This window comes from Alnus glutinosa, chromosome 4, assembly GCF_958979055.1.
Source record: "Alnus glutinosa chromosome 4, dhAlnGlut1.1, whole genome shotgun sequence".
Lineage (NCBI taxonomy): Eukaryota > Viridiplantae > Streptophyta > Magnoliopsida > Fagales > Betulaceae > Alnus > Alnus glutinosa.
Window position 1 is genome coordinate 11,394,729 of NC_084889.1, and position 71,588 is coordinate 11,466,316.

The window sequence follows — 71,588 nt, forward strand, 5'->3', positions numbered from 1 at the left end:
ATCAGGTAGCCACGTATCCTTATGGGTCAAACAGGAAAATGCAAGGTGTGAACTGTGAAGTGAATTTGAATTTGCATTTCATCATATTATTTAGCTTTAACTAACCGAAACTATTCTTATGCAGTTATGCTCATGATTTTTTTAACAATTAAATATTTATTAAATTGATAATAACTTACTTTGTGATTTTGGTATGGTGTATATGTTGAAAATTATTTATTTAATGAAAATTTAAGTTTTCCTCTAATTTCAATATTTCAACTTTTTCTCTATTTTTTCAATTACTCTTTGTTTCACATTGAAAAGTTATACTATGAGTTTTTATGTGCCTTATAAGTATTTATATTGCTCCTATACTAGATTGGATTTTGAATACACACATGTTAATTGTGTCACACAATGCGAAGCACTGGCCGTTGCATGCGTGTCCCTTTGACGTACTTAGCACTTGCTCATCGTCGCACACGAGTTTATTATTTACGTGTGTATTTTTCTTAGTAATCTTTTTTCATTCTCTTCTTTTCTGCTGTTACATAATTTCTTAGTCAGAATAGTGTTCAAAATTTACAATCCGCACATTACATTTGGACATTATTGTATCATGAGGATAGAATTGTTGTATTCCCTTTTCTCCCATTTGTTCCCAAGTTCGAATCCCCCTGAGTGCTACCTCCCTCTTGGGACCAGCCACCTGGGTTGTGTGTGTGGGGGGGGGAGGGGAGAGGAGGGTCCTTGCAGGCCTCTGACCATCTGCTCATAATTTAAGGCCCAATACCTGGAGTGGCGTTGGACATTGGGCTAGGGATTAGTTATTAGTTTCTTGGCAAGGCAGTTACTACGCTAGGAAGGTTCAACTACCACCTTGGTGGAATAGTCGTTCAGCGAACGAAATACATTGCAGCCTATAGGGGGTCGGGGTCAGGGAATACTCTAATAATAAAATAAAAAAAAAAAAAACTTATTGTATAAGTGGAAGTCAATATTTGTCTAAGAGACATTAATATCCATCTTACTATACAAAAGTTTAGTGACTTTTCATACAATTTTTTTATTTTGCTGTCATTAATTTATGTAGTTCTACATCTTTCTTTCCAACCGTATAGAAATGCATAAACATTAAATATTATATTGCTAATACATAAGATTCATTTCATTTTAATAACTATATGTGGTGGTCAGTGGCGGACCCAGCCTTACAAATATGGGAGGGCCAAATCGAAAGAAAAAAAATTTGGAGGGGCAAACCTAAAAAAGTAAAAAAAATTAAGGACAAAATTTTATTTTATTTTATTTATTTTAGAATTTTTTTTTTTTTTTGAAAAAAATTCTGGGGGTTGGGGGGGCCAGGGCCCCCCCTAGCCCCCATGTAGGTCCGCCATTGGTGGTGGTGGTTGAATGGCTTCAAGAAATCCCTAAGTGATTGGGCATGTATTAAGGTTAGAGTTTGACTCAAAATAAAAATTCTCAATTCTATTAGTATTAGTCGTTTCGAGTCTCATTAATGCTCTAATAAGATTAGGTAAAGTTATAGTTCAATCGAACTTGAAGAAATGGATGCGATTTTTACCATATATCTAGGTTCATCATGTGCGGTATTATGGTCACACCAAGGTAGAGTCAGTTGACCCAGCTAAAATAACTACATTTAAAACATAATAAAATTATAAATTATAAATTATTAAAAAAAAAAAGAAAAAGAAAAAGAAAAGGACTATCAAAATTTTCTACGTTCTTCAATTGCTATATTCAAAGTGCACCAAAAGTCCATGGTTGACAACACGAGCAACACGAGTGATGGTCCACCGAAGCCGACGCACACGCACCAGAGTTGCACCGTATCACGGTTCCACAGAAATAGGAAAGGCAAAAGGAACGAACCCCTTTAAATTCATATATTCATAAAGCGCGTTCAAAGAAACAAAAGGAGAAGCAACAGGGGACAGATATACAAGACCGTTCGCCGGGAAAGTTGAAGGAAACCTCCTCCTTCTCGCGGCGAAGGAGAACAGGTATTTCTCTTTCCATATTGCTAAAGGTTCACATGCCTGTTCTCCTGCAACCCAAACATTAATTCCTGGGTGGCTGGGTATGTTTTCTTGAACATTATCGATCCTATTAGCCACTGATTTTGATTAGTTATGAGTGGGGATTGATCATTTGGTCTTTGATTCAAGTGGGTATTCTTTAGATTGAAGGGCTATGAGCATTTGATCAGACTCGTGGCTTTCTAGATCGAAATCTGCAATGGATTATTATAATTGAACCGGGGGGTTTTGGATATTTGATCTGCCTAAGCTGTGCATTGTTGATGAATCTTCTTGTCATTGAAGAGGAGGATCGGCTTGCGAACGTGCCCACTTGGTTTCTGGGTGTTCTCTGGCCATTTTACCTGCCCTTTGAACGAAAGACCTCTTCGTTTTGTATTCCGAGAGATAGATGGGATAGGGAGTTCTTTAAGCTGCAGGGTGGCTAATCAGAATTTCTCAAATTTACGAAGGTTGTGGTAGTGAAATTGGCTTTTGAGTTTTGAGTGCTTTTTGAGATGGATTCTTCGCAAGGGTCGGTGTTGTCGTCAAATATGGCAGGGCTCGTAGATGGTTCATCGGCTCGCAGAGAGGTGTCATGCCTTGATAGTATGCCTGTCTATGTTAAGGAGCTGATTGCTGGAGGTGCTGCGGGAGCGTTTGCTAAGACTGCTGTTGCACCCCTGGAACGGATCAAAATACTTTTGCAGGTGAAGCATCCCAAAAAAGTTTCCCCTTCTCGTAATCTTGTTTTCTTTTTAATTTTGTTTAATATGATTAAATATAATGAGTTCTAGATGACTTGCTGTATCTTATAGTTAGGCTCACTTTTGTAACAACAATCTGATGGAATTTGGATTCTATAGAACCTTTTTGAAGACATGGTAAAGAATTGAATTTTGGATAGAAAGGAAATTGAAAAGTTTTAGAGAATGCAGCTTAAGCTACTCAACAGTTCTGAAAGATGGAATCTAAAATGTGGACAGTGAAGGGGAATGTGCAAAAGTAACCATATGAATTATTTTGGATAGAATTCTTATTAAGTGGTTGGGGTGGGGTTAAGTTATAGTGATTAATATAGGGTTCTGCAGTTATTTAGAATGAGAATAGTATGCAAAGAGTGAATCAGCCAAAGAATATATTTGGAGTGTGGGAGAAGCGGTGTGTGCAAATAATAAAAGATACAAATTATATGAAAATTTCGCTTGTAGTTCGGAAAATTGATGTAATGGCAATGATTTTTGTAAGTAATTTAAAAGCTACAAATTCTATGGGTTTCATTTGGATTTGGTTTATCTGAAAAGATAATAATGATACAACAATTTTTTGAATCAATTGAGAAACTCTTCTTTTTCTAAGCATTCTATTCTCATAGATCTAGAGCTTGTTGGATGAAGTGGGGAGCAGGGGAGGTGCTTAGCAAGTTTGTTTTGATAAAAGGTCATACTTGGAAAATGATATGAGACAACGAGGACCATGGATATTTACCATTAAGAAAAGCCAGAAAGTTAACAAACTAATGCTCTAAAAAGTTAGATTAAAGTAAGTTACTGAGTTGAATGAGATTCTTTGGTCTCATGTAATGACAACCAATGACAAAATCAGGTAAGAAGGGCTATGGTAATTTTATTTACTTTGAAGATGTGAGATGAAAGATGGAAGGAAAAATAGAAAAGCTGATTGTTTTTGGGATATGATGAGCTGTTGTAGTTGGAGTTAACAGTAGGTGGCTAACTCCTGATGAAGTAGGATGGCAAACATGACTTGTACAGTTGCCCCCTTGTATTTGGGAAGCTTTGTTTGGCTCAATGGGCAAGAAACTAATAGGTAGATAATTTTATCATATTCTGAGTTTAATTTGATTGAGGACTATATGGAGTCAGAGATGTTCTCGTGCTATTAATGGGACTGTGGATCTCCTGATGTGATTAAGTTTTCCTTCTAAAGAATATTTTCTTTTCTTGATGGCTCTTTTTGTTCTTTTTCTACTCATCTTAGATCCCTCATATAGTAAACAAATAAACATACTTAAGCAGTATTGCCTTTTCTTACACTTCCATGAGCTCTTTTCAATACTATTTAATAAGGGGGCATTTATTAGGATTTGTTGTTTGGTTTCCAAAACTGATCAGTTATTCAAACTTTTTATCTGTTAAAGTGATTGATTTCTTAATATAAGTGATTGATTTTAGTAAGTTCTTTTTAGTACTAGAGCTTTTTTTCTTCGAGGATTTTGAATCATGGTTTTATCATTACTAAAAACTAGTGCTTCACGACTGTTGCATACTTCTTTTTCCTTTTCTTTATTTTTTTTTTAGATTTCTGTTTATATATATGTATATATATTTTCCATAGATTTTTCTAACTCTCTTTTTCTGTCGTTTGTGTCTTGTGTGGATTCTTACAGACAAGAACAGAAGGGTTCCATTCTCTTGGGGTGCTTCAATCTTTGAAGAAGTTAATGAAACATGAAGGTGTTAAAGGATTCTACAAGTAAGTATAAGTAAACTCACTTTTATAAAATTCAATAATTTATGCCAGTGGTTTATTTTAACTTATGCATGTTTGTATTTTAGAGGAAATGGAGCTAGCGTTATTCGGATTATTCCTTATGCAGCCCTACATTTCATGACATATGAGCAGTATCGGTGTTGGATTTTGAACAACTATTCTGCCTTGGGAACAGGGCCTCATATTGATCTTTTAGCTGGTGCAGCAGCTGGAGGAACAGCAGTTTTATGCACATATCCTTTAGATCTGGCTCGTACTAAACTTGCTTATCAGGTATTGGTCTTGCAAAAATAGTGATTAAACATTTGGTCTTCTCTGAGTGAGGAGAAGTATTTATGGTGTTGGGTGAATTTGTTGTCATTGAATATTGATACTTATACTGATATGTTTCACGTTCTAGGATTGTTAGTAATCAGGGGGGAGCTACATATATTGGTTTTTTTATTTTGGCCTGCAGGGGGGGAGGGGGCATGGGTTCCCCCAACTTATTCAAACATGTTCTGTAGAGTATCTCATTCATAGATTTGTTTGGTTTTAGGAAAGTGACTAACTGTGTGAGCATAGGTTCTACATTAAGACATTGTTTCTCTCAGTCGACTTTGCTTACCTTTGAATGGTATACTCACTGACAAATTGGGTTAGCTTAAATGCCATGTAGAATCCTGGATTAGATGCCTTAGATGCTAATTACTTAATTCTGATGCCCCCCCCGGGAAAAAAAAGAGCATCTTCAGTCTTTGAAGTTTCTGTATTTTATCGTTTGTTCCTTCGTAGTTCAGTATTTAGAGATGATTATTTTACTATGTTAAGCTATTAGAACTTCATGTGGAGTTTACTGGTTCTTTTTCCTCTTCTGATTGATTATTCCATAGTTCAATATTTCATCATTAGATGCCTTTTAACTTCTTTGTTTAATTCTTCATGGTTTTGTAGGTCGTTGACACAAGAGTTAGCCTCAATCATGGAATGAAAAGTAATCATACTCAGCCTGCATATAATGGCATAAGAGATGTACTTAGAACTGTCTTCAAGGAAGGAGGAATGCGTTCTCTTTATCGAGGTGTAGGTATGTGCTTGCATGGTTATGTTCTTTACTTCATAGTGTGTCATCAGCAATATACATGACATTAATGAGTTTCAAAAGGATGTTTTAACAACGGCTCAGTTTGTTTCCGCGGGGGGAATGGCCCATCCATTTTTTCCCTGTGACCTGAGCTCTGCAGTTGTCCTTGTCAAACTTGTTTCTCCTTTTAACTTTCTCTCTTTCCCTGTGTGATACCATATATTGAGCATGCTAATATTCATTTGAAGCTTCCTTTGTTTGAGCAGGCCCAACACTCACTGGAATCCTTCCTTATGCTGGTTTGAAGTTCTACATATATGAGGAACTCAAGAGGCATGTTCCTGAAGAGCATCAAAAGTCCATTATGATGCGTCTTTCTTGTGGAGCTCTAGCTGGGTTGTTTGGGCAGACTTTCACATACCCATTAGATGTTGTTAGGAGACAGATGCAGGTATTGCTCCATTATCATTATACTGTTACTAGAAAGGAGCTGTTGCTTCTTTTACAGGCTATAAACATGAAAAACATTTTCTGGGACAAGCAAATTATAACGTAAGAGGAAGCCGTGAGGCAATATAGCTACTAGTGTCCCTATGAGTCCATGTGCTTAGGCCATGGTAGCCTAAGGCTAGTGAGAAAATTTATTGTATCTGTCAGAAGGCTCAAGTGTTTTTACAGCAAGCCACACACTGAACTGGCCTAGAATGCCGGTTGGTTTGATATTAATAGTTCCCTCAGTCTGGTTTTACGTGATGTCATTAGCTACATCTTAATTAGATCTGAGCAACATATCAAAGCTGGGATAGGCACCTAGAACTGACATTTAATTGAATGCTTTGACTTCTATTACTCACCATCCAGACTATCTTTCTCGTGAATGACCAGCGAGGGTGGTGTCCCGATCTTTGGAGGTCACTTATGGAAAGTGGTAAACCAAATATTTTAGTACAGGTTTTCCAAATCATTTTTACTGGCAATGTTATGTACTAATGATATAGACTGAGATTTGCAGAGGGCAATTCCATGCAATAGGTTTCAAATGAAATTATTCTCGGTATATGAAGGAATTGGACCACCAGACTAGGACGTCATCATTTATGTTAACGTACAGCTGAGTAATGATGGGATGGCCCAAGCCTCTTTGAGCTTAAGAGAATGCCAAAGTAGCAAGAGCCTATATTAATCACTCGAAAGATACCATTTAGTTAGTAATTTGACCTGCCGGGCTGTAGAGGAGTATGTTTGAAATTAATAGTCATGCAGCTTAAGTTTACTTACTGTGTAATGGCTGGCTTAGGTCATTTCAGGACAAGCAGATCATTGAGGTGTCAATATCGACCCAGGCCTTAATAGTGATCCTCTTTCTAAGACAAAAATCGATAGGGTTAAAGCCAACAAGCAAAGAATTAACTTGCATTAAAGCTGTCGTTGCCCATATGCTTGACATTCTGGCAAACGTTGATGTAATTGTAATTGCTAAATCAATTTGATACTTTGACAGGAATTACATGGGTCCAAAATTTGGTGTTTTACATTACTTGTGGGATGCTGTTTCAGGTTGAAAATTTGCAACAAGGAAATGCCAGATACAGAAACACATGGGAAGGTCTTACTACTATTGTTTGTAATCAAGGATGGAGACAGTTGTTTGCAGGTCTAAGCATTAACTATATTAAGGTAATTATTCATAATTATTGAGTCAACATAGTCTGTTGGGATAGTCGCACTTAAAAGCTGAGTACCCTACCGTTGAGTTAGCGACCTCAATCATTAGTCTCCTCAAAGCACGATTTCCCTTTTACTCTTTAGAAAATTTGTTGCTTACCAGAAACACGCTCCCACACATTAACAGAGTAATTGTTTTCTTAAAGTTCAATTTAAGTAGGTTTCTCCTTCCTATCAATGATGATCTATCTAACATGTTTGATGCACTTATCAAAAAACATGTTTGATGCTTCAAAGAAGCATTCTAGATTTTGCTTTCTCATTCCAATACTTTTCAGGTGTAGGTTACAAGCACTGCGACCACTTAGGGTTGTTATTTAAGGTTTAGGCTCACCTTGGTCGTGCAACTGGTCTCTTGAATCATAAGTGTCCTGCTAACAAGGATTATATTATATTCCTAGATTGTTCCTTCTGTGGCCCTTGGTTTCACCGCATACGACACGATGAAGTTTTGGCTCCAAATTCCACCTCGACAGAACACTCGGTCAATATCTGCTGCCTAATTTCTTCAGAATAAGACTAAGATGCAAGTTGGTTACACTTCAATTCAGACAAATATAATACACTTTGAAGTGTGGCGGTTACACTTCGTATGATGATCCATGAAGGGTTTAAACTTCTTATCTGAAAATTAGTATGGTGTATCTTCCCTATTAGAGCTAAATTTTCCACTTAAAGTTTTGTTTAATCTTCTTGTTGTCGTTGATTTTACATTCTTGTACCCATGCTTTCAATTGCTTTTGATTCACTTTTTCATAGCTTCATTTGATTTTCCTTTTGAGACCAAGTAACATTGTTCTCTGCATGAGCCCATATAAAACAAGCTAAGGTTACTTGGTTGGGTAAGGTTTTGTATTGTATCATCAATTAGGGGTGAAATAACCGTCTGTTAACTCTAACCGCTAATTGCTAACTGCTCATAACCGTTAACCATATAACTGCAAAACTGTTAAAACCACTTTAAAAACCGCTAACCGTCTTACAGTAGGGCAGTTAGCGGTTTTTACAAAGGCGATTATAACTGCTAAGCGCCTTTATTATTATTAGTATATATATATATATATCTTTTTATATCTTTTTTTAATATTTTTTTATGGTTTTTATATATGAAACGACTCTGTTTTGGTTTTTAATCCAAACGGCGTCGTTTCATACGTTTTAACCTAACCCTAGAGAACAAAAACAAACCCTGGCCGCTACTCATATCAGATTTTCATCTCCCATTCTCTCACGTCTCCACGCCGCCACTCATCTCACCAGCCTCAAGCCCTTCAACCTCTCGATTTTGTGTCCTAGCCAATTGAAGATTTTGTGATCTATACCGTCTGCTGTTTGGAATGAAGGTTGCTTTAAGCTTTGCTTCTGAAGGATCTATAATGGGTGAGTGGAACCAGTGGAACGATTTGTATGGGGAAGGGGGTTCGAGGAAGAAGCAGATATCTTGTATTTTTCTTATGATCGGAAGAGTGCCGGAAGGAAGATTTGTAATTTTTTGTGGTTTTTTGGTCAACAGTGTTCGCTTTTTTGCCCAACCCTTTTTCCTTGGATTAGAAGTTCCTCTCAAAAAACAAACAGAAGCTTGTCTAGTCGACCAAGCCCTAATTACTGTAGGTAATTGCAAATATGGACGGTTACTTACTATAGTTATTCTGCTAGGGTTATGCTTGTTTAATGCTTTAGATGGATCTTGTTTTGTGTTTTGTTGTTTGATTCTAAGAATAAGAACATAAAAAGATTCATTAAAAAAAAATCAGTTTCTGGTTGGCAGTTATAAACCGCCTTGGCAGTTATTTGGGAGGCAGTTGGCATTTTTCACTAACCGCCTAGGCGGTTGCAGTTAGCGGTTTTGGCCGCCTTTTCACCCCTATCATCAATATGTTTGCTTCCTTACTATTGAAGTTGCTCTTTTCCCTCCTTATGTGACTCAACGATCAAAACTTTTTATTGAGTTTGTCACGTCACTCAAGTTGTGTGGAGTCTCTTTGTGGCTTCTTAAGCTTTCTAGTTTTTCCACTTGCTACACGGATCGGATCAAATCAATTATCAATATCGGCACCATGCAACGTAGTAAATTAGTAATGCTAACGAGACTTAGGCTCCGTTTGTTAAACTCTTTGTTTTGTGTAAAAGTATTAAGGGAAAACTTCACTTATTACACTTGAAAAGTGTCATGAATTATCAAAACTTGCAATGTGGGTATCTCATTTTTCAACCACTATTAAGCATCGGAGCATGTCAAAATGTCCCAATTATCCATATTTTTTTTTTCTTAAAAAAAAAATGATTACTTCACAAAAAGGTACTGAACTATCACGCGTTTTGACAGAAGGATATCAAACTATCATTTGTCTCGAATCAGGGTATTAAACTATCAAAAACCCTAAATAAGGGTATTCCGTCAGTTTTGGGCATTAAATCTTGACAGAATACCCAAAATACCCCTCTTCTTTTTTCTTTTAAAAAAAAAATGGTTAGGATTTAGGTGTTTGTCAGAATTTAACGAAATTTGCAAAAATACTTATGCTTGAATCTTTGAAAGTTTTTAAACACTAAAATATTTTAAAAATTTTGGCATGATTTAACACCAAAAGCTGACGGAATACCCTTATTTGAGGGTTTTTAATAGTTTAATACACCAGTTCGAGAGAAATGATAGTTTGGTATCCTTCTGTCAAAACGAGTGATAGTTTAGTACCTTTTTGTAAAGTTATCCTCAAAAAAAAAAAAAAAAAGTAAAAGTCCCTAGGTGACCGTGGTTTAGGTTTTCTATTCTTTTTTTAATTATTTTATTTTCTGTTTTACTTTTATTTTTTTTCTTTTTTATTTTAAAAAAATAATAATATATTTTTAATTAAGGGTTAAATTGTATTTTTATAAATTTTATAGTGGTATACGAGACATTTCACTTGTTTGTCATTTTGTTTAACAGAGCTTAAACCCTAATGGTAAGAGTGAAACTAAAAGGAGTTGAAAAATGAGATATTGACATTGTTACTTTAAATAATTCGAGATTAACATTGTAACAACTATGACACTTCGAGGGACGTAAGTGAATTTTTTTCAAATATTAACAAATAACCCAAAACACTCCTCAAAACAGAAGAACGGTTTTCACTTTTATATTAAATCAAACACCTTATTTTAACAAAAAAACACTAATCAAAACACATTAACAAACAAAGCCCATATAACTTCATTTCATAAACCCTTTTCTTTCACCTTTTTGTTTTCAAAACTAAAACATTGACATACACTCCAAATTACTTTCACTTTTAAATCACATCAAAACACATTGTTTTTTCAAAAACAAAAAAAAAATATCTATTAAAAAGCATTAACAAACAAAGTCTATTTTTTTCATTTTAAAGTTGGAGTATGTTTTAACTTGGGAGATTGATTCCTGCACAACAGGTTGTGTATAATTTGTGGACAAGCACTCACATTGGTGGGACTCATTCACTCACAGAGGGTCTCACCAATGTGAGTGATTATGCACAACCTATTGTGCAGAGCTTTTCCCTTTAACTTGTAATAGAAGGTCTATGCCTCTAGCTAAGAGCCTTCCAAGAAACTGCCAAGGGCCTACTTCTATGGCTCTTGATTATGCTTTTCCGATCGACGACCAGCCGACCAATGTTTGGTATGTCTTTTGTAGACCTTGAGGGCCTTGTCTGCCTAGTTTCTCTCGAGAGAATGTCTTGAATCTTCCAACAGGTAGGTGGAATACGTGGAATTTGACCCTGTATTGCAAAAAGGTGTCCCATAACACAAATGTAGTCAACCCCACGACCCGGTCCACGGTATATGCGAGTGAATATTAATTGTTATTTGTATATTTGTTATATGTAATATATTTTTTTTATATATTATTTTTAATAAATTTATCAAAATGATGTTGTTTTAGTAGTTAATACCAAAATAATGTTGTTTTCAATATATTGGTTTGATTGGCTGTGTTGCTTTTTTGTAAAACACTTGGATAAAAAAATAAAAATAATGTAAAGTTAATATAATTTCAATAGATTATAACTTTAAAAAAAAATTAATTAAAACAAGCCTAAAATACTAAAAATCGTTCTAAATTATTTTTAAAATCGTTAAAAATAGGTCCAAAAGACTAAAATAGGCCCAAAAAGCCTTTTACTTAATATGCGGATATCGAATAATAACTGCAATAATCACGTGAATGCAGATATCTAAAAATAATATTCACATTTTGCAAATGTGGCTGCGAATATTGTAAATAACCGCATCTGCATGTACAACTACTGGTCAAAATGTTTTTAAGACGAGTAATAGTATATATCGCATTTTTATCTCACTATTATTTTATAATGTTAATATGGTAGTTTCAACTACCATTTAATTTTTATTTTTAACGAGAATTTATCTAAAAATTGATTAAGAGACTAGGTACCGCATCAACATGATGACATAATTGTGAGATGGAAATATGATTTCTAAAATTCCTTGCAAAAGTTAAACATCTAAAAAATAATAATTCTTCTATGATTTATTCTTCTTCAACGTCTTAACAAAATTTACATCCATGAAAGACATACTAGTTCTACTTAACTACTACTCCTACCAATTAACTTGTAGGTTTCACATTAATTTGAAAGACTAAAGGGATATAATCTTTGTTAGTTTGAAATGTGGCGGTTACACTTCTTATGATGATCCACGAAGGGTTTAAACTTCTTTTCTGAAAATTAGTATGGTGTATCTTCCCTATTATATACAGCTGAATTTTCCACTTCTGTTGATGATTTAGACCATTATGACTTCTTTGTTTTTTTAGATGAATCAAAAAAGCTTTATAAAGCTCATCAACAATCTACACACGCAAGTGAAAACTGACCCAAGTTCACCTCATAGAAACAACTCAAAACTAAAACAAAATAGGCAAAACAACGACTAGCCTAACACCATTGCAACAAGAGGAATGCTAGACTCACACCCATCTTACACTCTCAGGTTTATACACCCTGATGTGGTATGAGCCGCGTCAGATTTTCACTACGATTTTTGTTTCCAACGTCTGATACTAAATTGACGGAGAGAGAGAGAGAGAGAGAGAGAGAGCAGATTTTGTTTAACTTCGATTCACTTTTTTTTTCTTTTTTTTTTTGTGTGTCAGGTAACGTCAATTCAGCATCAGACATTGGAAACAAAAATCGTAGTAAAAATCTGACGTGGCTCGTGCCACATCAGGGTGTATAAACTTGTTAGTGTAAGATGGGTGTAGGTCTAGCATTCCTCTTGTAACAAAGCAGCAACTAAGAGGTATGAAATGAAGACAGGTGGGGAGATCTGGACCGTTTAATGGAGCTTTTCGACAAGTGATTGATGGCGATCGTTGGTTTTTTTTTTTTGGTCAGGACTCAGGAACAGTGGCTGGGTTTTGGAGTTTATGTGGGGTTCTATCTCGTGGATCAATTTCAACCATTCCTTTCAAAGTTAAATCGTTTAGATCTTTTTAATTTTTATATTAATATTCATCACTTAAAATGTGATAAGGCAATAATATTGATGTCAATGATGTGGTATATGTTGGGTTTGTGAAAGCGATAAATATTTATATAATACAATTTTAATCATATAATTTAAAAATAATAGTTAGAATTTCAAATAATTATAAATTATATAATACCTTCAAATTTGTATAAAGTCTTGATACACCCCGTGACATAGAAGATCCAAATATTTAAAGTTATCGATATTTAGTAATTTAATTTATTATATTCTTCTGAAATTTGACATTTTGCAAAATTTGCTTTCCTTAATTGCACAATGTGGATAAAACTATGCTTTGACTTTCTCCTAATTACACTATTAATCAAAAATATTTTTTTGTTGCTAATTTGCCGGAAAAAAAAAAAAAAAAAATGTATGCATATACAATATCAATGGCAAAACCATGAACTCTAGCCCACCAAAACATGCATCCATGGCAAAGATAGATGTGTATGCACATATGCAATATCAAATAGGCATACCAATGCAAATCACACACCCCAACCCCATTTGGACGAAGAAAACATCCAAATATAAATAAAGGAAAATAGAAAATGAAAAGCAGGAGGTCAGCTATCGAAATCCGTTGGGATGGCAACTTTAATAAGGTTCCGGGCAGGATGGGGCAGGTTGCTGCATGCGATGTTGATGCTGACAATGCATTAATAGCGATGATGATGACGACCATGATGATGCTGAGAATGGAACTAGCCGTGGGGAAGAGGGTGAAAGGAATTGTTAATTAGTTTAATGTCTGTATTAAATTTTTATCCTTCCTAATTTTAACGCTATAGTTAGAGTTTAGGGTTAAATTAAACGGTAAATAGATTACCAGGTAAAATTTATAAAAACACAGATTTATACTTAATTAAAAAAATAAAAGAGTTAAATCACATGAGGCTAAAAGGTGTTTAACCCATTAAAAAAAAAACTTGATTATAAAATAATTTTACAATCAGAAATTTGTGAAACTAAAAATAAAAAATAAAAAAAATAACATTTTTTCTTTTTTTTGAGCAACAAAACAAAAATGACTTACGCCTCTGTTTTGGAATTTCCAGTAACAAAGTTGTCGTTCCTCTCAAGCTTCTTTTTCCAATACTAGCATAGTGGCATCGACTCTTCTTCGTCCCTTCTCTTTTCAAATCATCCCTCTTCACTCTTTTTTTCCAAAATTTTATTTTTTATTTTTTAATTTCTAAATAATATTAATAAGGCATATAAAATATGTGTCGATTTCGGCAAATTACCAACAAAACATTTTCTTGAGTTTGTCACTACACTATAGTTGTGTGGAGTCTCTTTGTGGCTTCTTAAGCTTTCTAGTTTTTTTCACTTGCTACACGGATTGGATCGAATTAATTATCAATATCAGCACTATGCAACGTAGTAAATTAGTAATCCTAAGGAGCCTTCTCCGTTTGTTAAACTCTTTGTTTTGTCTTTTGTTTTCAAAATAAAAATATTAAAGGAAACTTCACCTGAAAAGTGTCATGAATTATCAAAACTTGCAACGTGGGTATCTCATTTTTCAACCACTATTAAGATTTTTTATTAATGCTCCGTTTGTTTCGATGTAAAATGGTTTCCGTCGTAAAATGGTTTCAGGGAAGTCATTTTTCAGGAAACCATTTTCCATCGAAAGCATTTTTCGGTGTTTGGCGCGTACGGAAAATCGCAAATATTTTTTTATATTTTTATTCAATCATATTAAGTTATAAAAATCAATTTTTATTTACAATATAAAATTATTAATGTAAAATAATATAAAAATCATCGATGACGAGATTTCGTCACTGACCGACTAGATTCTGACTATTTTCACCTAATTCCGGCTAATATAACTAGAATTCGAGATAAAGGCTGGAATCCGGACAGTTTCGTCAAAATCTGGGATAGTCGAATTCCGGCCATCTGGCCGGATCTGGCCAGAGAGGCCGGATCCGTCCGGCCAGCTGGCCGTTCTGGCCAGAGCCGGTCGGGAACCGGCCTCCCTGGCCAGATCCGGTCAGATTGGTCGCCGGAATCTGGCTGACCGGATTCCGGCAAAGGTGGCCGGATTACGTCGCCAGATTCCGGCGACATTAACGGATGTTGGATTCCGATACCGGCAATATTTCGATGGTGGTCGGCTGCTTGAACGTGAAGGTCGATTGTGCCGTTTAAAATAGATCGACTGCGTCTGGCGTCTTCGGAAAATGATTTACGATTTACCCTTTTAAAAAGCGTAAATCATTTTCCGAAATTTACTAAGCATTTTTTGTCAAAAACAGAAATCATTTTTCGGTTGACTATTATTTTCGCCCCTACCAAACACCGGAAAATGCCGAAATCATTTTACACCAAAACAAACGGAGCATAAGTAACGGAGGATGCCAAAATGTCCAAAGTATCCATTTAAAAAAAAAAAAAAAAAAAAACTGAAGTAAAAGTTCCTGGGCGACCGTGGTTTAGGTTTTTTATTCTTTTTTATTTTCTTTTTTTAAAAAAAAAAAAACAATAATTTTTTAATTAAGGGTTAAATTGTATTTTTATAAATTTTATAGAAGTATACGAGACATTTCACTTGTTTGTCGTTTTGTTTAACCGAGCTTAAACCCTAATGGTACGAGTGAAACTAAAGGAGCTGAAAAATGGGATACTGATATTATAACTTTGGATAATTCGAGGTTAACATTACAACACCGATAAGTGAAATTTTCTCAAATATTAACAAACAACTCAAAACACTTTTCAAGACAAAAGAAAATTTTTCACTTTATGTTATATCATAATACTTTTTCTAACCAAAAGCAAAAAATACTCATCGAAACACATTAACAAACAAAGCCCTTATAAGTTATAATTTCATTTGATAACCCATTTTCTTTTTCTTTTTCTCTTTTTTTTTTTTCAAAACTAAAATATTAACAAACACTCCAAAACACAAATCACTTCAAATTGCTTTCATCTTTAAATCACATCAAAGCACATTTAAAAAATAAAAAATAAAAAATAAAAAAAACTCATTAAAAAGCATTAACAAACTGAGTATATTTTTTTCATTTTAAAATAGAGGATGTGTTTGGTAAAGATGTTAAGTTCAATTTTTTTTTATAATAATTGTAAGAAGTGATTGATGTGATATAAAGTAGAAAGAACTTTTATGAAAAAGTGAAAAAAAAAAAAAAAAAAAAAAATTATATTGTAGTGAAATTTTTTATTTGAATAGTAATAAAAAATTATCGATGTGATATAAAAATGAAAGAAAAAAAAAAAAAAAAAAAAAAAAAAAAAAAAGAAGAAGAAGAAGAAGAAGAAATTAGAATATTTTGAAGTTGATTATTTTTGAAAAGTGAAAATAAAAAAATAAAAAATAAAAAATAAAAAAAAATAAAAAAAAATAAAAAAAAACTCATTAAAAAGCATTAACAAACTGAGTATATTTTTTTCATTTTAAAATAGAGGATGTGTTTGGTAAAGATGTTAAGTTCAATTTTTTTTTATAATAATTGTAAGAAGTGATTGATGTGATATAAAGTAGAAAGAAATTTTATGAAAAAGTGAAAAAAAAAAAAAAAAAAAAAAAAAAAGAAAAAAAAAAAAAGAAAAAAGAAAAAAGAAAAGAAAAGAAGAAGAAGAAGAAGAAGAAATTAGAATATTTTGAAGTTGATTATTTTTGGAAAGTGAAAATAAAGGAAAGGAAAAGGGTGTTTGGTTAGAGCATACCTAGTGAGAGCTCTCCAAATTTTAGCTAAACAATCTAATTTTGTTATTTAATCTATCACTTTTAAAAAGTTTCATACATCAAACTCTCTAAATATTTCTCTATTTTAAACATATATTATTTTTTATTTACTTTGAAAGCAAGCACTTTAACAACTTTAACTGGAAGAAGAAGAAGAAGAAGAAGAAGAAGAAGAAGAAGAAGAAGAAGAAGAAGAAGAAGAAGAAGAAGAAGAAGAAGAAGAAGAAGAAGAAGAAGAAGAAGAAGAAGAAGAAGAGTGGAAAAATTGCACAAAGTGTTAAAACGCATAACCCATCACACACACTAGATCAGGCACTAATTTAGGGTGTAAACGAACTGATCTACTCGTGAGCTTACACGAGATCGGCTCGAATAAACTCGACTCGTGCTTGAATCAATTGCACAAAGTGTTAAAACGCATAACCCATCACACACACTAGATCAGGCACTAATTTAGGGTGTAAACGAACTGATCTACTCGTGAGCTTACACGAGATCGGCTCGAATAAACTCGACTCGTGCTTGAATCGATTATTAAATGAACTACTCGTAAACACAGAATTATGTTTGATTATTAAACGATGCAAACTCGTATAAACTCGACTCGACTCGATTAAAGCTCGTGAACCCGCTCGTATAATGATCAACTTATATATATAGTATATTAACAAACAATATACTATATGTAAGTATAAATTAAGTAACAAATAACAATGGTCATTGGTTAGTATATATTAATTAGTTATAATTTAGGGTTAAATACATATTTGCCCCCTGTGCTTTACGACCTTTATTTTTTGCCCCCCCAGTTTCACTTTTTATTAAATTTGGTACCTGTGGTATATGAAAAGACGGAAATGGTACTTCTGTCTGATTTCCCGTCCAAAACTAACGTCCATCCACGTCATTGGATACCTAAAAATTTGAAGCCCAGAACCCAATTCTTTACACATTGTTTCCAACAACATGACAGAAAAATGCCGTGGGTGGACGTTAATTTTGGACAGGAAATCAAACGGAGGTACCATTTCCGTCTTTTCATATACCATAGGTACCAAAATTGATAAAAAGTGAAACTGAGGGGGCAAAAAATAAAGGTCGTAAAGCACATGGGGCAAATATGTATTTAACCCTATAATTTATTGGTTATATGTATATAAAATAGTATTAGAGAATAATATCAGTACTTAATTGTTTGTCATATGATCTAATGACAATTCAGATACTTAATCATATTATTTATGTAATATAATAGGATTATAGGATTATATGATCATATAATAATATAACATTGTGGCATATGATATGTAATCACTTTATTATATGTTACAAATATTATCATTAGATATTTAATAATCATTACATCATTTATTTTATTTTTTTGTAAGTTATATAGTTTATTTAACATACAACATAAATACCTCATCTTTTTTGTATGTTAAATAAACTATATAACTTACAACAAAATCAGCCGAGCCGAACTTAATTTTTAAAACTCATTATGAGCTCGAGCTCATTTAGCTAACTTGAACTTAATTTTTAAAACTCGACATGAGTTCGAACTCAACTTGGGCCCGTGATAGATGAGCTCAAGCTCAGCTCAGACTCGTGATAAATTTAAATGAGCCGAACTTACACTTTCATTACTCATTCAAGTTCAGTAGTTTACTGCCTACACAATCATTAGTTTAAATTTTTTTTAAAAAAAACTATATCATCTTCTCCAACAAACCCATTCAACACCGAAAAAAAAAAACCTCATTGAAAACAAACAACTCAAATTAATCAACTATTGCAAAAATCGAGTTTAATCAAATGGGTCTCTCAAGAACTTAGAAGAAAAGCAAATTAAACCCAAAATACATATCTCCGAAACCAACCCATACAGAATCTTCATGAATCGGTCGTCCAAAATTCATCGAAGAACACCTCAAAATCAATCTCCCAGATTACCGAAAATTCAAACCCATAATATTTTAATCAAAAGAACAACCATAAATCAACCCATGAAAAATTCACGAAAGAAATTAATCTCATGTAATATTTTGAGATGGAAGAAATTAATCTCAAAGAAATTATAATCCTTTGAGATATTAACTAAATTTTGGTGAAAATTTTAAAATAATGAGCTCATTGGAAATGCTTTTATGTTTTAACTTGTAATATGGCGAATTGGCGATGAAAGTTATTGGTTGCTTCGCGCTTGACTAGGATCCTTTTCAGTTGCTTTCAATTAGAGAGGAGCAGATCATTTATACACAAAGGCGGAATTGTAATTTTACGTTCTATAAAATTATAATTCTTTGAGATATTAACTAAATTTTGGTGAAAATTTTAAAATAATGAGCTCATTGGAAATGCTTTTATGTTTTAACTTGTAATATGATGAATTGGCGATGAAAGTTATTGGTTGCTTCGCGCTTGATTAGGATCCTTTTCAGTTGCTTTCAATTGGAGAGGAGCAGATCATTTATACACAAAGGCGGAATTGTAATTTTACATTCTATAAAATTATAATTCTTTGAGATATTAACTAAATTTTGGTGAAAATTTTAAAATAATGAGCTCATTGGGAATGCTTTTATGTTTAAACTTGTTATATGGCGAATTGGCGATGAAAGTTATTGGTTGCTTCGCGCTTGACTAGGATCCTTTTCAATTGCTTTCAATTGGAGAGGAGCAGGTTCTTTATACACAAAGACAGAATTGTAATTTTACATTCTATAAAATTATAATCCTTTGAGATATTAACTAAATTTTGGTGAAAATTTTAAAATTATAAGCTCATTGGAAATGCTTTTATGTTTTAACTTGTAATATGGCGAATTGGCGATGAAAGTTATTGGTTGCTTCGCGCTTGATTAGGATCCTTTTCAATTGCTTTCAATTGGAGAAGAGCAAATCCTTTATACACAAAGGCAGATTTGTAATTTTACATTCTATAAAATTATAATTCTTTGAGATATTAACTAAATTTTGGTGAAAATTTTAAAATAATGAGCTCATTGGGAATGCTTTTATGTTTTAACATTTTATATGGCGAATTGGCGATGGAAGTTATTGGTTGCTTCGCGCTTGACTAGGATCCTTTTCAATTGCTTTCAATTGGAGAGGAGCAGATTCTTTATACACAAAGGCAGAATTGTAATTTTACATTCTATAAAATTATAATTCTTTGAGATATTAACTAGATTTTGGTGAAAATTTTAAAATAGTGAGCTCATTGGAAATGCTTTTATGTTTTAACTTGTTATATGGGGAATTGGCGATGAAAGTTATTGGTTGCTTCGCGCTTGACTAGGATCCTTTTCAATTGCTTTCAATTGAAGAGGAGCAGGTCCTTTATACACAAAGGCAGATTTGTAATTTTTACATTCTATAAAATTATAATTCTTTGAGATATTAACTAAATTTTGGTGAAAATTTTAAAATAATGAGTTCATTGGGAATGCTTTTATGTTTTAACTTGTTATATGGCGAATTGGCGATGAAAGTTATTGGTTGCTTCGCGTTTGACTAGGATCCTTTTCAATTGCTTTCAATTGGAGAGGAGCAGGTTCTTTATACACAAAGACAGAATTGTAATTTTACATTCTATAAAATTATAATCCTTTGAGATATTAACTAAATTTTGGTGAAAATTTTAAAATTATAAGCTCATTGGAAATGCTTTTATGTTTTAACTTGTAATATGGCGAATTGGCGATGAAAGTTATTGGTTGCTTCGCGCTTGATTAGGATCCTTTTCAATTGCTTTCAATTGGAGAAGAGCAAATCCTTTATACACAAAGGCAGATTTGTAATTTTACATTCTATAAAATTATAATTCTTTGAGATATAAACTAAATTTTGGTTAAAATTTTAAAATAGTGAGCTCATTGGAAATACTTTTATGTTTTAACTTGTTATATGGCGAATTGGTGATGAAAGTTATTGGTTGCTTCGTGCTTGACTAGGATCCTTTTCAATTGCTTTCAATTTGAGAGGAGCAGATCCTTTATACACAAATGCGGAATTGTAATTTTACATTCTATAAAATTATAATTCCGTCGTTTATATACAACAACCGATACATTTCTAGTTGAAAGCAACTAGAAAGAATTCTGATGTGCCAAGCGCCCGGTCTAGTGGGGAGATGATTTAGGAGGTCTAAGCTTTTAGCTAAGAGCCTTCCAAGAAACTGTCAAGGGCCTACTTCTATCATTCTATGGCTCTTGATAATGGCTTTGTTTGGCAATGAATTTGCCATGCCATGATAATGGGCTGCAATTGTTTTCTTCTCTTTTTTTTTTTTTTTTTTTTTTTTTTTTTTTTTTATCATATTTTTCAATAACAATTAACATCAAAATATATATATATATATATATTTTTTATTTTTTATATCACATTAATAATTTTTTTTATTTCTATTCAAATAAAAAAAATTCACTGCAATACGAAATTTTTTTATTTTTTTATACAAATTCTTTTTACTTTTTATTAATTTCAAAATTAATAACCTATCATTCTGTGCTGAATAAACATTTGTCACACATATCCGATATGGTTTTTCAAATGGAGGACCAAACGACCAAACATTGGTAAATGGTATTGTAGACCTTATCGGCTTGTCTGCCTAGTCTCTCTCGAGAGAATGTCGAGTGCCATGCCTGCAAAAACAACAAAACACTTGAATCTTCCAACACGTGGGAATACATGGAATTTGACCCGGTATTGCAAAAAGAACTTCCACTATCTTCCACGAAAAATGTGTCCCATAACACAGATGTGGTCACCCCAACAACCTGGTCTACCGGGAACATGTAAGCGAATATTAATCGTTTATATTATTTAATATTAAAAAATTAAAAATCATTTTAAAGTATTTTTAAAATAAGTTTAAAAATTAAAAATAAGTTTAAAAAGCCAATTACTTAATATGCGGATATCGATTAATAACCATGTAGATATACATATTCAAAAATAATATTCACATTTTACAGATGCGATTGCGGGTATTGTAAATAACTATATCCGTATGTACACACCTACTAGTCAAAATGTTTTTAAGACGAGTAATAGTATATATTGCATTTTTATCTCACTATTATTTTATAATGTTGACTTGGTTGTTCCAACTACCCTTTAATTTTTATTTTTTTAATAAGAATTGATTTAAAAATTAATTAAGAGACTATAACATCAACATTATGACATAATTGTGGGATAAAGATATGGTTTTATGGATATTGTTTAAGATTGAAACCGAATTAATTTCTCTCGTGTTCATGTATTTGTCTTTCCTTTGAGAATAACTTATGTTCGGTCGTGACAGAAAGGAAGGGTATTTTGCCAACCAATAAGAAATCGACAAGTCAGCTAAAACTCAAAAAATGAAATGCTGCTGCCCAAGAAAATCACGATCCAGCCTGAAGAAATACTCCCCCAAGGCCCCAACCGGAAGAGCACCATCACCGCCCCAAATCCGAAGACCTAGGCCGGAAAGCCGCCACCACCGGGCCGCGCCACTACTCCACAGAGGACGGGAGTGGCCCCGCGGCTACCCCTAGTCCATGGGGCGGTCGCGCGGCCATCCCCGGGGTCTGGGGGTGGCCTTCGGACCAGCTCTAGATCCATCTAGGGTTGGCTCGATGGCCACCCCAGGCTCTGCGCAATCACCCCCGGCCATTGGGGGGTGGCCGCGCGGCTACCCTTGGTCCATGGGGCGGCCGCGTGGCCACCCTCGGGGTCTGGGGGTGGCCTTCGGGCCAACCCTTTTGTCCGAGCGTCACTCACCGTCGGGTTTGGCCTGGCTGTGACGGCGACTTCCGACTCGGATAGTGGCGGTTTCCGACCTGGACGGTGTGGTCCGGCACGGGCATTGATGGCGTTTTCGGACCTGGACGTTGCCGAAAGCGTCCAGACCCACGTCGGAGGAGTTGGGGTTGGCCTGGCTGTGGCAGCGTGTTCCGTCCCGGTCGGTGGCAGCGTGTTCCAGTACGGGTGTTGGCGGCGTGGTCTGGCCTGGGCGGTGCCGGCTGCATCCAGCCTGGCTGTGGTGGTGCGGATTTGGGCAGGGGCGTTCTCAGCGTGGTCCAGATCCGGTGTTTCAACAACATTTTAGTTTTCTGAGTTTTTTTGTTTTGAGAAGATGTGTGAATATGTTATTAGTGGGCAGAAAACCATTGGTTTTTGTCATAACCCAACAGAAGGAGCTCTCAATTCCTTTATATACTTCATCTGTACAAATAAAAAATAATTTAAAAAATGGCTTTAACACTTTTCACATGGTAGGGAAAAAGCTGTGTGCTTTTCTGTTGCTGACTTGATTTAATTTTGTTTTGTCTAATTAATCATTTTTTTCTTCTTTTTTACAACAACTTGCTACATGATTTGTTACGTGCTCGCTTGAAATATGAATATTTTTAAGAAATAAGAAAGTAAAGGTGGGACATGGACAACTTCACTTCTAATTTTTAAATTTTCACTCATTTTAAAAGAATGTACTTAAACTTTTTAACGTCTCAATTTAAGGTATTCATTTTTTAAAAAGTTTCAATCTCAATCATCTGTTAAATTCTGTCAAAATTTTAAAAACACCCTCATTTTTTTATGAAAAAAAAAAAAAAAAAATTGTTAGGATTTAGGTGTTGGTTAAAATTTAACAGAATTTGCAAAAATATCCATGCCTGAATTTTTGAAATTTTTTATATATTTTTTTTAAATAAACACATAAGTATTTTGAGAATTTAGACAGGATTTAACAAAAAATTCTAACTGAGGATTGAGATTGAAACTTTCTGAAAAATAAAAAACTTAAATTGAGACGTTTTAAAGTTTATGTACTTTCTTTCAAAATATGTGAATGTTCAAAGGTCATAAATGAAGTTCTCCCAATATAATATTTTGAAGAATCCTATCATCCTTACTTTAGGATATTTCAATCAACCCTAAAATTCCTTTCAAATGTTAAACATCTACAAAAATTAATAATTCCTTGGAGTCTAATTGGTCAAATACATGCATCATCATAAAATCTAGTCAAAATATAGCTTCTTCGAATCCACTGCAATTTGTTACGTGCTAACATAACATATCTAGATATTTCGAGAAAATAATAAAAGGATATTTCAAGAATCTTAATTTTTTTTTGACACTTTTATTACTCGATCAGTAAAATAGAGCTGATTACTCAAATAAAATAATATCACAAATATAATCTAAAATTTATTCCATCCATACCTAATATATTATATGTTTGAGGGACCCTAAGCTTCCTTGCAAATGTTAAATATCTAATAACAAAATAATTCTTCATGAACTCGTCATCTTAAAAAAATCTCGCAGCCATAAAAGGGACCCTAAACCTACTTAATTATTAATTACTCCCTTACTGATCAAATATATCGTGGTAAGAAATAAGAATAATTAAATATTAAATTAGGAGAAATTTTATTTGGTATTTTTTAATCATATTCAGCTAAGATAACATACTTAATTTGCTATTAATTTTTTTTTTTTAAAAAAAAAAATTAAGATTAATCTAAGAATAAATTGAGCATGCATGCCTGCACGTGCACGTGAGTCGAGTACGATGAAAAAATTGCAAAATAGCATTTCAATTAAATAATTAATTATGACTCTATCCAAAACTTGTACGTTAATAATATCTTAGAGATAATTTATTGATAAAATAGATGATGCAGGTAAGAAATAAGAATAACAAATAAATATAAAATAAATAAAGAAGCTTATCTAAAACTCTATCCATGAACGGACGTCCGTGATGTCACGAGGTTGTTGCTGATCCGAAATCGTACCGTGGTCAAAAGACTTTCCTTTATGCCAAGTTGCCAACTGGTAGGCTGATGGACCACGCAGCTGACGTCATTGTCAAGGAATGACGTGTCTCTATAGACTCTATAGAAGGTACGTAATATATCGTATATATGTTTTGTATTTGTATATATATGTGGGTTTAAAGGGTTAAAGCAGAAGTTATTAGGGTGGGTGAACTACCATCTTCAGACTCCTGCTACCACTGGCACTGCATTTACTACCTTCAGCTACTATCGTTGCTTGCAATCAAGAGGTCCACTACCCAATTAATGAGAGGTTTTTTTTTTTTTATACCACGTCTTCTTACCTCTGAAACCGTGATGTAGGAGAAAATCAAGGTATAAGACTTGAAGATTATTTATTGAATAAGAACAGCCCAAGAATAGAAAGAATCATACAAATATTTTAATGTTATTTTTAGAATAATATATTTTACTTTCTGTACAAGAATTTTACTTTGTCTCTCAGTTTACGGTTATGTTTTGTATTTTTATTTCTTTCTTTTTTTCAAAGTATTATTCTTAGAAAATACTCAAACTTTGCCTATATAAAAGTATTATTTTGGAATCAAATTTTGAATTATTAGTTAAATTTTAGGGTTAAATACCCTATTGGTACCTGAATTTTAAGCTTTTTTTAAATTTAGTACCTGAATTTTCATTTGTTTCATAGGTGAACCTGAGTTTAGAAGTAAAAATTACTTTGGTACTTCTGTTACATTTTCCGTACAAATATTACACTATATAAAAAATAAAAAAAAAATCATTAAAAATTAATTTAAAAAAAATTAAAAAAAAAAAATTGACAAAAAAAAAAAGAAAAAGAAAAAGAAGAAGAAGAAGAAGAAGAGGGGTGGCTGGCCGGTCTGGGGTGGCTAAACCACCCCAGTGGCCCATGGGGGTGGTTCGGCCACGGGCGTGGTTGGACCCCTATGGGCAAACCCTCTAATTCCTTTTTTTTTTTTTTTTTTAAAAAAAAAAATTTTATTTATTATTATTAGTTTTTTTTGCCATGGGGTGGCCGAACCACCCCATTCGGCCACCCTAGACCGCCCAAAGGGGTAGCTCTTCTTCTTCTTCTTCTTCTTTTTTTTTTTTTAATTTTTTTTTATATATTACCACGTTTGAGGTTGACACGTGGCGAACCGTTAATATGTGGACGGAAAATATAATAGAAATATTAAAGTAGTTTTTACCCCTAAACTCAGGTCCACCTATGAAATAAATGAAAACTTATGTACTAAATTTAAAAAAGCTTAAAACTCAAGTATCAATAGGATATTTAATCATAAATTTTAAATCTTTTAAAGTTATTTCTCTATTTACTTATTTGGAGTAATGCGGGGTTTTCTCTTCCTTGTTTATTATTTTCTCTCTTCCTGGATTCATTTTTCTATCTTCAATTCATAGTTTTTATTACTATTATACATTATCATAACAATCTTGATTTTGTCCCGCGACACCGCCCTAGGCGGTTAGTTAACTACCCTTATTTTCATCCCTAATTATATAGGACCGACACGTCAATGTAATAAAATAAAATTGTGGTCTTAAAAAAGAAGAAGAAGAAAAAAAAAAAAAGAAAAAAAAAAAAAAAAGAAAAAAAGAAAAAAAAAAAAGGGTCTTTCTTTTATTATTACTATTCAAACACATGTTGAGTTAAGCGGAATTTCTCCAATCTTTCTCTCTAATTTCCCAGAAGTTCATTGTCAGACCCGCCATATTCACTTTCCTTATATTGCTGCAGACTACTGCTTACTTCCTGAGTCGCCAACTTTGACTTTTCAAACTCCTACCGGCTACCACTATATAAGAGTGAGGGACTACTCAGATGGTACCCGTGTTTGGAGAGTGTTTGACTTCAAATATTATTCAATCTCTCTCCAAGCAGACTTTGGTTTAGAGAGGGAGAGAAGTAGGGAAAAAACTGCTGAAGGCCCTGGTTTTGGGATTTGCTGGTAAGGGATCTTCAACTTTTCATTCTCTACTGACTCATTTTGGATTTCTACTAATTTTGGTGTTTCCATGATGTGGGTCTGTCTTAGCATGTGTGGTGTTTTCATTGATATGTTCTGTCTCATTCTTGTATGAAATGAACTGGAGATTTTTGACCCTCGTGCATTTTTTTTAGTCCTGTATAGATATCATTATGTGCTTGCTTATTTTCTCAAGTAAAAGCATTTTTTTGGTTCTTGCTATCTTGAGGTATATTGAAATTTTAGTTCTTGGTTCTTAATTCTGAATTTGGAGAGAGAGAGGATTTGCAAAGTCTTGGTATATGAAGAAACAAACTTGTTTAGCCAACAATTATGTTATTGCGTTGAAATTTCATTTAGTTGCCCTTCCCATTGAACTATTAAGAGCTTTCTGAAATTAGTGCTCTACTTTCGTTGAGCAGGTTTGATCATTGTCGATTGACAAATTGAAATTTGTTACCGTTTGTTGTTGAATGGGTCTCTCTTTTTCCTTACTCTTTTCTGCGTGGAATGGAACCCTGAGGTACATGTTTTCTGGTTTAACGGACACCATTGAAACAGTCATTGCAAGGTCCCCAAGCTTCAAGAAAGAAGATTCAGAAATCGTTAACAAGGGGTTAGATAAATTGGTTATAGAAAGGTCAATGAGCTTCCAAAATTGGGAATCCAAGGAAGTAAACCTTGAAGCATCTGATTCAATCTCCTCAATGGGTAAAAATCATGAAAAAATGAAGATAAAGAAGCCCAATCTTTTGCTTCCTGAACTAGTGATATTGTTTTCTCCAAAGCCGGTTAGTGAGCTTGATGCTGCTGCAACTACGCTTCAGAAAGTCTACAAGAGTTATCGGACTAGACGGAACCTTGCAGATTGTGCAGTTGTGGTTGAGGAACTCTGGTTTGTTTCTATATTATCTCAATTTCTTTCATTTTTTAGATGTTTTCAACCCTTTTTTTTTTTTTTTTTTTCTAAAATCAATTCAAATTGTCACAGGTGGAAGGCCTTAGACTTTGCAGATCTTAAACGGAGCTCTGTATCTTTCTTCAACGTTGAAAAACCAGAAACCGCTGTGTCACGGTGGTCACGCGCCAGGACAAGAGCTGCCAGGGTACTTAGTTACTACCTTACAAATTTAGTGGGGAAAAAAAAAGAGAGAAAGTATTGTTAGAAACATAACACTAACAGCATAAACTCTTGTCTATTTGTAGGTTGGAAAAGGTTTATCTAAGGATGAGAAGGCTCAGAAATTAGCCCTGCAACACTGGCTTGAAGCTGTAAGTCCATAGGCTTTTTTTGGCATACAATCTTCTTACTTGATCTGATCATTTCATCTTCCTGATGTAGTTCAGGCCAAAAAATTGAAAAGACAAAAATCCTTCTAATCCAGTTTGAAAGTAGAGTCTTTTCCTCTGAGTCTAATTTTGGACCTATAAAGTGCACACATTTTACTGAACTGATAGGAGTTATTTAGTTGGTTTGCATGATTCTCAAAGACATGTTTGTAGATTCGGCCCTCTTAATACATCTTTACTGCTGGATGAACTTTTCTTTGATATTCTCTTAGTTGAATCATAGAGAATGGTTGGCCGAGTGATGTTTTCAAAAATGGCTGCTGTACTAGATGTAAGGAAACATATTTTCCAAGTCTCTTCTCATCAGACTTAAAACTGGGTCAAATTTGGCCTATATATATACTTCCTTAAAAGGAATTGGTGACATTCTTTCTTTTGAAAGAAATTTCAAATCATGCTCAAGTTTGGGGCTTTTGAATAAGGTCTAGCTGAATGCTTGGCTTCTATAGACTGATATTTGTTGGATAGTAATAGGTTTCATATTGTTAGTCCCAGAATAATAGGTAAGGAGGTTGAATCACCTGCTAATTGTGCTTCATTAATCCTTGTTCTCTTGCAGATCGATCCACGCCATCGGTATGGACACAATTTACACTTCTACTATGACGTCTGGTTCGATAGCAAGAGCACCCAACCTTTCTTCTACTGGTACTGATGAAAATCAATTTCCTTATATGTTACAGTTGTATACGATCCGGGTTTATCCTTCTCTAACTTCCTTGTCCTCCCCTGAAAACTGAAGGTTGGATGTTGGTGATGGTAAAGACCTAACTCTTAAAAGGTGCCCAAGGACTGATCTACAACGTCAATGCATTGAGTATCTTGGACCAGTAAGTCTTCCAACCATTTACATGTCTAGATAGGCCTATGTGAATGTGGGATACATGCATATATTTCTAGGTTATAATTTTTTGTTCTCTGTTGTTTGCAAATTGCAGAAAGAGCGAGAAGCATACGAAGTGATTGTAGAGAGTGGAAAGCTTCTCTACAGGCAAACTGGGATGCTTCTTAACACAGTTGAGGGTTCTAAGTGGATTTTTGTGCTCAGCACCTCTAGGGCTTTGTATGTGGGGCAGAAGAAGAAGGGTGTTTTTCAACACTCAAGTTTTCTATCAGGAGGTGCTACAACAGCAGCAGGGAGATTAGTTGCCCATGATGGGGTACTCGAGGTACATATAATATAGCATAGACTTACAGATGATTGTTGTTTATTATGTTGAAGTTCAATTTTTTTAAGCGAAGTGTCCTTGTCTTCTCCAGGCTATATGGCCATATAGTGGTCACTATCTCCCAACCGAAGACAACTTCAAGGAATTCCTTGGTTTCCTCGAGGAGCACCATGTAGACCTCACCAATGTTAAGGTAAATTACTCTCAAATCTGTGGCCATAAAGATCTCTTTATCTGGTTGGCATTTATCTTCCAGCCATTATATATGTGGTAAACGCATATAGGCAATAAAGACCTCACTATGCACTGTAGCAGCTCACCAAATGTCTAAACCAATTTGGTGAGCTGGATGCAGCTCATTTTAGTCCTATTTTAGCATCCCGGCTAGCTAAAATAACATTTGGGTTATTTAGCAAATGTTATTTTGGCTGGTCGGATGAGAATGCTGTACAAGTAAAACCATCGTGATTATTTTGAAATTAGTCACTTGTAGACATAGTTAATGTGCGCCATTTCTTCTGCAGAGGTGTGCAATGGATGATGACAACCCGTCCTTCAAAGTTATTGGCCAGAATTCTAAGGCAGATGCCGTCAAGGTTCTCTCATCAACTAGTGATGTGAATGAGACTATAAAGGATATATCCATCACAACAAATCATGAGCAGGAGAGTATGGATTCCAAGGCAGCCAAACCAGAAGCACCAGTATTCAACATGCCTAAGCGTTTGTCTTGCAAGTGGACTAGCCCAGTTGGTCCTCGTATTGGATGTGTGAGGGAGTACCCAATTGAGCTACAGTCCCAAGCACTCGAGCAAGTCAATCTATCACCCAGGGTCACACCCGGCCGTTCCCCGAGCGGTGTCCCAATCCCTTCGCCGCGACCCAGCCCAAAGATCCGGGTCTCGCCTAGGCTCGCCTACATGGGTTTCCCTAGCCCAAGGGTACCCGTTAGTACTGCTGCTAATTAAACTCCAGGCATTCCCACAAAGGGATTCGGATTCAACATCTTTGGCAGGATGGGCACTTCTTGTGCTCCCAATAAGAGTTCTTTAGAGCAGAAGGGTTTCAGCAAAGGAGCTGAAGGGCCTAGCAAAAAATTTATCATTCTTTCATATTTTTTTTAACCTGATTTTTTGTCCCTAAAATAAGCCAACTAGTATGATCTCCTGATGGGGATCATTGATCCGTTCTCTTCCCGGAGTTGTAAACATATATGCGGCGATAATCAAATAAAGCTTCTTCCCCAATTTTTGGCTAGTTTTCTTTTATTTTTTTTGAAAAGATTTCCAACTAGTATTCTTGGATTTTGACATGGGTGTTAATTTGGTTGTACTTTTAATTTAGCAATTAAGTCAATGGATTTGTGACAAATTAAGCACTCGTTTATTATAATTTTTTGTTAAATCTAATAGACTTAGTCACGTGGCATGCACTTAATTTTTCACCACATGATCAATAATAGAAAAATGATATTATTGTCTTTAAGCTCTTTAATTTACAAAATAACTATCCATGTTTCATTGATCAATGTCTCGCTATCACCGACAGCTACTTCAATGCTAAAGAATTTATATGCATCATTTGGATTCAAAGTTAAATTAAGTGTTAAGAGTTTCGTTACTGCTTGTCAAATTTACTATTAAACTTTGTAATTGAAAGTCTATAATAGCATTGAACATGTCAAAATGATAATGATGTACCACTGTGATGTGATCCCGTTGATAACGACCTTGACCTTCAACATAACGAGCACTCAAATTTGGAATGCCAATTTCAAATTGCTTGGAAAAAAAAATTATGTCCTCAAGCAAATTATCCTAGTCTTTCATCTCTCAAAATTTGGATGAGTGCTTTTGTATTAGAAACTAATTGCATAAAATTCAAGATGTCTTAAGATTTTTGTCGTAAATGTTGACAAAGAGTATCAGTATGGAATATCCACGGTTTCTTTCATCAAATGAAAAATAAAAATTAATTAGAATGGTGTAATCATTTTATAAGCAGTATTAGCATTCCCACATCCAGAGTAAGTGGATCCTACTTTTATAATATTCTCAAGAATTGAACAAGTAGCACCAAACATTCTTACTAGGCTACAAATAGAAGGAAAATGAGAATGCCAATGAGAATCACCAGCTCATTTCAAAATGCCAGTTTGGTTAGCTCATTTTCGAGTTTCAAGTTTCAAGTTCATCAACAGCTAGCATATGTGTGATTTATGATGCTTGAGCAGCTTGTAGTTTACAACGACGTTTACATGAGATACCAGCTACATTGATAATCAAATTCAAATTTGAGAAGAACTCATGAACAAAACTACCTCTCGAGATGCACCAACTAACTCTAATTGTAATCGATTAGCAAAGCAATGAACATAGCATACACAATGACAACCATTAAGAAATAATGTCTGCAATTCTTTTCATTCATCATGCATATTGCTAGCACCATCATACCATTGTCTACGAATATTTTGAATATCAAGATAATGACAGGAAAGAACAATAAATATTTTATTCTTTAAAGTTAATGCTCGAGTATTTTTAACACGGACAATAACAAAGAAGTGCGCATTCTGTATAAAACCGTATTTGTCAATAAATCTCAAAACAATAACTATTTATTCTCTCTTACACTCATCTCATCCTTCATCAACAATAACGTAAAATTTTGAATAACCAATTTCTTCTCAAATTGCCTTCCTATCATTCTTGCCAAGACATGTAAAATCTCTTTTTAGATAGAATGTGAAGTATATTTTGCATTTTATGTATACACGTCTTATCAACTCAAGAAAATTGTCAAGATTTTTTGAATCAAAACCTTTGTCATGACCTCTAAGAAAACATCATTTGATTGTTAAATACAAAATACAATTAAAGTCTTCAATCGCAATTTATTGTTTAATTTTTGTTTTGTGTGAAATGCGAGACAAACCTTGATAACGTTATTGTGCACTTTAATTGGTCACAACATTTGACTATTGACCATGTAGCGTTGACCAATGATGTTTTCTTTTCCTTTTTTAAGCCCAAAAAAAAAATAAAAAAAAAAAATCAAAAGAAATATGTTTCATAATTTAATTCATTTTCCATTGGAGATAGAAATTACTTTTGATGAAATCTTATTTAATCTGTTACAAAAAATAATTAGGTCCTTAATTACTTTTATGTCAGTTTCAAATAAATCCTTCTATCAACTTATTATCTAATTAATTGATGAAAAAAAATTGATGACATGTTAGGTCAGGCCATTGAGTCAATGACATGTAACTTACATTTGACGTACCATGTGACAAATTTACCTTAAATTATAAATCTACCATGAATACAAATAAAATAAAATAAAAGCATAATAATAATTATTTTTTTATTTTTTTTTAAAGAGGGGTGGCTAGTGTGAGGGGTTACTGCCCATTTCTGTATAAGAGATTAAGAGGTCTCTTCGAAATATGATACATTTACAACTTTCGTACAACTCTTATATAAATCTAACAACTTTGATTAAGATCAAGATCAATCATTGAATATTTAGGACCTACACGTAGAAAAATAAATCCAATGGTTAGTTAGAAGAAAAGTTGTTGGAGTTGTATAAGAGTTGTATCAAGAATTGTACAACAATCATTTATCGGTAGATTTGTACAGCAATCGCCATCCCTTTTTTATTTTTTTATTTTTTGCTTTTTTAATATTCTTATTTAGGATAGATTATAATTTAGGTAGATTTACCACGTAGAACGTACAATTGACACTTAATGTGTCAAACGTGAGCCATATGTCATAAGTTTAGTGGTTGAATGTAAGATATTGTCAATCTCTTTTTTTATTATTTATTTTTGTTTTTGCTTTTTTAATATTCTTATATAGAATAGATTATAATGAAGGTAAATTTACTGTATAGAACGTACAATTGACACTTAATATGTCAAACGTGAGCCATATGTTATAAGTTTAGTGGTTTAATGTACAAGGTTGTCAATTAATTTAAAGATGAGTTGACAAAGGAACCTATTTGGAATTGAAATAAACCTAAAATGACATTGAAAGCTTGATGACTAAATTAAAACCACAAAGAAAATTTAGAGAATAATGCTCTGTTTGTTTCGGTGTAAAATGGTTTCCGTCGTAAAATAGTTTCAGGGAAGTCATTTTTCAGAAAAATATTTTCCGTCGAAATCATTTTTCGGTGTTTGGCGTGTACGGAAAATTACAAATATTTTTTATATTTTAATTTAATCATATTAATTTAAAAAAATTAAATTTTATTCACAAAATAAAAAAATATTAATATAAAATAATATAAAAATATTTTTTTATATTTGGCATATACAAATTTCGGTAAAGTTGCCGGAATCCGGCGATATTTAGCCGGAATCCGACACAAAACGGCCGGATCCCGACCAGTTGATCGGAAGCCGGCCGTCCTGGCCAGTTTTCGGCCAGTATCCCGGCTAGACGGCTGGAGATCTGGTTAGGATTCGGCCAAATCGTCGGATCCTGGCCTGGATCCGGCCGCTCCGGCCAGTCTGGCCGGAATCTAGCATGGTATCCCCGGAATCCGGCGACATCTGCTGGACGTCGCCGGATTCCAGCTTAATTTGTCGAATTCCGGCACCGACCGGAGTCGGAATCTTACTTGTCGAAATTTGGCAATAGTCAACTGCTTGAACGTAAATATCGACTGCATTGTTTAAAAGAGAGTCGATTGCATCTACCATTTACGGAAAATAATTTACGCTTTTAAAAAGCGTAAATCATTTTCCGAAATTTATTAAGTATTTTTTGTCAAATGGAAATCATTTTCCTGTTGACCATTATTTTCGCCCCTACCAAACACCGAAAAATACAGAAACTATTTTCCAGAAATCATTTTACGCCGAAACAAAAAGGGCATAAATTTTATTTTTTCCTTAAAAAAAAATTAACATTTATTTATAACATTCTAAAAAGGAGTGTAGCTTATTTATTTTCCTTTTGAATCTTTTCCAATGTCACAATATCAATTATTTGCCCAAGGAATGTTAAATTCCCTTTTTGTCCTTTTGAGTCTTTTCCAATGTCACAATAACAATAAGTCGAATTTAGGACTTTCAAAATTTGTAAGATGAAGAAAAACAAACAAACTACAAAAGCCAACGATAAATAATGGTGAAAATTGATGTTTGAAAACTTACTATATTGTATTCTCTCAATTTTTTTTTTTGAAAAAAAAAAATCAATGATTATTAATTTTATTACGGATGAAGGTGTGAGTCCAACAAATTGAATGATTATTAATTTTATTTTATTTATATATATATAAAAAGATGGATGAAAAATAAGTAAGAGAATGCAAAATGGAAAAATTATATTTAAGCCCCCAAACTACCAGACGTTTTGGAAGTAATCCACAAACTACTAACCCTTGGACTTTGGCCCTCAAACTATCAAAAAGTGCCAAAAAGGCTTTATTTGTCGAAATATTCCTATAATACCCTTGCCACGTGTAATTTTTTCAATTACAAAATAATAAAATTTAAAACAATTTAAAAACTAAATTTATTTCATCGTCTATATAAGATTTTATAAATTTAATGATATATATATATATATATATATATATATATATATATATTGAACATGATTTAAAAAATATAAAACTATGTACATAAAATTACTTCAAACGGAGAGAATCGTATTTTATAAAGCTTTGATACTCTAGCTAATTACTAATAAATAGTAATTTTGATAGTTTTTCAAGTTAGAACTTTGACCAAAGAACTTGTACCGAGAGGGTTTGGCAGATGAAGTGCAATTGCCTCGAGGAAAATGGAAATGAGGTCCAGCCAGCCCAACTTTGGGAATCAATTTAGGGATTTAAAATTGAGGAGGATATAAAAAGCTTAATTTCCCCAAGTTTTGGCATGTTTGATGTCTCTCATTCTCCTCAAATTGTGGTCTTTCTGGAGAAACTTTTACTGAAATTTCTTAATAAAATGTAGTCAGCCAAATGGGAAACAAAAAGCTGGTTCCAGGACCCAGTTTGACTCTCTAACTTATCTGTAATTTGCCAATAAATGTTTTCCAAATTCAAAAATGCACTCATATTTGAACTTTCATGACCAATTCATATTAGGATTTACACTAAATATTTGCTAATAATTTAGACGATACACATGAGACATTCCATATAAAATTTAGAGAGAACTTCACTTAAAGGTATCGAACTTTCATTATTTTTTATAAAAGATACTTGAACTTCAAACCGTCTCAATTTAAGATATTTATTTTTCGGAAAGTCTTAATTAAGAGTTTTCTGTTAGGATTTTCCGTTAAATCCTATCAAAATTTCCAAAATACTTTTTTTTTTTTTTTTTTTTTTTTTTAAAGAAAAAAAAAATTGTTAAGATTTAGGTGTTGGTTAGAATTTAATAGAATTTGCAAAAATACACATACCTGAATCTTTGAAAAATTTTATAATTTTTTTTTTAAAAATAAAAAATAAATAAACACAGAGGTATTTTGAGAATTTTGATAACATTTAACGGAAAATTCTAATGAATAACCCCTAATTGAGACTTTCTGAAAAATTAATATCTTAAATTGTGATGGTTTGAAATTCAGGTATCTTCTTTAAAAAATGGTTAAAGTTTGGTACCCTTAAGCGAAATTATATTCTCAAATTCATTTTGAGATGCTTAGTCACCTATTCGAACAGATTTCATATAGAACTCATATGTCCATTAGGGGTGTACAAACAGTTATAATCGGCAGTTATTGGCTAAAACCGCTAACCGCCTAGGCGGTTATTGAATTTTACCAACCGCAACCGATAACCACCTAGGCGGAGGCGGTTATTTTTACAACCGTCGGTTAGCGGTTATTGAGGAAATAATCGGCGGTTTTATAACCGCTTTTCAATTTGGGTTTTGGGCCGATTTTAGCCACTTTTAGGCTGGTTTTAGTGCAGGTATGAAATCCAAAAGCCAAAACAAATCCAAATACAAATACAATCCGTATTCCACTCCTGCGGACTTCTCGTCGCGCGGCTTGAAGCAACGGAAAACCAACCAAAATCAAAATCAAACAATGTAAAAACGAAAAAGCATACAAATCCAAACCTTGACCTACCGACTTTAAAATCAATCCAAAATTTCTATAAAAAAACTAACACCAACTCGGTTGGAGCTCAAATACACAGAAAAACGAAACCCTAAAATTGAAAAACCCTCAATCGGTCCTCCACAACCGAAACCCTAAAATGAAAAACCCTAAAACAAACAATTTAAAATCACATAAATCAAAATTGCACAAACCGTAAAAAAGCCGAGACAAACGTAGCAATGGAAAGCGAGTCACTGGAATATGGTGATTCAGTGAATGGCTCCCACAATTAATGTGGTTTTTAAAATCACTATTAGATACGTAATAGATCATTATTAAATTTTGATCCAATAGTAATTTTAAAAGTCAGATCAATTTTAATAAAACATAAAGAGAGTCCTCCTTATATTATTTATCCAAATTACTAGTAATTCAAGATCCAACTCAACGAATAATTCTAAACGTCATTCACATGTCTAAGAGATAAAAAAAAAAAAAAAAAAAAAAAAAAAAAAAAAAAAAAAAACACGAAAATAACGTTTAGAATTATCCTAAATCAACCCCTAATCAAGGAAACAAAATAGTTACCCAACTAAAATAGACAAAAAAGGGAATATGGGTACTTTGAAATTTGAATCATAGGTCCAGCTGTCTACTTGTCTCTTTAGCTCAAGTTGTTCTCCCCCTCCAAGTACGTGGCTTGAGGAGCCTGCAGCATGCGCTGGACGTTTAACAGACGGAAGGGCAGTCCCGTAATATGATAAAAAAGGCCGAGGTGAATTTGGAGTTTTCCACAGATTCTCGTAAGGACCACCGGACCGGGACAATTGGACAAAGGTGTCTCAGGTCGCAATCTCGATGTCAACGCCGATCTGTAAAATTAAATTACAGAAACAGAAGCACTTCCCACCAAATAAAACGTGTTTTTTAATTAATGCTTTAAATAAAGCACTCTTCCATTCCCCCGCCCTGAATTTAATGATCTGCTCGAGTACTTCTGCCGTTAAAAATGATCCGGAGAGGATCCAGATTCGTAATAAATGGGTTAACGTTGGTTATTTCAACATTATTATTGCTGTCCAAGGACTCTTGCCGCCCATTTTCATTGAATTGGGAATATGTGTTGTAAAAAAAGACAAAGTATTATGTTTTATAGGTTTTTTAAGGTCTAGATTATTAATGCTATTTGAACATTGTCTAATAATGCTGAAGTGGCATTTTTAATTAATTATTGGATTAATTTTAGTTAAGTAAAAAGAAAAGGATTTAATAGTTAATTGATAATATTACGCCAACATTGATAGATGAATGTTAAATAGAATTATGGTATCAAAGCATTTAGATATTGTAAAAAAAATTATTATTAGTTTTTTCATCCGTTTAGATGAGTAATACTATCCAACATGATCTATTTATCTGAATGTTGACGTGACATTTTCAATTAATTATTTTTAAATAAAAAAAGATTCAGTAGTTAGTTGAGAGTGTTATGTCAGCATTGTTGGATAAATATTTGATAGAATTATAGTATGTAACATTTAGATTTAATTTGACACAGTTTTTTTTTTTTTTTAATGAAAAATTTGAAATTAAATCTTAACCGTTAAAAAATTACATGACATAAAAGTAGTTTTTTTTTTTTTTTTTTTAAATTTTTATTATAGCGTCTAAGCCAAATCTGTTACCATGATCTTATGCAATTGGGACTTTGGTGGAGTTGGGAAATTTGTTTTTTTACCCTTTTTCACATAGAAAAAAAGTTTTTTTTTTTTTCCCACATTAACAAAATACCCACAATTATCTATCTCTTAGACTGAAAAATTACTTACTAATTTAATTATAATCAAAATTAATTGTTTCGTCTTTGTGTGTGTGTGTATATATATATATATATATATGTTGGATTATGTGAATTAAGAAAATCCAAGAAACAGTTTCAACTTTCAAGCAACCGCAAATGTATGCATGTTCAAAACTGGGTCCTGAACCGTTTGAACATTGAACCAATTAAAATGCTCCCATGCAATACAATAGGAACAATTAGAGGATGTGAACCGTCTAATTTGGTCGACATGGGTTTTGCACCGTACAAGTGGCCCAATCCAATTGCTCCAATGTGGTCCCACCGAGACGGGATTCAAAAATGAAGAAGAAAAGTGAAAAGAACACCGGATCTCAAGTCTCAACTGCACTGACTCGGGAAATCTTTTTGTCGGTTTGCCTTTTGGTCCTTTTTGTATCTTTTAACGTACCTGGCCAAACGGGTCGTGCCTTTTCATGTTCTTTGCCAATAAACTGACAAAAGGAGTGGGGTCTAATTCCGTAATATTTTACCGGAACCAGGGGCCAATATTTCACGGGGCACTCCTCCACATGAAGCGATTCAGAGCGGGATGAGCCCCCATTTGTCCGTAGTTTCTTTTTTGAATTTCAAACGTCCAATTCCCACAAAACCCACCCCCCCACTCATCCCACCTAAGAAACCCACGTCTCTCTCTCTCTCTCTCTCTCTCTCTCTCTCTCTCTCTCATTTCGACATTTTTTTTTTCTCCAAAGAAGCGAACTCCATTTTTGCAAAAACCACAATCTCTGTCTCAAGCTCATATAGATTGCAGCACATCAGTGGTACCTAGTTTCTCTTTCTGAAAAAAGCTTTCTTCTTTGATTTCTTGGGAACGTACTCGGTTTCTTCAAGAATCAATCACACAGTTTCTTGCTTTTTTCTGCTGAAACAAGACCTTTCCGGTAATGGGTGCTTCGGGGAAATGGGTGAAGGCTCTTATAGGTCTCAAAAAGCCCGAAAGGGAAGACCATGTAAGCTCTAATGTCTTTCTTTCTTTGTTTGTTTCTAGTTCTTTCTCTTTTCTGCTCAATCTCTAAGACTTTGCATCTCTCTAGGATAAGGTGGGCGGTAAGAGCAAGAAATGGAGGCTATGGAGGACTTCTTCTGGGGAGTTAGGGTCTTCATGGAAGGGTTTTAAAGGGAGCCACAGAGCGGCTTCTGAGGGGTCTGAGTCTCCACCAGTGGCTGATGCTTTTACAGCAGCAGTGGCCACGGTGCTTCGTGCTCCTCCTAAGAATTTTAGGGCTGTTCGGAAAGAATGGGCAGCTATCCGGATCCAAACTGCTTTTCGTGGCTTCTTGGTAAATGGGTCTCCCTGCTTCTCATCCTCTTTTCTCTCTTTGGTTCCTGAGAAATTAAAAGAAACTTGAACAAATAAGATGAGTTTGTATGTTTTTCTTTTGGAGATTTTCTTATTCTTCTGTTTCCAATATTCTCTAGACAAGCATACTGCGTTTGCATGTTTTATCAAGATCGCAACTTTACATAGGTAGAGCATATATTTCATCTTAAAGTTTAGTTCTTGATGTTTTAAATTTAGCTCCTAATAGCAAAGTTGTGATCTTGGATTATTTTAGGCTACCATGCAGCATTGAGAAATTAGTCTATCATCTTAACAAATGAAATCTCAGTAAGCAGTGGACAACAGATCTCAAGAGATTATTAAGGAATTTAATGCAAGTTTAACTGTAATTATTAAATTGTATTACAGGATAGCCTGACATGTGCAGCAATAAAATTGTTCTCTACCTCGAAAACCAAAGTGAACCTTGAACGAGAATTGAGAATTAGAATTATCTCATAAAAGTAGTATTCTTTCTTCTGTTTGATGAGTATTTGTTTGTCTGCTGGTCTTGATTTTAAAATACTCGGCTATTTTCATTAAATGGGGGTTGTGTTAATAATTGTAGGCAAGAAGGGCTTTGAGGGCCTTGAAAGGAGTGGTAAGGCTTCAAGCTCTAGTTCGGGGGCGGCAGGTGAGGAAGCAGGCCGCCGTGACACTAAGGTGCATGCAGGCTCTTGTTCGAGTTCAGGCCAGAGTTAGGGCTCGTCGTGTCCGGATGTCCATGGAGGGGCAGGCTGTACAGGAGATGCTCAATGAGCGCCGCAGCATGGCTGATCTCCTTAAACAAGCTGAGGTACCACAAACCATGAAGTATTTTGGTCCATTTCTGTTGGTTTAGGTTTGCGATTTTAAAACGTGAAATTTGAAAAATGTGTTTTTTAAAAACTCAGTTAAGTGTTCGATAAAATAGCAATTTATTTTTTAAAATCATGAGTTTTTTTTAAAAAACTTCATTGCCTACTATTTGAAAATCTTTTTTTCTTCTCCTTTATTTTTTTTTTTCATTTTTTAATAAACGCACTTCTAAACCATATATTTTCTGTCGTATAAGAAATCACAGGCGAAACACACTCTTCATGTTGGTCTCATCCCAAATGATGGATGCTTTTATGACTGTTGTCTTTCTCTGTGTTCATATTCATTGCAATTCATGTAAAAATGAGACTTCAATTTTGACCTTTATGAATTTCAGGATCGGTGGTGTGATAGCAAGGGAACATTGGAAGATGTTAAAACAAAATTACAAATGAGGCAAGAAGGTGCCTTCCGGAGAGAGAGAGCAATTGCATACGCTCTTGCTCAAAAGGTATTAAAATTATAAATTAAATGATTAAATTCATCTATTTATACTGTTTTAACTTTTAAAATATGTGATGATTTAACATGATATGGAGTTTTTAAACCCAACCATTAATCAATCAATAGATTTCTTACCTGCCGAGGGTTAAGTGGGGTTGGCCTTCCTTGCATGCCCTTTGTATCTGACTTTCTCATTTCGGGATTTCTTTCATTCTTATTACTTGTACTTCCTTGCCAATTCATTGATGAAATCATTGAGGCCCTAAAGTCGAATTTTCACAATGAAAATTAGATGTTCGCCTTCTAGGTAATGGCTCGTTTCGTTTGGAGGTCATGAGTACGATTCCTAACTCTACATTTTAGTTTAATATTTCACGTATTGGACTTCACTTCTTAAGAAAGAGTTCGAGCCTATACGTGAGAGGAAGTTAAAGTATTTGATTAAATGTTTAAATATACTATTTCTTATCAGCTTAAACTTTTAGGATAAGTAGTGATTTAACAAAAATGAACATGTGTGTGAGTTTTAGCACTTTTCTCTCCATCTGAGCTAGACTATTCAATTATTTCATTGTTTTTCAGCAATGGAGATCAACTCCCTCTTCAAATTTCCATTCAAATGCCTCGGTGTACTCTCTCAAGAATCATGAGATCGACAAGAATAGCTGGGGATGGAGTTGGTTAGAACGTTGGATGGCAGCCAAGCCATGGGAGACTAGGTTGATGGAACAATCCCACACTGCTGATCCTTGGGAGGCAACTCCACCTCCAAAGAGTTGTGTAGATTCTCTTATGGGCACACATTCGAAATCTTCTGAACCCTGCACCGTGAAAGTCAGGAGGAATAATGTGACTACCAGGATTTCTGCCAAACCTCCCCATATTGGGCAAGTTACTCGCTCGTCTTCAAGCCCGAGTTCCGAATTTCGGTATGATGAGAGCTCTGCTTCATCTTCATTCTGCACATCGACAACACCAGTTTCTGGAAACACTGGATTGGCTTCAGAGAGAACTGAAGATAGCAATAATAGTAGGCCAAACTACATGTGCCTGACCGAATCAACTAAGGCGAAGCAGAAAACATGCAGTCATTCATCTCAGAGAGTTCAAAGGCAGTCCATGGACGAGTTCCAGTTTCTCAAAAAGTCAGCAGCTTTCTCTAATGCGGATTCCAAAAGCAGTGCTGGTTCTGAGCCTTCTTCAATCAACTTTTCCAAACAACTTTGCCTGCCGACCCGAATGGATAAACACTCGATGAGATTAAGGTAAGATACTTAGATGAACAGAGGGATTCATCTCTGTTCGTTCGAGAAGTTCAACAGCTTGTTGTTCCCTTTCCCCTTTATTTGAGAATGTGTATTTAAGTTCAAAGCAACCCTACGGGTCTTTGAGGTTTTATTTAAGGGTTCTTTTTTTGTAAAAAAGATTGTTTATTGCTTCCTTCTTTAACTTGTTAGTTTTATTTTCCCCCAAGCTCTTTAACTTATCAGTTATCTGGATAACACAACTTGAAGATGAAGCCATGGCTGTATTGGGAGCTAATTACAGAAAAAAACTTAAAAAGTATGAACAGCACTAGTGTGAAGCATGATTGATTTATTGCAGTTTCATGAAACCAAAACAGTCTCAAGTGTCTTATTGAGTGCATCACTAGTGTCTTACTGAGCCATGTTTAACAAAATTGATGTTCGTTTTATGACTCTAAGCTTGACACCATGCTTGAAGTTGAGAACTAAGCCATATTCAAGTTCCAAAGGCTTGTCCATGGTGGGTGAATGTCGAAATACATATTTCTGGTATAAATGAATCAATGAGAGCTTTATTTCCTGTAGGGAAAATTTCTGGCCGATGCATGATCGAGGCCCAATTCCAAAGGGTATGAAAGCGTAAGGATGCCTTCGTTTTGCTTCTTCACAATTTGGGTCAAACCTCTCTGGTCTGAACTTTTCTGGCTCTGGGAAGTTCTTTGGATCTTTTGCTAGGACTCCAAGTGCTAGCCACACCCATGTCCCCTGCTCATTAGGAATATGAACTACATGACATACTAATCAACATAAAGGCCATGTAGGACATTCAAACATGTATAAATAATGAGTAATGTCATTTAATAGACTGTTATACGACTATAACTAGGATGACGTGTCAGTAAAAATCAGTTTTTGAAACAAAAGCTTGTAAAAGAAATAAAAATAAAAATTTAGAATTAATTTTCACTGTCACGTCATTCCAGTTATATGACAGTCGTAGAGCAGTATACTAAATAACATTTATCATAAATAATACCTTTGGAAGAAGATAACCTCCTATCTCTATTTGTTTTGATGTTTCTCTCGCAACTAATGGGGAAACAGTGTAATACCTCATGGCCTCTTTGATGACCTGCAGCACTCAAACAATCAAGAGAAAAATGAGACTATGTGACTATCAAATACAATACATAGCAATATAGCTCTTTGGTTAGCGCATGCAACTTCAAACCTTACTGATCAACTGTCAGAAAATAGAAGTTTTAAGAGCCTTGCCTGTTCGAGATAAGGGAATTTGTTTTGAAGATCATTAGCGCTTGGCAATAGATCAGGCGGACCAAAGCCATCAATCTCTGCAAGCAACTTCTTCTCAACTTCTGGATGTCCAGCAACTAAATAGACAACTGAAGACAATGTGAAGGCTGTGGTGGCCGATCCAGCAAGCAAGTGCTCATAAGTAACTGCACTAATGTAGTCTTGGGTAAAGACATTCTTTGATACCTGTTAGAATATAAATTTATCATTCTTTTAAGTTTAAACTTTTTAGACAAGTAATAATTTAACATAATATCATAACAGAGGTTCTGATTTCAAACTTCATCTATATCATTCATTTTTTATTTTAATTAAATATTTCATGTGTTGGGTTTCATTTATTAAAAAAAAAATTTGAGCCCACACGTGAGAGGGAGTATTAGAATATAAATTAAATTATTAAATTCATTATTCTTATAAGCTTAAGCTATTTAGATAAGTGATGATTTAACGATACCGTTCGTGAGTCTCTCGCATTCAGTATGAGGGACAAGAAGTCCTTCGAACGTCGGTCCCTGTCTTTCATTCTCTTTACTACAATCTCATCAAGCCGGCCACTCAGTTTCTGATTAGTACGCTCAACTTTCCAGTCCATTGTACCAGGTATTCTCTTCAGGATCTGCCTAAACGGTTCCTGCAGTATGGGAACAAGTAGACCCAGTATGATTGAAAATGAGCCCGACAAGTCCATCTTAAGCTGTGTTGTTGAGTAAATGTGCTTGTTAAGGAAGTCTGAGACTTCCTCATCATGATTCTCGTTATCAACAACCTGAACTGAATCACTGATAGACTGCGGTTTAGAGAGGCCAAAGTTGACACCAAAGGCTGCTTGCCCGATGACATCAGTGGCCAGTTTGAGGGAAAGGTTAGAGAAAGTGATGTCTTCTTCTTCAAAGGAGTGAAGATTTTGAGTTGCAGACTCGATAAATGATTGCATGGTGGGTATTAGGCTGGCAAGGTGTGATGGCTGGTAGACTGACAATATCGTGTTTCGCATGGTTGACCATCTTGCATCCCTGCAAGTTCAATGACATTAATCTTTATATCTGCTGCTTTAAAATTCTCTGTAAGTGTGTAGAAACATCAAATACCTGGTGAAGAAGAGACCCTTTTGATGAAGAGGGGAGGCGGAGATGGGTGAGGGTACGCTTCTGTTTGGAATATCCTTGAATTTCTTTATCCCCACCTCTCTACAAAGCTCCGGGTCTGCTACAATTATCAGTGGCTGCCTACCCATGTGAAACCTGCTCTAAACATAACATGTCCTTTTATTCAACTTTTATTAAGAGATAAAACTTCAAACTTGAGAATATTTGTCCCATTTTTGCTCTTTTTTTTGGTGGGGGAAGTAACTCTAGTTTTTCCTAGGAAACAAACGAGAAGAAAAGGAAAAACATGCCCGCAAGGGAAAGTGGAGGAGACAAAATCATTGTTTTTCAATAAACAAAGTTGGCCAGCCCATCCACGTTCGTTTTGGTACCCTTTATTCCCTTGAATAGACTTTAAACTTGAAATTTCAATCAAAGAGAGAAAAAAAGAAAGACCCGATACTGACACTTCCTATTTGACCAAATTATTGGTCCCATACGCATTCCCTTACCCAACAAGGGATGTCTATCTTTCTATCTTTGATTCCAAGCAATTTGTTATCCAAATGGCTATGAATTTAACCAAATAAATGCGATAAAGCTTTTATGTAGCTTATCTGTTCGAACAGATTTCGAGTAATATGTGTTCACTTATTAAGTCATATAAACTTATAAAAGTTCTTTCACATTTATTATTTTGAACGAATTTCGAGTAACCCGTCTACTTATTAGGTCACGTAAACCTATTAAAACTCTTTTACATTTACTGCCGATCACAAATTGCTGAAATCTGAATCCCTTATCGGAGAGGAAGAGATAAGCTTAACAAAGAAAGCACAAAGAAAGAGGAAATTAGAAATGAACATATTATAAACATATTTTGAGAAGAAAACTCTGAAATACTAGTCACCCGATAAAATTGGTTGCACTTTTTTAGGTTCTTTTCATTGATTTCTCGCCATGATCATCTCCAGAAGAGGGCTTGAAATTTGAAATTTTGGCGTGAAGCCAGAAGAGAAAAGCGTAAAAGTCAGTGCACTGACCTGAAAATAGGGCCGTATCGTTTTGCAAGGACAGAGAAGACATCAGGGCCGTACTTTGCAAGCAAGGGGAGGTGCCCTACCAAGGGAATGGCAGGTGGGCCGGGTACCCGTCTGACACCCCAGTAAGGCCTATACAAGTAGCCTAATACTCCTACTACTACGGCCAACACTGTGAAGAACAGTTCCCCACCCCCACCCACCACTCTTTGAAGGGTTTCTTCCCAAAAAACCATCTTTTTTTTTTTTTTTCAGAGACAGAAAGAAAGAGAGGTGCTTGGTTCTTGCAGGAAGCTTGGTTTTTTATACAGGGTTTGGGGAAGGGAAGTGGTGATGGTGGTGGTGGTGGTGGTGGTGGGGTGGGGCTACTGGGCTGTCACGATACGCCTCTTGATGGATGCCTGGTCTTTGTCTATATGTGAATGATTATATGGGTGAAACCGTGACCATTTTTCTATATTTTTTAATATTTTTTTATTAACATTGACTTGATTAAAAAATTTAAACAATATAAAATTTCCAGTTCATCAATATCTACCGTCAATATCTATCATACAATTTCAATAGTTTTATAATCTTAAGACTCTCAATAATGCTCACAAATAGGGGCCGCAATTGGTATTGCGTGTTAGGTTCGGGTTGTGTCGATTCATACCTATAAAGTTATATAAGTCAATTCTAACTCGACCCATTTAATTAAATAGGTTAGACCCCTCAACCCTAACTTCGTATTAAGTTTATGAGTCGTGTTAAAAATTATCAATCATAAATATCATGCATGTGTTGAGTTTTGATCGTATCGAGACATGGATATAAAACTATATATGTTAACCCTAATTCGACATGTTTAATTAAACAGATCAAACCCTTCAATCATAAACTGCCAATTTTTATAATAATTTTGTGTCGAATTCATAAATCGTGTAAAAAATTATCAAACCCTACTCAAACACCATAGTACTTTATTGACTTTAAACTTGGGGACCCCTTCTAAACTCAATTAAAATCATTATCGTACGGCTTATGCAAGTCTTGATCACTTTCAATTGGTTGAAGATTGAAATCATTATAGCTTTGAAAGTGTAGGGGGAGGGAGGATCTGGGGGGGTCTATGGTCCATATATGGTCTATATATGGTCTATGGTCTCCCTAAGAATTTTTAAGTGGTAGCTCTTGATGTCTTCACTTTCCAATGATGCCACCCAAGCTCATACCTAATTGCTTTACGTATATATATATTTTACTATAAAACATATTATAGTAAAGATAACTAGTTATTGCTCAAATATGATTAAGTTACCGAGTAAATATAAAGGACCAATGAAATTTCAGTATTGTATTAAATATATATATATATATATTTTATCTTTTTATGTGCTTTAACTAACAGACTTTTGGTTTTTTTTTTTTATGATATCTTTAGAGGTTGGAAATTAAGGAAGGGGCGGTTCCCATTCCCCTCAAATTAATGCTAAGCATTTAATTTATTAATCTCGCTTTCATACAAAAAGCAAAAGGCTTCTTTCTGTTGGTTTGCTTTGGGAGACCACAGGCTATGATTCCTTTACGGAAAAGAAAAGGGTTTAAAAGGTTGATCGGTGGGATTTTGATGAGGTCACTCCGACATCAAAATTAGCAAATATATATATATATATATATATATATATATATATATATGTGTGTGTGTGTGTGTGTGTGTGTGTGTGTGTGAAGGAAGGGAATTCGAATGAGCAAATATATGAGACCGTTACGTTGGATTGCATATACCTGATGGGCGCTCTTGGGCTGCGTTTGGATATTGAGTATTTCGAATATGAATAATATTCTGAATCTGATTGCCAATTTCAAGGCAATGAAAATGTGTTTGGATGTTGAATATAATTTAGATTCTTTTCGAATATGTGTTTAGGTGTTGAATTTTTGAGATTGAAAAAAAGTATTTTATAATGGTATAAAATGATTGGATTTAATGAAAAGTTGTGTATAATGATTGGTACGGTAAAAAATAATAAAATTAATAATAAAAAAAATTAAAAACAAAAAAACAAAATTTTTATTTTTATTTATAAAACAAAAACAAAAAAAAAAAATAATAAAGGAGAGAACCGGCAGCCACCCCTCAGGAGGGGGGTGGCCTGCAGGCTTTCGGGTCACCCCTGGATCTAGGGCTGGCAAAAGGGGTACCCGACACGACCCGTTAAGACCCGCGACCCGTTTAAGCTAGACCCAAACACGACCCGTTTATGTTAACGGGTCGGGGCTCCAGACACGACACGAACACGATTATTTCACGGGTCACCCGACATGACCCGTGAAACCCGTTTAACATAATGGGTCGTATCGGGTCGGCACGACCCGTTTGAACATTCAAAGCTAAGGCAAGCAATTATCTCAAAACCAAATCAAAATCCACAATCAGAACCTCAAATTTCAACTAAATGTTTCACTTTCAGCAATCAAAACAAAATCAAATGATTCAAATCAACAATCAAATATTCAGATCGCAAAATCCATCAAAAATTAAAACTTTGCCTACTTGTAAATATTGAAGTAGAAATTAGAATCAGTAGATATTGAAGAGGACCTAAAGGTACCCGTACTAGAGCCCAAACAGTGCCCTGAGTTCCAACCTCCAAGCTCTTCAATTTCATGGCGCAATCGGACTCAGGCGTGGGGAGTCGGGGACTGCAGACTAAGGCCCGAGCTTGAACGAGTCCACGACCGGCGACTCGGCGAAGGGAGTTAGCAAAGGGCACTGGGGCTTCGAGGACGGACGCACTGGAGAGACCGTAGGGCACTGGGGCTTCGAGGACGAAGAACCAGACGAGGACGACGGCGCAGCAGAGAGACTGGGAGAAGAAGAAGAAGAAGAGGGGGGGGGGGGGGGGGGGGACGGCGTTGAATGAAAAAGAAAAGAAGAAGTTAGGGTTTTTTTTATTTTCTTATTTTAGCTAATAATAATAAATTAATAAATAATTAAATAATAATTTAAATATATATTAAAAAAAAAAAAAAAAAAAAAAACATAATCGTGTTTGGCGGGTCACCCGCGGGTGACCCGCGACACGACCCGTCAAGCCAAGATAAATGGGTCGACCCGTTTAAGACCCAAACCCGCTAATTTTGTGTCGTGTTCGTGTCGGATTATCGGGTCGTGTCAAAACTGCCAGCCCTACCTGGATCCATTTGGGGTGGCCCGAAAGCGACCCCTAGGGCTCAGGGGTGGGACGTGGCCACCCCTAAGGCTTTTGGGCCACCCGTGGATCCATTTGCGGTGGCCCGAAAGCCACCCCTAGGGCTTAGGGGGTGGCGTGTGGCCACCCTTGAGGCTTAGGTTTGAGCCACCCCCAGGGGGTGGCTCGTAGTCCACCCCATTCTCCTATTTTTCTTGTTTCTTTTTTTCTAAAAAAAAAAAATTTTGCCAGCTTTGATTTCTGCGTTGAAAAGAAAATGCACCTCGAAATTCACTGTCAATTCATGATTTCATCACCTCGAAATTCAAACCGCATTTAAAACAATATTCAACATGCAGATGGGTTTTATTCCTCATGGATCCAGGTTCCGGATTTTTGAATAAAAATCCGATTCAAATATTAAAAAATATTCGAACCAAACGCACCAGGCCAGCGTCCCTCTTAAGGTTTTGAGGGCTCTAGCCAAAAGCTTATTAATTTCCTTGGATAATTAGTGTACGAATCAATCTATGAGAATTGAGGTGTGTGCCTTTAGGCTTGTTAACAGGTTGAGAAATGTTTTCCTTACAACCCCTACCCAACTCCTACACAACCCTCCTCTCACATTGTGCATGTAGGACCCACACAATGTAAGAGGATTGTGTGAGAGTTGGATGAGAGGAGTTGTGAATGAATCATTTCTCTAACAGGTTTTTCCAAGCCTACCGGGTAGTCGTTGGAATTTGGGCCATCCAAAATTAAGAACAATCAGCCAACCAGGTAACTTGATATCCTATTAATTGTCTGTTATAATTATTGCTTCTCTTTTTTGGATTTACTCTACCAAAGCTTCTTAGTTTTTTTTTTTTTCCAAAAAAAAAAAACAATGTTAAATTTTAGTGTGTGATTTAATTTAATCTTATAAATTATAAAAATCTATTAAAAAAAAATTATTTTTGGTGAAATTTGTAGGATTTTAATGATAAATGTATACATAACTTAAAATTTTAGTCATAAGTCAATATTGTGAGGAATGATACAAGTCATTTTTTTGTCATTCATTTATCTTTCATCATTAAGTTTGTGATTGATCACTATTAAATTTTAATCAAGTGGTGATTTTAAAAGCCACATCATTTTTAGAGGGACACAAGAAGAACACAACAATCACTTATAAAATTACTCAAATATTTTAGATTATAACTTTGTTTAGATTATATATATAGGGCCGCCCCCCCCCCCCCCCCCCCCCTTGATAAAATCTTTGCTTTATCCCTAAAAATTATAATTAATACACTAACAAAAATATATCTAATTTGATTAAAAAGTACTAAACAACAAGGAAGGAAGTATAGCCTCACCTAAAAAATTTGGAAAATAATAAAAATCTTTATGAATGATGAAATTGATGATATATAACTGACCGGATATCTTGTCATACATTGCCCGGCCACCCCACAAAAGCAAGCCGATAAGTCGACACGAAAGAGAAAACAGTCACAACCGGTTCCTGCTTTGAATAATTCGGCCGGAGTGCGTGCCCACTTATGTGTGACACCATTGGTGCCGGCGTCCTTGTCTTGCAAATACAGCAATATATATGAAGATTGAAATTTGTAGTCCTCCTTTTGGTCTTCTACTTTTCTCTGAGCTTTCCTTTTCAGGACTGAAGATTACACAGGTTCACGCGTAACCTCAAAAGTGAGCCTGGCGGATTAGGATTAGGCTTATCCCACTCAATCTCAAGATATGATGGTGCTCTCAGTTTCAGAGTAGCTTTATGTTGATGGGTCAACACTCCTCGCATTACACAATTGCAGTTTGTTTTTGCCCCTACAAAGCTCCCCTATCAGCCAAGTTTGCTCAACTCACATTTCACTTTCATACCCTCAATTACATCGCGACCATTTAGTTAAACGTGTCAAACTCTTCAACTTTGATACGATCCATTTACATTAACAGATAACACAATACGACGATCCGCCTAACCCATTTAATAAATTTAGTTGTGTTAGGTTGACTTAAACCAGTTTGACCTATTTAGACATGCATATGAATTTAAATACAAAAAAAAAAAGAAAAAAATTATGCGGGTCATTCATGGGTCAAACTGGTAAATTTTGGGTCGACCCGAATTAATACGAACACGATTATACAAAATTCTAACCCGCCATTTTTGTATTCAATTTTTCAAATTGAATTTACGGGTAGTATAAAAAATTGCCAACACCTTGCCGTTAAAGAATAACATAAAAAAAGAAAAAAAAAGGAAATTATGATGGCCCACTCCGATCGGATGGATAGACTAAAAAGAAAAACTAAGAAATTGCTTATCGTTATCCAACCGGCAGAGTAGTACGATGGTATGTCGAAGGATTGGCTTGATGTCCTTGTCTTGGTAGGAGAATTATGCTTGTTTGGAATGAAGTGCCATTTCTTGGTATTCCTCCACCTCTTGTTTTGTCTCAATGTTCAGATATTAGTCTTTGCATGCTTATAAATCATGTGATTGCTAGTGCTTGTCGACAGTGAATGTTAAATCCTCGAGACATGGATTGATAGTGATACAATTGTTTTGATACCAATTTTTTGCATGTTCAACTTCAGTTGGATGGGGTTGATAGTCCAAATTGGCATCCAACTTTCTCACTGAATCCCCCTCCCCAAACAAGAAATGTCAACTTAAGTCAGTTTTCTGGGCCCATAATTGGGCTAAGAAAATTCCAGGCCATTTCCTCAACTTTGCAGCCCATAATTTAATTAACAAAATACTCTCAATCTTCTTTGTCTGGCAGTTGTTTAGAGGCAGTTTTGGAGTAGAATTTGTTTAGAAGAGTTCTTGTAGGAGTATAAGCTTTGATGAAAAGTAGTCCAGTCACTACAAAAAAACTTAGCATTTAGTAACGTGTAAAATTTTTCACGTTACTAAATTTAGTAACGCTCAAAATTTTTCACGTTACTAAATATTATGCCAATATAATTTTTTTTTAAAATTATATAATTTTTAAGAATTAGTAATGTTACTTATTTTACACGTTACCAAATTAGTAACATGCAAAATTCTGCATGTTACTAAATATTATGTCAATATTTTTTTTTAAATATTAAAAAAAATAATATAATTTTAAATATTTAGTAACATACAGATTTTGCACGTTACTAATTTAGTAATGTGCAAACTTTTCCACGTTGCTGAATTATTAACATTTCTAAATATTATGTCTATATATTTTTTTTTATTTTTTGAGAGATGATATTTTTTATTTTTTAATTAGTTATTTTAAAAAAAAAATTATATATATTAGTTTTTTTTTTCTTAATTTATAGTTTTTTTTCTAAAAAAAAAATTGTTCTTTTTCATTTTTTTTTAATTTAATAGAAAACTGGTTTTACTTTTTTCTTTTTCGTTTTTCAATTTTAATAATTTAATTTTTTTTTTTCATTTTTCTTTACTTCTTTTATTTTGGTTTTAAAAAAATAACTTTTTTTTTTTTTAGATTTTTTTTTTTTGAAAAATTGGATTTTTTTTTTTTTTTTTTTTTTTAATTTTCAGTTAATTTTTTCTTTTAATTTAATAGAAAACAGGTTTTTCTTTTTTCTTTTTCGTTTGTTTTTTTTTTTTAAAAAAAAAAAAAAATTGTTTTCATAATTTTCAGCTATTTTTTTGTTTTTTTTTTTTTAAAAAAAATCATTTTTTAATCTTTAATGTTTTTAATTTGTTTTTTTAAAAAATAATTTTTAGTTTCTTTTTTTGAAAAATTGGTTTTTTCAACCGGAGTAATGATCGATTGGATGATTCTATTGATCCTATGATCATGTCCTGATCGATCGCACGTTAGATCGAACCGATAACTGTGTCAAGTTTGATTGATCGGATGTTCCTGTCACAATAGATTAGACCGATGCACTAGGATGAATTAGATATTTGATCAAACATTCACCTGTGTCAAGTTTAATCGATCATTTGATCATATCACGATCAATTAGGAATCCAATTGTAGGCGTTTTTGTAACGGGATGAGGAAGAAAAAAAATAAAAATAAAAATAAATGAAAGAATTAGTGACGTTTTACATTTAACACATCACTAATTAGTGACAAATATTATATCGATTCTATGATCCTGTCATGATCGATCGAACAAGTACTTATTAGGATCAATCGCACGTTAGATCTAACATTCATTATGTCAAGTACGATTGATCAAACTCTATCACAATTGATCGGACTAATTAATGCACTATGATCAATCGGATGGTTTATCGATTATATTGATCCATCGCGATCGATCGGATGATCTATCACAATCGATCGGAGCGATCATATTGATATATCACGATCGATCGGATGATATATCGATCCGATTGATCAATCACGATCGATCAGATGATCTATCGATCATATTGATATATCACGATCGATCGGATGATATATCGATCGTATTGATCGATCACGATCGATCGGATGATCTATCGATCATATTGATATATCACGATCGATCGGATGATATATCGATCCTATTGATCAATCGCGATCGATCGGATGATCTAACGATCTTATTGATCGATCACGATCGATCGGATGATCTAACGATCCTATTGATCAATCGCGATCGATCGGATGATCTAACGATCTTATTGATCGATCACGATCGATCAGATGATCTAACGATCCTATTGATTGATCATGATCAATCAGATGATTTATCGATCCAATTGATCTATCACGATCGATCAAATGATCTATCGATCCAATTGATCTATCACGATCGATCAAATGATCTATCGATCATATTGATCGGATGATCTATCAATCCTATTGATCGATCACGATTGATCGGATGATCTATCGATCCTATTGATCGATCACGATCGATCGAATGATCTATCGATCCTATTAATCTATTACGATCGATCGAATGATCTATCGATCCTATTGATCTATCACGATCAATCGAATGATCTATCGATCCTATTGATCTATCACGATCGATCGAATAGGATCGATACTATCACGATTGATCGGATGATATGTTGATCTTATCAATCGATCACGATCGATGGGATGATATATCGATCCTATTGATCGATCACGATCGATCGGATGATCTATTGATCCTATGGAGCTATCACGATCGATCGGATGATCTATTGATCCCATTGATCGATCACCATCGATCGGTTGATCTATCGATTTATTGATCGATCACGATCGATTGGATGATCTATTGATTTTATTGTTCAATCACGATCGATCGGATGATCTGTCGATCCTATTAATTGATCATGATCGATCGGATGAGCTATCAATCCCATTGATCTCTCACGATCGGTCGGATGATCTATCGATTTTATGGATAGATCATGATCGATCGGGTGATCTAACAATCGTATTGATCTATCACGATCGATCGGATGATCTATCGATCCTATTGATCAATCATGATCGATCGGATGATCAATCGATCCTATTGATCGATCACAATCGATCGGATGATCTATCGAACCTATTGATCGATTAGGATCAATCGGATGATCTATCGGTCCTATTGATCTATTACGATCGATCCGATGATCTATCGATCTTATTGATCGATTCTAGTGATTACGACGTGTCAAATGTAAAACATTTCAAACATTTATACTAATTAAGTATTAATAACTAATTACTATGTTAGTTTAACATACTATATAAATATTATTATCAACGGATTATAATATAAAAATGTGTTTTTATAATTTTTAATATGTGTGTTTATAATTTTTTTATTAAAAAAAAAAAAAAAAAAAAAAAATTGATTAAAAAATTGAAAGCTATGTATATAAAAACAATTTGTGTATTTTTTTTTTAAAACAATTTGTATTAAAAAAAATTTCATAATTTTTTATAAAAATTAAAAAAAAATTGATTACTATATATATTTAATAACGTGCCAAATTTGGCATGTTATTGATGTAATGGGCGCGTAGCAAATTTTTGCGCGGCCAAGTTCACTCCAATTTTTTTTCCCCAAATTTTTAAAATATCTGCCCGTCTAAAATTTGTTTCCCCAAATATTTAAAACTCTCACTTCTTTGTTTTTGGTTCTATGAGGATTTGGTTCTCCGTTTGCATTTGGTTCTATGAGGATTTGGTTCTCCGTTTGCATTTGGTTCTAGGTAATTCCTCTTCCCAATCTCAGTCCATATCTCGGTTTGCTTTTTTTTTTTTCTCCCTCTTTCTTTACGATTTTCTTCTTTCTTTTTCTCATTTTGTTCTTACAGTTTCGCCCGCCCGAGAGGAGCAGAGATCCGGAATCGGAATGGACGACGGGCAACGGCGACGCTTGGGAGTGATGAGCCGGCGCCGGAGGCCCACCCGGCGAGCTAGTTCCTGGCAGAGTGGTTCTCTCTCTCTCTCTCTCATCATTTCTTGATCGGTGTTCATCTGGATGAGTGGCGTTTTGATCGGTGTTCTTGCTTTGCTTTGGTTTTCATCTGGGTTTTGAGGTTTAACTGGCACGTGGTTTTCTCATTTGGGTTTCGATCGGTGTTGGTTTGATTTGGTTTTCATCTGGGTTTTGAGGTCAAATTTTGGTTTTAATGGTTTGCTTTGGTTTTCGACTAGGTTGTGGCTGACTTTGGTTTTGTTGTTTGGGTTTCATCTGTGGTTTTCATTTGGTTTTTTTTTTTCCCAGTCGAACGAAGACACGATCCAGATCTAGCCATTCTCGAAGAGCCATTGCTCACTCTGAACTCGGACCTGGAGAAGAATGCTGAATCTTCCTTCGGAACCCCGAATTTCCAGAATCCGGCGGGGCTCAATTTTTCAGTCAACGGGCGTAGAAACGATGAAGAACAGAGGCGGGCCGGCGGCATAATTTTTAGGGTTTTTCAACATTTTATTTTTTTAATTTTTTTACATAATTGTAGTAACGTGTGTTCACACGTTACTAAAAATAATAATTTTTTTTTTTATACATACATTAGTAACGTTATATATATATATATATATATATATATATTTTTAATGTTAGTAACGTGATACTAATTTTATTAGGTTACTAATTTCAGTAACATGCAAAAAATAATAGGTTACTATTTAGTAACGTGAAATACTTTTGCGCGTTACTAAAAATGTAGTAACACACAAAAGTGTTTCGCATTACTAACTAGTAACCTGATGACAATTTTCACGTTACTAAAATTATTTTAGTAACAGATTGTTTTGTAACCTGAGCATCACGTTACTAAAGTAAGGTTACTATGATATAGTAACCTGCAAAAGTGCACGTTACTAAAGTAAGGTTAGTAAAACCTATATTTTTTGTATTGAATTAGTTGTTTAGAAGAGTTCTTATAAGACTAAATAAGCTCTTATGAGCAATAGTTTAGTTGCGGTGGGATTATGATTAAAGATTGTTTTGGAGTATGAATTTGGTTTCATTTGCTATAAAAGAGTAGAAGATTGAGAGAGAGAGTGCCAACGTTGTCCCCGTATTGATCGTTTGGAGTAACTCTTTGAGCATATGTTGTAGCAACTTGCAGCATTACTATACGTACTAAGGTTCAAAGTTTATTGTTGAGAGAGAAACTTGAAGAAGAGAAGACCATGGAAGAGAAGACATAGATGAAAGAAGGCTCTGGTGTCGAGGTGAGAGTGTCACCTCCACTCCATGCAATTGGCAGTGGCTAGCAAGACGAAGAGGAAACGATATTACACTCTTGAACATGAGCTAGCACCTAAAGATGAGGTGTTGCAATATTACAAAAAAAAGAAAAAAAAAAAAAAAGGACTAAAGCTCTCCAAAATATGAAGGAAAAAGTTCCCAAAATTGCAGGGTCCCATATTTCTTTCTGTCAGATGGTTGGATTAATTGTTATTCAACATGCATATGAGTTAGCATATACAACACACACACGAAAAAAATTAAAAAATTATAGAAAAAAAAACTTTAATGGAATTATATACTATTAGGGGGGGAGGGGGTATTTGGTCTTGTCTAAAAAAGTTCCTCCTTTAGGCTTTGAGGACAAGGTTCTCCTGGATGGGAGGAAAATGTTAGACCCCAAGATGTTCAATATATAACTAATATTGGCAAAAGCAGGTTTGGAGTAGAATATGTGTAACGCCCAAGAAAATAAAAACACATAAAATACTATCTAAAAACATGTTACGGGAATGTTCGAGAAAGATAAGACAAAACAGAACAAAAATCGAGGTTCAAAAGACAAAATTAGGGCTTTTATAATAGAGCCCAATCTACTAAGAAGTATGCCTGATTCACCAAGACTAAGGACACATGGAAAAAATAAGGATATTTTGAGGCTTGATTGACCAAGTCAAGTGTTGATCGACCAAGCCTATACTTGGTGGCTAAGTCAAACTCAATCTGATTTAGATTTGATCGATTTGACTCGATCAACCGAGATGCATGGCAACAAATCAACAAGCTTGATAAAAAAGAGCCCGATCAACCGAGACCAGTGCTTGGTCGACCGAGCATTGTAGCACCGACTTGAAACTCTATAAATAAAGCCTTAAGTAACGTTCAAAACTTGCTCAAAATCTCATTATCTCTTCTAGAAACACTTAGAGGGGTGTGAGAGGCTTGAGGGTGAGGTAACTCATTCAATTCATCAAAATCATTATTAGGAGAATTTGACACAATATTATCAATTCCAAAAAAACCCACAGAATCAATTTCTTCAACGCCCAAATCAAATACTTCACTTTGGGGCTTTCGTCAAATACATGATGTATATCATTCTCATCAACAAGATTTTATGTGTTATTCGAAAGACTTAACTCGTCCAAACAATCCTCTGGGTCATATGATGAAGAACTTACCATATATCTTCATCATCGATGTCGGTATCATAAGTTGGTGGAGAATTCCAATTCACGAACCATTGTGAAGGATTTTCAACATCCCCTTCATATTGGAACTCCTCATCAACGAACTTGACTTTTTTGAAATCTTCATTCACACACTCATATTATTGGAATTCCCCATCAACAAACTCTCCTTCCTCATTCACATAAGATGAATTCAATAGATGGATTTGAAGCCTGCAAACAACTATCAAGGCGGAGGGATGTCAAGCTTGAATCTTGTTTCCCATCAATTAGTGTGAGCTTGCACCATAGGGTATCCCTCTGCGCTCTACGCTCTGCAAAAGGGTTGACAAGTTCACTCTCAACACTATACTTGTCATCTTCCTCTGCATGATGCATATTTAATTGACGATGACGACTGTTTGGACCACCTATGCTGGCATATTAATCAGTGAGAGCCGTAATTTGTGCGATGATATGGGCACCAACTCGTTCTCCAAATAGCTCATCAACTCATGAGGTGAATGAAAGGTAGTGGGTTGGCAAATACAAACAAAACAAGTATCAAAACTCTTCCCAAAACCAACAGTCAATCAAGGACTCAAGGTATTGGTACGCTCGAGTCTAGACGACTCCATACGTGGATTTTAAATTTATATGTTTTACCACTCGCAATAGTACGAATCAATTGTACTATAGTAAGGGTTATCAAACCACAGAGATTGTGGGTTGTTTTGCGTAACGGGATATTTAAAGTTTACGTATCTAACTTAATTTAAGAATAAACACAAAAGTAAAGTTGTAGAATTGAAGCTACAACGAGTAAAATAAGAAAAGCGGGAAATGAAAAAAAACTTAGGGTATTGATCTTATCCACTCCTCAACCGATAAAATGCTTAACGTCTATATGGATCTTCCTAATGTGCATGATATGAGCGCATAATGGGCGTCAACCATTATGACGACCTCGACACGAAAACACTTTCGTTAAAACGTAATCATAGAGCACCTAGTTTCACATCAATCACTTACCACGTAAAGACTTAAACTATAATTGAAAAACAATTACACTACCAAAGGTGTGGGGGATTGATGCTCCCTAACTTACTACTCTATAACACATCCTAATAAGCATACACAATACATGAAAACCCTAATTAGGCCACAATGATAAGATATCCAGTTTTGCACTGGTCTATTCCATGTAAAGATTAAACTACAATGAAAAGATATTCTACACTACCAAAGGTTTGAAATGACCGGTGCTCCCTAGCATACCCTATAAGGTAACTCTAATAAGTAAACACATATCATGTCAAAAAGAACCATTGCAAAAGACATCGTTCTCTTTCAAGAACGTTGATTTTACTCAAGAAATCTAAGAAAACTCATAGACAAGTTTGACTCTTTTTCATGAATAAATAGATTGGAATCTTGAAAACAAAACCTTTTAGCATGGGTTTTGAGATCCTCTAGCCCTTCACAATCATCAAACACATCTAGAAAATCCTAAGAACCTCAAGAACACTTCATGGTTTTTGGAGAGGATTTTGATCATACCCTAAGAACTAATTTAGCTAGACATAATTGAATCTAATTTAAGCATGAAAATTAATGTAAACAGTAAAGGAAATTAAGAACAACAACTATATTTAACTTCTAAAATTCGGATACAAGAAAAGGAAGAAAAAGAAAAGCAAACTAAGCTAGAAAATTGAAGAACAAGGAAGAAAATACAAAGGGAACAAGCTCTCTGGATTTCGGTCCAGAGAGTAGCATTAAAGAAACTAAAAAGCAAGAAAATTAAGTTGATACAGCAAATTCGAAATTCCCAAAAGATGCATGTCTAGACCTAAATCCCTAATCTCATATATATAGAGAATTGGATTGACAAAAGACCATCAAAATTAATTTTAGCCGCACAAATAGAGCTGGTCGGTGTTCATTTCTGTCCACAAAATCCAACTTATGATTTGAATTGCATAAAGAATACAAAAGATCTTGAAATATCTATCTTCTGGAAGACGGAGAATTCGATCGATCGATCGCATTTCACTCGATTGCAATCGGTCTTGTCCTGGTTCGATCGATCGCATTTCGCAAGATCGATTTTTCTTCGACTGATGAACTTCGATCGATCTAAATTTCGATCGATCTCATTTAAAGTCGATCGATCTAATTGCCTTAGCCAATTCTTCAACTTGCAGGAATAATCTCGAACTCTAAAAATGACTAAAATACCCTTGATGTATTTCCAAGTCTAATTCAAGTATTTTGAATTAGATTTCAATTAAGATCTGAAAATAAGACAAAACACAAAAACTACAACAACACGTTATATATACAACAAGAACTAGGTCTAACAAATGCAAATTAAGGGGTCTTGAATCGAATAATTCAAGACTTATCAGGTATGATAAAAAAGAAAACCACTATCAAAGTGTTTCCCATTGATAACTGATAAAAAAATACACAAAAGTTGTGGCTCTAGACGGTCATAACATATATTTATACTACCTAGATTCCTAAACCTAAGAAAACACTTAAATAAAGTCGATTCTATAAAAATTTCCGCCACACGTTCAAACCAGACCCATCCTCATTTGAACGAGTTGGGGGTTTCGTCGTATACTTGCTTGAATTCACAATTTCCTCAACGGCACATTCGAGCCCAAATTTAGACAAGCATATGAGTGCTTCTTTAAAGACGCCGTTCGTACATGACTTCAGACGAGACATTGTAGGAGCCATTATGCCAAATTGATATCCCTCATAACCAGCTCTTGTTCGAACCTAACTTCAAACGAGCAATTCTGCCGTCATCAAACCACCTATCGTTTGAACGAGTCTCTAGATGAGCAACACTGCCAATCCAATAATGTGTCTTCATATGCTCTTCAACATGCCTCGTTTTAACCCAGTAAACGTTGGGATTAGTAAACTTCAAAGAACGAAAAGTCCTTCTAAATGAGCTTTCCAACGCCATAAAAAATGCCCCAATCCAATGTTAAGATTATGAGATATGACCCGTTTATTAAAGTAGGTCTGATTGAAAACTACCCTGCATCAAAATATATAATCGTGCTGTGATGTCCCGAACATTATTTGTAATTTTAAGAATAAATTTAATGGGATAAATGACTAAAATTAGATTGACGACTGAAAAATACAATAGGACACGCAGAGAATATTTTATGGACCAAAGGAATAAGCTATATAAAAGAAAAATAAAAAATAAAAGAAAAGGAATTGGAAATTGAATAAATGAGAAAATGATGTAAAAATATGTAAGTATACATGGAGCGTCTGGACGCGATATTATGGGCGTCCAGACGGCCCTTCTTGGGCGCATGTTCGCAAGTGGACGCACGTCCGGACTGGAGACAATGCCCGTTCAGACGGTACCTGTTCTGCGTGAGGCGGACGCCTCATTTCACGCACGTCCGGACGGTTTATGATAACCATCTAGACGGGGTTTGTTTTAAAGAGGGCAGAACGCCCTTTTCTTCTTGGCAGCTCAATTTTCTTCCCTATTTCTATACAGTTTTTCACCTAAAAACCGTGATATCTTGAAATCCAGCCGTCCAATCTTAGATCCGACTTCAATAACATAATCCTCGAAGCCCGATCTACGTTTTGACCAAACGTTTCGAAGTAAATCGCTAAACTCGCATTTTTTGAGATTTTTAATAAATCTTGTAGAAATGAGTTTAACTTAGTGTTTTCTTTAGGTTTGGTGTGGTTTGGAGTGGTTTGGAGTTACTAAGAGCTTCCCGAGCATTTGGTCTTTGCTATTTGGTAAGTTTTCCATAGACATTAGTTTTGGGTATTTTGTTAAAACGCTATGTTATTGTGATTAACTCTAAGTAATGCTCATGGGTTAGCAATATTGGGTTTATTAAAGTAATTATGAATTATGGATAAATATTTAAGAATTTAAGAATTTTATTGGTAAATTAGCAATGTGGTTTTTTGAGCGATTCAAAATGCTACCTAGTGTGATTATTAGTTAGAATGTTAATTAATGCAATGTATTGTATTTTTAGCGGCACTTTACGGTTGAACTTAGAGTCGTTTGAATATTGGGAGTACAGGCGATCTGAGGTGAGTATTCTACTCACTGAGAAAAATATATATTTTTATATGAAATAGATTGATAAAAATATATATACTGTTTATGAAACCGAACCATCCATATGATGAAATATATGTTTTGGATAATTTGATTAGTTTCGATTATATTCAAACTATATCAATGATGTTTAAGAATTGATGCATGAGTGAAATGTGTTGTATGGATTTAAAATGTTTGAGTGTGTGATGCGGTTGGGATTTAAATTACGCAAATTGTTTGAGAACATGTCATATTGAAACTGTTTACGTTTTATGAAGAAACTATGATTTGAATGATTTCAAAGTATTTGATGAACTGTTGGGCTTGTTTAGTTTTAAGGGAACTTGATTTAGCAACTGCATGATTTTACAGCATGATACAGTAGTGAAACATATACTAGCCAGGCACAAAGCATGTAGTATAGAGCATACATACAACATCAACACAACAGTAACAGAATGCAGTCAACACAGTTAAACAACAGTTATCAGCATTATGGGGAACCCAAGCCCCAGTAGGCCCAGTTTCATGCATATCATGTATAACATTGCTTCATGGGTGATGTCTTATGTTATGAGTAGCTTTTACTAGAATTGTTGGTATGCATAAGTGTCTTAAATGAAAAGCGCTTATGATATTTCTATCGGATAGTTACATGTGTTAAGATACATTGAACTTGAATGTACATGGATACATGATTGCCCAGGTGCGAGTAATGGCATGTCTATGAGTAAGAAGGTTGACTGTTGTTGTTCTTCAGGAAAGATGTGTTAGCATAATTGAGTTTAACTCTAGTGTTCTCATGATCTACTGATGTTCAGGGCACGAAGCTGAAATACGATTAAAGATGGTGTTGCGAGTGTTTTGCTGAAGGATGTTATCTTAGTATGGAAGAGTGAGATGCCATGTTTTATTGCTTAAGACTTATGTGTAGATGTGATATCTGTGATGGAGTGATTATGTGCACATATGTTTGAGCCACCGTTGAAAAGTATTATTATAGAGGGGTCTATATTTAGAATCTTCCAAGCGGTAGACTGGAACTTCTATATATTTTCACAGTTATATAGTATGTTTTAATGTTTTTTGAATAATCGATGTTTATTGTATTAACTATTGGTAAATTGTGGTTGATATAGTGCTCGCACGACTAAAAATAAAATAAATGTTGGTTCATTGTGAAAACTCAGTTAGTTTTATATTACTGAGGTCTTAGTATGTTTTATATTGAGACGGTAGACTCATTCTTTCACCTATGCGGATGTGGATACCACCACAACCGTGTAGATGATATTCCTATGATTACAGGTACTCCTGAGGCGGATGATGATCCGGTAGTTTACTATTTGGGTTACTACGATTGAAGCTCGTAGCGACAGTCGTAGTGGGATAGGACTATGGTGTCCTTATTTTGAGTACTTTTGTATATGGCTTGTAACGTATGTGTCACGTATTATTTTGTATGAGCCATTATTTTGTAATAGTTTTATGTATTTAAACTTTAAACAGATAGGCTTGTGTTATGGCTCACTTTTGTATAGATAACATGTTTATTTATAGTTATGCTTTTCCGCTATGTTTGATGTATCATATGTATTCTGCTGTAGATGTAACTCTGTATATCAGGTACATGTTATGGGACATGTGCCTATGTTGGCTGAACGACATGTAATCGTGCCACTGCAATGACTTGTTTTACGTTTTGTCAAAATAAAAAAGAATCGTCAAACGTGCTCTGGTCAATTTCTTAATAGAATATAATGTGAGTTGTAGATCGCCAGCAATGCTGCTTCATAAGCCGAACTGCAAGCTCCCAGCAGTAGTATATATGTCAGCTGCATCATTGTCTGAGACTCTGAGTCGCATATGTCAGCATTGGATTGTGGTCATCCAGCGGCCGTGCAATAACAATCCTTTAAACTCTTATTGATTTGGTTCAACGAGATTATTGCCGTCCAATGGCCTTTCGGTCATGCAACAACAATCCCTCAATAATAATACATCTTGGTCCATCCTATTGAAAAATAGCACCGGTGGATAAGATGAACTTGGAGCACCTCTTGAATATATTGGGCCCTCTTTTAGTTTGGTGTTGAATGTGGGCCAGCACTTATTTAGCTAACTGGATCTCCAACTCAATAGAGACCGACCTTGACTTCTCACACAGTTGGCACACGCCTACACGCTTTGGCCAAACTCTTCTTAGTCATGACATATGCCCTCTAGGCTCTAGATCTTTACGAGCTCGATCTCCCTCTTCCGCTAATAAGATCATCCGCCACGTTTTCCGTCTTTTCCATGCATGCTTGACAACTCTCTTCAGCATGATTGACGCGTGTCCTCTACAATGAATGCTCACCTTGCCAAACTTCTTATCACAACTACCAAAAACTCTCGATTTCTCCTAACCGCCTATCAAACACAGACATCCTTCCTTCATTTCCTTTACGCTACCCCATCAAACATAGACACCTTAGACCATCTTCTTGCTTTTACTAAAGAAGATAACGTAGAATTTGTTCATCAGTATGAACCCATCTGTTAGTAAAAGATTTAGTTCCCTCAGCATTTCTCCCTTGCTTTTGCGGCTAAAATTTGCTTACTATTATCTTAAAATATGAAAACAGTTTCTGAAAACTTATCTAAATAGTCTTCTTTCCAATTTCACTGTTCAAGTATCTATTCCGATCCTCAAGCACCAACTTTGTACAAGTATATCTTCATTATCAGTTTTAGAGTGCTTTTTCAATGCTGGAATATGCCATCATTTTTTATCACGCTTGCATGAATTGCTATTTATCCTCGAGGAAAATCCAAAAGGGGAACACGACTTTCTTGTATAGTAGCCTGTAGCCTGTAGCCTGTAGCCTGTTGCCTGTGGGGAACCTGATCAAGAGTTTACACGCAGACACCCCTTATATTATATAAATGCTTCTCAATCCACCAAGTGTGAGTCTGCTCAACTTACCAAGACGAATATCATACCCTTAAGGGCAGCTTGATTAAATAACACCAAAAGTATTCATCAAATTGCAGTCTTCACAGATCTTATTAGCCATAACTATGAGAGAGAGATGTTTCTGTCATGCAGCAAAAAGACTATTATATATATTCAGAGTCCAACATACCCAGAAAACCAAAGGCTGCTCATTAACAACATAAAAAAAAATGGAAATATAAGCAGTAATTCAAATATAAACAAGAACTTAATTTCTATGTACAAGCGAGGGAAAGAGAAAAAGGAGAAGGAATTTAATATACTCGTCAAACTTGGCTGATATCAACATCGATCGAATAAACGAATCGGAATTCCATACTATGAAAGCTGAGCAAGGTATCTTCTATATGTGCAGATACTATAACGATAGAGCTTGGGGACGAGTCATTGAATAAAACCGCTCCTCGCCGGTGCCCGTTTGCTGGTCCGCCTGCAAAATGCAGACAATAAAACAGCAAATCAAAGACCGTGGAACTGATTCAAAGTGCACTAAAAAGTAGTAGAAAATATATGGATGACCGGATTAATCCTTAAAGGAGACAGAAGCAGGAGAACGAAATCTGCAGGCCTCTTTACAACTCTATTCATCCCTGTTCATGAGAAACCAAGCATCCTTCATCACAGAGAAAATAAATACTGTAAAGCAACAAAATAATCAAACCGGAGTTTGTAAGTCATATACCGATGAGACATTGAGGAACAGAGAGCTGCAGAGACCAACCCAAAATACAAAATACGCAAAATCATGTCTGATAGAATATATTCAGATATTTGCCTTATTTGTGATATATACTGATATGAGCATATGGTCACGGCATAGACCTGAGATGACCCATTTGATCCACAAGTTCTCGCAAATCCTCACCCCAGTCGGCAGGTTTTGCAAACAAATACTCCACTTCCACATCTATTTCTGATTGATCACCCACCACAGCTTTTTCCTGTAGATCGCCAGCAATCAAATCATCATTCAGTAGTTCATCCCATATTGACTCATTAACAAAATCCAAATTGCCGCCATTTGTTGCGGGTATTTCAATTGGATCCTTGATATCACTGCTTGATTCATTGTCCAAGGCAGCTGAGAAAAAAGTCTCTATTTCTGACTCCATGGATGCCAATTCTTCTTGCTCTTGGCTTGCGTAATCCACAATTTCGCCACCACTGCCTGCCACCGCTGACTCTACTTCTGGCAAATTCTCCACACTTGGTCTTGTGGACAATCTCCGCTTTCTTCCATTTTCAATACCTCGCAATTCTTTCCTTTGAGCATTCCTCTTAGCAAATTGCTGGATAAATGATGGGTTACTGAGTGCTTTAGCAAGAAAAGTCATTATCTGTTGCTGTTTCCTCTCTGTGGCCTGTAACCTATCCTCCATGGAAATGATTTTTACCCTCGAAGTCTGTTGTTGCTGCCTCAACCTCAAAATTTCTGCCATTAACAAGCTTCTATCTCTCTTTAATCTTTCAAGATCACCTTCCAAGCCATATTGTCCCACTTCGACCCAAGCTCCTCCTCCTCCTCCTCCTTGTTGTTGCATACCTTGTGTGACTTGTCTTCTCCTCTTGATGGTCTTCAATAGATGCCTCTGTCCTCCTAGAAACCCTTCATTTGCAAACTCCCATCGATCAGGATCAACCTTTCTGAAACCCTGCATCCAATTCCAACATTAAAGAGATTAGGAAACCTTGAAACTCATTCAAAAACGATGTAGCTTGTAAAGCCGACCAAGGAAAACTGGAACAAATTCTTGGATAAGTTATTGTCATTTCAATTGACAGAAAAAGAGGGAAGGGAAGAGAGGAAATGATCATCACCAAACACATAAATAAACAAATTAAGATGATTAAAGGCAATAAGAAACAGTCTAATGTCAAAGAAAACGCTGGACTTGCTGTAATATATTGAAGACGAAGGGTATAAGATATTGATCAGGTCAAAATTCCTGTAAAAGGAAAGTGTTTAAATATAAATTAAATAATTAAATTCATCCCTTTCTTATAAACTTAAACTTTGGGATAAATAATGATTTAACGTGATATAGAGCAAAGATCTTGAGGTTGAACTTTGTCTCCATAAATTGAAATAGGAGGTGGGAAGCATGTGGAAATAATTTAAATCATTAAATTCATCAATTTTTATAAACTTAGCTTTGAGGATAATTAGTGACTTAATATGAAAAACATTAATTTAAGATAAAATTCACAGAAATAGCATTTAGCAGAATTCCAGGAATAGAATGAATAATTTGACGGTATAAATCCTCAGATTTCCATGGGATGCAAACAGCTAAGTAAGCAATAGAAGATGGAAATCAAAACAAACGCACCAGATATTCATCAACAGATCGGAATCAAAATATGCAGCCCTCAACAAAAGGAAGACTGATCGACTCTACCTAAAGCTAAAAAATAAAATTCAAATTTTACTAACCCAACTCGAATTCGACAAAACGAACGCAAAGTTGGGACATTAAGAGCCTTCAAAATCACAGAATCTACGAAACACTGCAAAAGATAACTCAAATGATGATTCTACCGGTTATGTGATGAATCATTCAACAACTACAGAACAGAGAAGACTTTTTTAGCAAAGGTAAGAGTAGCAGAACATAGAAGACATTTATAGCAGAGGAAATTAAGAGCAACCCAGATATAATTCTGCAAAAGCATCAACAGAAATGCAAGAAGGACCACAATTTTCTATTCCAGAATAGGGAATACTTACATATGTATTGAGCTGGCGAATGAAGCTGGAGAAGTTACTGTGCTTGAAGTGGCGGGGAAGAAGGATGTTGGAGAACTTATTAGGGTCCCAAACGATGAAGCTGTTGCGAGCTCCGCTCCACGACACAATCGAGTCCGTCGACGAGTCTTCCACCATTTCAAAGGTCTTGGTAAGAAACGGAGGCGGACCCACCTCGTGCAGCCCCTCCATCGGCTGCGGCGAGAAGGTCGAAGAGGAAGAGGATGATAATCCCGCAGCGCATGTCACCGAGTCTTCCTCTTTAACTCTCACCCCCTTCATGTGCACCCCCTTCTCAATAGCGTACACAAATGCTTGAAAAAAAAAGACAGAAACGCGAGAGTTTCTCTCTTCTCTGCTCGAGAAAAAAAAATTGGTGACACTAGGGGTTTGTCGCAAAGTTTTTGATATTTTCACAGGTTTGTTTCTGATGAGAGACTCTTGAGGCTGGTGTTGTTGGGGAAGTGAACGGTGAGAGAGAGAGTGAATATTTATGGGGGTGGATAGGAAACTTCCAGAGAGGAGGCTGGGAGATATTTCTGTCGGCGTGATCCTTTTCGGAAGTTTGCAAGAAGTTTCTCTGCCATTATTTCACTTGAAACTGGGTCATCACCAAATATTCTAGAAAGTTGTCAGCGTTTGTGTGCCGTTGGATCTCATCCATGATCCCAAGTGGCAGCGAGCTCAGTCAGCCGAGTCAGCCTCGCTGTTCGTGGAGGACCTTTTTTATCCTCGTTTGTTTATTTGGTGGCTTGCTGGGTAGACAGCTAAGGCGGCTGCCTAGGAGGATGTCCAGATGCTTTAAAAATCTTTGCATGTTATGGTGTGCATTTTTGTTTATATGCGACAAAAAATCGTTGACAACTTGTCTTTTTCTTATCCAAAACATATCTTTTGTTTTTTATTACCTATTTTTAGACAAACTATTAAAAATAAAATTCAAACTGAATAAAAAGATCTGGGGGCTCAATCCCCGTCGTTCGCCCATAAATTCTATTCTCCTATATCATTCTACACTTGGTGGACAAAGTCGGCTTAATATATTTTGAGGTTTAAAAGCGATAAATTTATGTTCGGCTTTTTTATATTTAATTTAATTTTTTTTTGTTTTTTTCAAATGGCATGCAAAATTTATCTTTTTCTAAGAGATATTTAGTTTCAACAGATGTCATGTTTTGTATTGAATTACATATAATTCTTTTTTTATTTTTTTTTTTATGTAGAATTTAATTTACTTCGTTCTAAAAATTATTTTAATGGATAACGTAGTCTTAGTTTTAAGTTCATGTAAAATTATAAGTTTAATAACTGTTTTAGGGATACAATTAATATAACATTTTAATTTTATTTCTTCTCTTCCTTAATATCTTGGAATTCAATTCTTTGTATTTATTTTTTTACAATAATTGAGGCCTTAATTAAAGATCACTAACTAACTTTTTTTGTCATAATATTATTTTTTACCATAATTGAGATCTTAATTAAAGAACATTGACTAACTTTTTTATAATAATTGAAAGAAATTTAATTATACTATCATTATTTGGGGCCTTATTTAATTGGAGACCTTATGCGATTGCCTAATTTGCTAAGCTATTCAGCCGGCCCTGCTCATGAAGATTATTGTTCTTAGTCAATTGAAAAAACATTTTTAAGGTGACCAAATATTTTACATTACACTAAACTCAAAAATAAAAAATAAAAAATTACGCCGAATTTTTTACATAAGAGAGAGTTTACAATTGAAAAGCTCTCGAGTGCATGTTGGAGCACTCATAATGAGCTTTTTAAATTTGGTTTTTTTCTAATTTTTTAACAAAATGCATAAAAGGTTTGGCTTGACTTGAATTTAATGCATTGAATGCTTTTAACAGTTAACTTTGTCAATAAAAAATAGTATTTATTTAAAGTAGAAAAATATTTAGAGAGTTTTTTTTTTGTTATTTAATAGTGACTAGTTAAACCAACAAAAGTAAATTTTTATAGTTAAATTAAAAAAATATATATATATTTAAAAGCTCATTGTTAACGATCTTAGCACACCAGCTAGCACGCTCTAATATGGGCAACAAAAAGTGAATGAAACAAAACCTAGACCCATAAAAATGGGATCGGCCCAATAGTCGTTCTCTGTTGTATCTATCAAAATGGTGACCCGAGGATTTAAACTTTAAAAGCCCACCAAGCTAAGCAAATTCATCATATCCAAAACTAGTAGTGTTCTTCAACCCTTCTTCATCATATGTAATGAGCGACACATAAAGCCCACAAGAATTGTCAATGCGGCTCTTTACTCCTGTTGGGCATTAGGCCACCCGAATTGTCAAGCCCACCTTGCAACTGACGTAGGCCCAAAGGGCTACTAAGCCCATTATCCAGAATTTGATTTAAATCAGATGTTGTGCCAGAAAGAGTTTAAATTCCCATAACTTCCAACCCATATTATTAGATATTCATGATTCACTCCTAAGATTTCAGGATTCATACATACAGGCCCCGACGGCTTTGAAGCTTATAAAAGGAAGGCGCTATACACAGGTATGGGGTTAGAATTTGGCTAAACTATTCTCCTCGTATAATTAAATTGCTGACTTAAGCATCAGAGCTATTTCTAGCCGGCACGCTTCCAGCAAGCTCTTTTGCTTACCTTTTTATATATATATATATTGTAGGTGCCTACCGAAAACTGATCCAACAAAACCCATTTCAAATCGGTTGATGTAACGTATTTTAAGTAAGAAAGTCACTTATAACACGTCACGTCAACCGATATAAAGTACGTATAATAGACGAATGTAAAGAGTAACCTTTGCTCTTATGTCATACTTGTTGCCTACGGATACAATGTCATGGCCCAAGGATGAGATATTGTCTTGAAAGGCCTAAAGCCATCCTGGTTATTGGACCTGAACTTGACTATCACCATTAGTCCATGGGCCACATGTAACTATTCATATATATATATATAGATGTTAAAAGAAAAAATAAACTATAAGCCCAATAAATCTCCTGGCATAACAGGCTCAATAGATCCAAACACTCCCGGTAAAAAACTATGATTGAGATTTGATGCAGGGGATACACAGGCGTGCGGCCAATTAATTAATATACACGGCTCTTGGCTAAAACAACAACAACAACAACAACAACAATAATAATAATAATAATATATACGGCTTAATTATATATGCTCCATCAAACTGGGTATATCGATTGGCCAGATTGACTAATATTTCTATCTTTATATGTAAAATTTATACAGGAATATTTATTACACAGGATCTTACTAGGTGAAATTGAGGGGATACAATGGTAATTGAATTTTATCTAATAGTAATTTTAAAAGTTACATCAATTTTAAAATGACACAAAAAAAAATATGGGTCTTCCTTCTAACATTGCTCGTATATATAATGTCACGTTGGGACAAAAATGAGCTTCAAATGTATTATTGAAATGATCTACATATCATGCCACATATAGTTTTTTTTTTAAAAAAAATAAAATAAAATAAAATAAAAGAGTAATGTTATTTATTCAGTAAACTGTTATATAACTTTATGATATGGTTGTGAAAATCAAATATTGGATTGTGACTTCTAAAAAAATTAAAAATTAATTTTTACTGTCACATCATCCCAAATATATACCAATCAAATGCAGTCCTTCTATTTTTATGTGATTTCAATTTAATCCTTAGATTTTTAATTTCAACAATTAGGACTTTAGGTTTTTCTCTGATTTTAAATAGGTCACTCTGTTAGCCCATTGTCCATTTAATATATAAACGGTAGGATAATGTTAAAAAAATACCAGTTATACACTTCCCTTCTCACATGGAATGTAGCTTACATTAGACCAATCAATTAGTGTCATGGAGCTCTCTTTTGATATGTCATGTGCCAACTGTACGTGCAACATAAAACAATTACTTTAAATTACATATATACCCTAAATAAATAATATATTTATTTATGGTATACGTGTCATTTAAAATAATTGTGCCACGCCATATGTATAGTTGGCAAATGACATATGAAATGTGACATGACATTAATTGATTGATTTAACATATAATCAATTAAAATAAGGGTGTTTAGCCGAAGATTTTCTTTTTTCTTTCTCTCTATTTTCTTATAGTATATTAGGTACGATTTATTATTATTATTATTATTTTTAAGAAGACAAAACAAACAGAGAATTAACATAAGAAATATATATAAATAAGGTGAAAAGGTATATAGGGATGGCTCCACTTGTTCGGACAGAAAAGTCTTTTCACAATTGCGCTACAATTTCTCATGTCTCTCGTTTTAGACAAGGAATTATAAGAAATCTAAATTAGTCAAAATCTAGATTAGGCGAGGCATGGCAATTAGTAACCAGCTAGTTCATCGTGCTTGGCCGCTAGCGGTAAAAAATAATAATAATAATAATAATTAACCGTTCTAAGTAAATTGTTTATTAGGTTTGTGTGGCTCATGGGATAAGAAAAAAGTGCTTTTGAATTTTACATCACACACATCATCTTTAAAGTTAAAAATTAAAAAAAAAATAAAAAAATAAAAAAATTAAGGCTTTGTTTAGTTTGCGGAATGGAT

The 71,588-nt window shown here is 34.7% G+C and overlaps 5 protein-coding genes across 11 annotated transcripts; 3 read left to right on the top strand and 2 right to left on the bottom strand.

Moving 5' to 3' along the window:
* Positions 1–1,805: 1,805 nt before the first annotated feature.
* LOC133866922 (mitochondrial carrier protein CoAc1) lies at positions 1,806–8,169 on the top strand. 3 transcript variants are annotated; one of them, XM_062303583.1, is made up of 8 exons: positions 1,806–2,086; positions 2,175–2,734; positions 4,432–4,517; positions 4,601–4,808; positions 5,469–5,601; positions 5,865–6,049; positions 7,156–7,275; positions 7,725–8,169. In XM_062303583.1, exons 2-8 carry the CDS (start codon positions 2,543–2,545, stop codon positions 7,824–7,826), a joined length of 1,026 nt encoding a protein of 341 aa, XP_062159567.1. In that variant the 5' UTR covers positions 1,806–2,086; positions 2,175–2,542; the 3' UTR covers positions 7,827–8,169. The 3 variants fall into 3 exon arrangements, with proteins under 3 accessions (XP_062159567.1, XP_062159568.1, XP_062159569.1); XM_062303584.1 differs by having other exon boundaries at positions 1,806–2,009; XM_062303585.1 differs by having other exon boundaries at positions 1,806–2,009; positions 2,189–2,734.
* An 18,019-nt stretch (positions 8,170–26,188) lies between these two features.
* Positions 26,189–30,136, top strand: LOC133865864 (IQ domain-containing protein IQM1). Of its 2 annotated transcripts, none has more exons than XM_062302370.1 (9): positions 26,189–26,342; positions 26,922–27,255; positions 27,352–27,466; positions 27,567–27,632; positions 28,270–28,358; positions 28,453–28,540; positions 28,649–28,879; positions 28,971–29,072; positions 29,404–30,136. In XM_062302370.1, exons 2-9 carry the CDS (start codon positions 27,005–27,007, stop codon positions 29,845–29,847), a joined length of 1,386 nt encoding a protein of 461 aa, XP_062158354.1. In that variant the 5' UTR covers positions 26,189–26,342; positions 26,922–27,004; the 3' UTR covers positions 29,848–30,136. The 2 variants fall into 2 exon arrangements, with proteins under 2 accessions (XP_062158354.1, XP_062158353.1); XM_062302369.1 differs by having other exon boundaries at positions 26,190–26,342; positions 26,783–27,255.
* Positions 30,137–38,464: 8,328 nt separating this feature from the next.
* LOC133865747 (protein IQ-DOMAIN 6) lies at positions 38,465–41,891 on the top strand. Its single transcript, XM_062302207.1, has 5 exons — positions 38,465–38,778; positions 38,863–39,108; positions 39,718–39,945; positions 40,345–40,458; positions 41,034–41,891. The coding sequence occupies exons 1-5, from the start codon at positions 38,713–38,715 to the stop codon at positions 41,718–41,720; spliced, it is 1,341 nt and encodes a 446-aa protein (XP_062158191.1). The 5' UTR covers positions 38,465–38,712; the 3' UTR covers positions 41,721–41,891.
* Positions 41,892–42,027: 136 nt separating this feature from the next.
* Positions 42,028–45,480, bottom strand: LOC133865746 (cytochrome P450 711A1). The gene is made up of 6 exons (XM_062302206.1): positions 45,144–45,480; positions 44,104–44,256; positions 43,470–44,028; positions 42,974–43,198; positions 42,735–42,830; positions 42,028–42,463 (listed from the first exon to the last, which is right to left on the bottom strand). Exons 1-6 carry the CDS (start codon positions 45,374–45,376, stop codon positions 42,110–42,112), a joined length of 1,620 nt encoding a protein of 539 aa, XP_062158190.1. The 5' UTR covers positions 45,377–45,480; the 3' UTR covers positions 42,028–42,109.
* Positions 45,481–63,110: 17,630 nt separating this feature from the next.
* LOC133865777 (heat shock factor protein HSF30) lies at positions 63,111–67,483 on the bottom strand. Of its 4 annotated transcripts, XR_009899808.1 has the most exons (4): positions 66,970–67,482; positions 64,924–65,893; positions 64,212–64,831; positions 63,111–64,129 (listed from the first exon to the last, which is right to left on the bottom strand). XR_009899808.1 is itself a non-coding variant. In XM_062302248.1 (3 exons), the coding sequence occupies exons 1-2, from the start codon at positions 67,267–67,269 to the stop codon at positions 65,051–65,053; spliced, it is 1,143 nt and encodes a 380-aa protein (XP_062158232.1). In that variant the 5' UTR covers positions 67,270–67,483; the 3' UTR covers positions 63,111–64,671; positions 65,017–65,050. The 4 variants fall into 4 exon arrangements, 2 of the variants coding, with proteins under 2 accessions (XP_062158232.1, XP_062158231.1); XR_009899807.1 differs by having other exon boundaries at positions 63,111–64,831; XM_062302248.1 differs by having other exon boundaries at positions 63,111–64,671; positions 65,017–65,893; positions 66,970–67,483.
* Positions 67,484–71,588: the final 4,105 nt, after the last annotated feature.

Excerpts from the sequence above, each read along its gene's own strand:
- LOC133866922 (XM_062303583.1), top strand. The coding sequence starts at position 2,543 with ATGGATTCTTCGCAAGGGTCGGTGTTGTCGTCAAATATGGCAGGGCTC. Across the intron at positions 2,735-4,431 it reads GGATCAAAATACTTTTGCAG|ACAAGAACAGAAGGGTTCCA; the intron begins GTGAAGCATCCC and ends GGATTCTTACAG. Across the intron at positions 4,518-4,600 it reads GGTGTTAAAGGATTCTACAA|AGGAAATGGAGCTAGCGTTA; the intron begins GTAAGTATAAGT and ends TTTGTATTTTAG.
- LOC133865864 (XM_062302369.1), top strand. The coding sequence starts at position 26,834 with ATGGGTCTCTCTTTTTCCTTACTCTTTTCTGCGTGGAATGGAACCCTG. Across the intron at positions 27,467-27,566 it reads CCAGGACAAGAGCTGCCAGG|GTTGGAAAAGGTTTATCTAA; the intron begins GTACTTAGTTAC and ends GTCTATTTGTAG. Across the intron at positions 27,633-28,269 it reads TGCAACACTGGCTTGAAGCT|ATCGATCCACGCCATCGGTA; the intron begins GTAAGTCCATAG and ends GTTCTCTTGCAG.
- LOC133865747 (XM_062302207.1), top strand. The coding sequence starts at position 38,713 with ATGGGTGCTTCGGGGAAATGGGTGAAGGCTCTTATAGGTCTCAAAAAG. Across the intron at positions 39,109-39,717 it reads CTGCTTTTCGTGGCTTCTTG|GCAAGAAGGGCTTTGAGGGC; the intron begins GTAAATGGGTCT and ends TAATAATTGTAG. Across the intron at positions 40,459-41,033 it reads CATACGCTCTTGCTCAAAAG|CAATGGAGATCAACTCCCTC; the intron begins GTATTAAAATTA and ends ATTGTTTTTCAG.
- LOC133865746 (XM_062302206.1), bottom strand. The coding sequence starts at position 45,376 with ATGGTTTTTTGGGAAGAAACCCTTCAAAGAGTGGTGGGTGGGGGTGGG. Across the intron at positions 42,831-42,973 it reads AATTCCCTTATCTCGAACAG|GTCATCAAAGAGGCCATGAG; the intron begins GCAAGGCTCTTA and ends TGAGTGCTGCAG. Across the intron at positions 42,464-42,734 it reads GAGGTTATCTTCTTCCAAAG|GGGACATGGGTGTGGCTAGC; the intron begins GTATTATTTATG and ends CCTAATGAGCAG.
- LOC133865777 (XM_062302248.1), bottom strand. The coding sequence starts at position 67,269 with ATGAAGGGGGTGAGAGTTAAAGAGGAAGACTCGGTGACATGCGCTGCG. Across the intron at positions 65,894-66,969 it reads TTCGCCAGCTCAATACATAT|GGTTTCAGAAAGGTTGATCC; the intron begins GTAAGTATTCCC and ends AATTGGATGCAG.